Source organism: Cajanus cajan, chromosome 10 (genome assembly GCF_000230855.2).
Source record: "Cajanus cajan strain Asha chromosome 10, NIPB_CcT2T_4, whole genome shotgun sequence".
Lineage (NCBI taxonomy): Eukaryota > Viridiplantae > Streptophyta > Magnoliopsida > Fabales > Fabaceae > Cajanus > Cajanus cajan.
The window spans coordinates 39849721-39910668 of record NC_138526.1 but is presented as its reverse complement, the minus strand read 5'-3'; the positions used below and the strand labels follow the sequence as shown (position 1 = coordinate 39910668).

Genomic DNA, 60948 nt, shown 5'->3' with positions numbered 1-60948 from the left:
TATATTAGTAAAAAATGTAGAGTGTTACGTCTTATATTCTACACAACGATAGGTAGGTCATGTATATATTCTATGGATAGAAATAGCACCACCTTGCTTTTTCTCTTTTGGGAATATTCTTGGATTAATTTTTATTTTTCTAATTTATAAGTTTACTCTGGTTAATTCATATTTTAATTAACCGTATCAATCCTACATTATAGTTCTACTAATCCGAAACTCGAATCTGCTTGCCTGAAAAAACAGTTTTCTACTCATGTATAAAAAAATTGAAACTATTTTATAATTTGTTTCAAATTCAAATTGACAAATACTTTAAATAATTTTTAAATTTTTTAATAATTTGTAGACATCATGTATATGTTATAAACTTTTAATATTATAGTTGGATCATTAAAATTCAACATATATCATGAGTTATTGAATTGAATAATTTTACTAAGAATTACTCTTGGAATAATTTGATCCCCCCCTCTCTCTCTCTCTCTCTCTCTCTCTCTCTCCCTCTCCCTCTCTCTCTCTCCCTCTCCCTCCCTCTCCCTCCCTCTCTCTCTCTCTCTCTATATATATATATATATAAGAAATGTATACAATGAGAATATGTTTTATTATAAAAAATGAGAGGACTAAATAAGAACTATTAGATTATAAATAAAAATAATTAATAATTATTATATATAGTCACATATAAGACCAGTGACGGATCCATAAATTTTAGATAATGGAGACAATATTTATTTATATATTGTAGTATTAAAAATTTTATGTATAACTTTTATAGACATAAATATATATCATAATTGTTTTTTATAAGCTTTTATATCTAGGATTACAATTAAAGATGAAAATAAATTAGGTCAGACTAGATTTTATTATAATTTAGTAGGTTAGAATCTTTCTTTAAAAATATATATTATAAGTATGACTTATTTATCTGTCAGACATTTTTTAAATGTTTGGATACAATCCTAAAGACCTATTTTATAATAATTTAATATTATTCAAAATATAAAAATAAATATGTTAAATTTTATAAAAATCAAGTTTAATTTATTTATGATATAAACATGTTTTTAATATCTAATATTTTTTTTTTATGATAATTTATTTTAAAATATATTTTATAATAAAAATTCTAAATGAAACATAAATCTTCCGATTTTTCTTATTTTGATTTTTTTTAATCAACATATACAATTTTACTATTTTGATTTTTTTTATTTTTTTAATCAACGTATATAATAAATAGAAAACACAAAAGGTAAACATGCATACTACAATTTTTATTTTATCAAAAATTGTTTTTTTAAAAAATTGATTCATTATTAAAGAATATTCTTTATCACATAAAAGAATTAATCTCTTTTAAAAGTTTGATAAACATCAAATAAATAAACATCCAAATCTATATTTTATACATATGATAATTTAAACATATAATTTTTATTTTTTAAAATATATTATTTTTTAAATAAAAAATTATGTATGTGTCAAATAGTAGTGGGGGCAAGTGCCCCCACTCTCCAACAAGTGGATCCGTCCCTGTATAAGACTATTATTATTATTATTATTATTGTCTTTATAATTACCATAATCATTACCATCTGTCGTTATCATAATTTCTGGTACACATCGTTGTTGTCACTATCACCGCCACTGTATCATGTGGCAATGAAAGGGAGTGACGATGATAACAACAATAATAATATTATTAATAATATTGAGTGACGATGGTAATGGTTATGAAAGTTGTAGGTGGTGGTGATAGTTGTAATTTTTATGAAATTTTATATGTTTATTTAATAAATTTTAATTTATAAAATCATCCCACCCGGGTCTAATCTTTCTGGCTCGGTCCCTGGCTAGGGTTACCCTTTGTATTTCATCTTATCAACGTCATCTTTTTCAATCCCGCACCAACCCATAAATTTTTTATTTTACTATTCCAAAGCCGAGTTTAGCGCCCCAAAATCATGTTTTCTATTGGGTTAAACAGAGTTATGGGCGGGTGTAATATTTTGATTAACCCTACTTATGAGTATTATTTTGGTCTCGATCACATATATGTTTAACTAAAAATAATTTTATTCAAATTGAATATAATTAGTATGATATTTCTTCTAAATTTTTAACATAATGATATACATATAATTCAAATTTAAGATCAGTAATTAAGCTAACACTACGTATCAGGTATCTGTTCATTGCGTGTTTAGTGTACCTACAAATGATCATTTAAACATGTGTACGTATTACGGTAAAAAAAAAAAATGACATAATTGATCTAGCAAAGTATTGCTGTCATTTTTTTTTTTTTAAGTATGAGACGTTTAATGATTTAATTATTTTTTATCCGGAAGGGAGTTAATCTACACCTTTCAAATCCTCCTCTCAGGACCAGCTTTCATTTAGATACGTATAGTTAGGACTTAGGAGAGCCACAAATTAGAATTTTTTGCAGGTCAACCAAAGTACACATTGCAAGATCTGGTGACTGCAAAACTTTTACAACTATTGCTTAATTTGTTAAATGACTAATAGATGAATTGCATGAATCACATTTGAGAAGGTATATATCACATGAATCACATGGACCAAAGATTACGCGATTTCTTAATAAAATTATTTTAAAAGATATATTATTTTTAACAACGAAAAGTTCAATTGATAATATAAAATTAGATACTTAAATAATTAATTTATACAAATGAATTTTTAGAATAAATCTAATATTATTTTTTCAAAACTAAATAATCTATTTATTTGACAATTTATCATGTCAATTTTCTTACCAATTAATGATCCATGACATGGAACTTTTTTTAAACTATGATATTGACCGGAGTATGAATTTTGTCAGAAATTAGTTTTATCGAGAAATTAATTATATTAAAATTATCTCTTTTAATATTGTTTTTTATAAATCCAAGATTAGAACTCAATATCTTGATATTTGAAAATCAATCACAATATCAGTTAAATTAACAAATATTAATTAATTAAAAAAATTAATAATTTCAATTTCAAATCATTAAAATGTGTAGTTGCGTATGAAGAAATTTTAGCACTTATAATAATAGCATTTAATTTATTAAGGCTTAAATATGTTTAAACTATCTCGAATTAGATCAGTTTTCGGATTATTACTTTTTAAATTTATTTTTAAATTATTTGACTAATATTTTATTTTCAATTTAATACTTGACGTTAGTCTTCGTTTGTTAAATGATGACGTGGTTAACAGACTGCCACGTCATCACCCAACAGTGTATGTCATGTCAGCACACATCACCACTTCATTCTCTATGTTTGGCAGTTAATAAGAAATTGAAAGAGGGCTCTAAGAACAAATTAAATAAACCCTAAAAGAAGAAGAAGAAAAAGACTCTCATGGGTGAAGAAGAAGAACCGTGAAAAAAAGAGAAAAAAGAGAGAAGAGATTATGATTCTTTTTTGTTTGTCTTCGTCATTAACCTAATTCGAAGTAATTTAAACATATTTAAGTCATTTATTAAAAAAAGCAATAACATTCAATGAAAATTAGTCATATTCGCTGTATGTTCTCTAGACAGCGGTGGGTGGTCCTAGAAAAATTATGATGACATACATCGCCCAAAATGAGTCCGTAAACTTTCTTTGACTCACTTTTTTTCTTTTCTTAAAAATAACAATAATAAATTTTGTTTGATTATTATTGTTGTTTATTATAGCGATAATCCTAATAATATGTATTAATATTAATTTATTAAAAAAACTATTAGTACTAATAATATATATATATATATATATATATATATATATATATTATTCAAAAATAGTTATTATACGTGTAATTTTGGTTTTGAGTTACGTATATTAATTAACTTTAATACATGTACCCAAAAAAAATTTAGGCTAAAATGGTATTTTAGTCCTTTATAATAAATGTTTGTTTTAATTTAGTCTCACTTTTATTTTTTGTCTCAATTTGCACTACAACAAAATTTGTTATTAATGACAATTATTTAATGATAATAATTTAATTGCCGCCATATGTAAAAATATTAATGGCTAATATATAATAGCCACTAAAAATGTATTTATATTACACTAAAGTTTACTATTAACGATAATTATTTATTAGAAAAAACTTAAGTCTCACATCGATTAGAGATAAGATAATTAAATAGTATATAAGTGAGTAATAACTATCACCTTACAGGTTCATTTTATAGAGTTTACTCCTAATTCACTATTCTGAATTGGTATCAAATCACTCATTGTTACCAAGTTCAATAGTGCTTTAAAACAATTAGAGAACAACTTTCACCTTATAAATCTCACATCTCTTAAAAGACAAGACAATTAAAAAAATAAATTAAAAAATATATAAATAAAAGACAACTCTCATCTTACAAATCCCACATTGAGTAGAAATAAAAAAGTATATAAGTTATGAATTTAGAAAATGAAATTATAGGAATAAATTATTTAAAGTAAAGGAGACAATTGAAAAAAATAGTTTTTAATAGCCTTTAAAATGGCTACTAGAATTACCACTAAAAAAATAAGTTTTTCCAACAATTTATTAGATTTTTACCGGCATTTTATATAAATGCCGGTAATAGTATTAGCGACACTGGATACACCAGCCATTAGTTAAATGCTGGTAAAAAAAATAATGGTCATTTAATTATATGGCCGCTAAATAATAAATTAATTGCCACAAAAAACTAATTTTGGTGTAGTGTTGGTCCCTAATAAATTAATTGGTTGCAATGTCAGACTTCCGTCCAAATTATTTAGACGGAGTTAACTGTTGGCCACGTGGAAGCTACGTAGATGCCACGTGAAAGCTACGTACATGCCACGTGGACATCAAATTTTGTCATGCATCTGGAACCAGAACGGCCTGTTCTGAAACCGGAATGGCCCGTTCCAGTTGCACTCATGGTGTGTAAATTTTGCATCTGGAACGACCCGTTCCAGATGCATTATTTAACAAAAATGCGTGCAACAGAACGGGCCGTTCTGAGACCAGAATGGGTCATTCTGGCATCCAAAATGGGCCGTTCTAGATTCAGAATGGGCCGTTCCAGAACGCCATCCAACATAGTGTACCAGTGCGGTTCAAAAATCGAAAGCAAACCATTTGCACATACATAATTTTTTTTATCTAAAAAATAATATATTTTAAAAAATAAAAATCATATTCTAATATATATATATATATTTAAATTATCAATTTCGAGGAGTTATTCATTTATCTGATATTTGTCAAACTTTTGTACTTCTTATTTATTGTTTATGTTGATAAAAAGAAAATTAAAATTGTAAAAAGGCTTAAATATATTTTTAGTCCCTCAAACTTAAGATAAATTTATTTTTGGTTCCTCAAATTTAAAACTGTTGTTTTTAGTCCCTGCAATTTTCAAAAATCTTGTTTTAGTCCCTTAGGTCACCAATAACATATTTGAAAGTGACTAATTAAGACAGTTATGTAATATCAACCAGATTTAATGGGATATTTTCACTAATAGGGACACCAATAGGTAGATTTTATGCAATAATATTTGATAAATTTCTTAACAAAATTTGAATATAAGGACTAAATTAAGATTTTTTGAAATTACAGGACTAAAAACAACAATTTTAATTTTGAGGGATTAAAAATATATTTACCCTAAATTTGAGAGACTAAAAACATATTTAAGCCTTGTAAAAATTTATATAACATTAAAAACATCTTTATATGATAAATAAATTAAACTTAATTTTTATAAGTTTTAACATATTTATTTATATGTTTTTATTAGTGTTAAATTATTATTCAGTAAGTTTTTAAGATTGTTATGTAACCAAACATTTTAAAAAATATCTATGACAGATAAATATATAATATTTATAACATGTATTTTTAACAAAAATTAGGTTTAAATCTGTTAAATTATAATGTAACCTAATCTGATCTAGTTTATTTTCATCTTTAATTATAATTGTAGATATAAAAACTTGTAAAAAATAACTATAATATATATTTATAATTAAAAAAATTATATATAAAAATTTTAATATTACAAATATATGAATAAGTATTGTCATCACGATCTAAAATTTATGGATATAATCATTAACCGTACGTGTGACATTCTGGAACCAGAACGGCCCGTTTTGAAACTGGAACGGCTCGTTCTGGTTTCACTCCTGGTGTGTTAATTTTGCATCCGAAATGGTCCGTTCCGGATGCAAAATTAACGCACGAAGAGTGAAACTAGAACGGGTCATTCCAGTTTTAGAATGGGCCGTTCTGGTTCCAGATGCATGACAAAAATTTGACATCCACGTGGCATCTACGTAACTTCCACGTGGCATCTACGTAACTTCCACGTGACCAACAGTTAACTCCGTCTAAATAATTTGGACGGAAGTCCGACATTGCAACCAATTAATTTATTAGGGACCAAATTGAAACCAAAATTAAAAGTGAGACTAAATTGAAACAAACAATTATTATAAGGGACTAAAATATTATTTTAGCGAAAAATTTATTATTTTAGTGATTAATAGTTCTTATTAGAAAATAAGTTAGTTGATTATGATCATCTAATATTTTTTCTTATTAGAAAATAAGTTAATTGATTATGATCACCTAATATTTTCTTTCTAATGTATGGAGTTTGATTCCAACTATATTGGTTACTTTGATAATTTCTAGTAGTATTTTGACAAGTATATTAATTATAAGCGACAAATTGGTTTGAGTAATACATCTACATTGATTTACTCAATATCTATTCAAATTTAACTAATATTATTTTTTATCTTAATTATATGTAATAAATTAGTTTTTTTTAACCTTAATCCATTAATAATATAAAAAGGAATAAATTTTGTTTTTCCTCTAAAACTTCCCTCCAGCATATTACTATATACAAGATTTATAAAATAAAATTAAAATTCCATTGTTTATATAATTATATAATAGAATAAAACATTAATATAAGGAACTGTAACAGTATTATAAAATATTAATCACATTAATTTTAAATTATTATAATTTTTTAACAAAGGTAATTATAAAATTTACATAAAAATAATTATGATTATATACTTAAAAAGTAATGAATATTAGTGGAGAAAAATAAAACATTAGCATAATAAACAACTTCTACAACAATTTTTTCTCTCTAAAATATCATAAAGAGTAATTATAAAAAAACTTATTTAATATGTTAATATAATAAATGCAAATAAACATAATTTTACATTAAAAAATATTAATATTTTTATGTAAATATTTTAAAATAAAATATTAAAAAATTTATAATCCAAAAGATTTTCATCTAAAATGATATTATTATAAGATAAAAATAATAATACAATATTAAACAGTAAGAACATCTTAGTAATTACATTAATTAATAATTATTTCATTTTAAAAAATAAATAAATAAAAAATTACATATCAAATATAAAATGAGTATATATAAAAGAAATAACTTCTTTCCCAATTATTTTTCTAAAAATTTATTAATTACGTCAATTTTTATATAATCACTTATTCTAAGAGTAAGTATATTTTACATTAAATTTTAAAGATTTAATCATTAAATTAAAAAAAAATTTAATGTATAGAAAAATTCTATAAATATTTTAAAAAATTAAAAATTATTTGATATATTTTATTTTATTAATTTAAATTGATGAATAATTATAAAAAATATTTTAAACGTTGATTTAAATTTATATAACGAAGTATTAAATAGTTTTTTATTTTATAAAAATTTATAGACTTAACTTATATAACTTTTAAATTTAACAGTTAAATTATTAAAATTTAATGTAAAATATAAATTATTAAGTGAAGTTTATGTAAATTTACTCTCAACTAGGTATACAAAATAAAAAATATAAAAAAATCATAGGAGTCACCACCATAGTTTATTAATGGGTAAATGCATAAAAACCAAAGAAAACGGTTTCGAACCAAGAAAAAGGTTCCAGAGTAGGAAAGGTGTTAACTTTCTGTAACGTTCGTCGTATAACGGTTACTTGTAAATGTGCAAAATTAATGAAACTTAAAATTGTGTCACCCTTTAAAGGAACAAGATGATTTTATTTTATTCGCTATATTTACTTAATAGGAGAAAAATTATTATCTAAGCATATTTTATTATTACTTTTAGACAAAAGAAGGTTTCTTAATATTTTATCTTTTTAAATCGACAAAAATATGCCATGCTCTTACGTATTTTTAAGCAGTGGTGAATTCACGTACAAAGATTTTAATGTTTTTTATGAAAATATTATAAACTATTTTCTTGTCTTATTAATCTTTTTTCTATTCGTCACTTTCTCTAGGTGGAATGAGGTAGTTTTTTTACGTAAAGAAGAAAGATATTTTGTATGTTGAAATTTTTTAATTTCTAGTTTATAAATTTTAATTAAAATATTTATCTGTGTAGTATTATTAATTTTGTTATCTTTTATTGTATATTGTTAAAAAAAAACTATTAACTTGAAAATCTAAAGTCAACATCCACAATTATATATATACAACATTACAACCTACCAAATATCGAGTGTCTCTAAAAAAGATTTTCTCTCCCTTAGTTTTCTCTTAAATCAAACAATTTAAAGTTTCATTTTGTTTTTTTATCTATTTCTTAATTTCTTCTCTAGTTTCCTTTCACCTCTTTCTTTCTACTTTTATTTATTTTTTAGCTCCTTATGAACAAAGTGTTTATAATATTAAAAATGAACAAAATAACTATTGATGCTTTTCTTTTTGGGTAAGCCTGCGTTTTATGGACAATGAATACCAAAATTGTTTCAATATGGAAACAAGAACAGAGACCTGAAAAAATTGGGCCATGGCACTTCTAAATTCTAATTACATATCATATTATCATAAGTAGAAGAGAATGAACATGAAAAGGCCAATATTTACGAGTGACAACTGAAGGCTAATTTCATTCACAACATCCACTCATATTAAACCTATACAAGTTTATTATTTTTTCCTAACCATATACCTATATATATATATATATATATATATATATATATATATATATATATATATATATATATATATATATATATATATATATATATCAATATGTACACATGTTTTTTAATGAATGCAATTGTAAGGTTCAGAACATAAATGGCGTGGGAGAGAATGCTGGCATCATCGCTGGCATGGCAACTCGCCTGCAACTTCAAGAAAACGACATAAATAATAAATAAATAAATAAAACACATTCAGCACGAATTATAACTGTAGCCAAGAAAATAAAATTAAAAAAAAAATCAATGCCACATCATTACATATTTTCTATTGTCACCGTTTATTGAAGGAGAAATAATTCATAAAGATGACTACAAAACAAGTGAAATTGTACACGTAAAAAAAACCACTAAGCAGGACCGAACAAAATAAAAGTATGATATAAATAAATGTGAATTAACGATTAATTTGATATAATGTATCAAAACTTTAAAATTTAAAACACAAAATTAACAATATAAAAGTTTTTTGCATAGAAACAGATGGATTATAAACTCTCACTCTCTCTCAATATAAAACTCTCTTTTTTATATTGTTATTTTTATCACTAACTAGTGTATATAATGAGTTAGTTGACTTTTGAAATAATTTTTAAAAAAAATACTATTTATTGAAAAAAAAAAATTTACAATGTTTATTAAACTCATACTTTGAATGATAAAAGGTTTTTAGAATGTTGTCCTTTTGCAAGTAGGGCGTGTTTCATTAACTCTGTCTTGTCCTTCTTGCTCTCTTTTTTTTTTTTTTTTTCCGTTTTCTTCTTTAAGCTTCCAAAACTTGTGGGCAGGAAAATTATTAGCATACAAAGAACTTTTCTTGTGGGGGTGTGATGAGGAGGGTAAAAGGAAGGTTTCTTTGGATCAATTGGGATAAATTGTGTGAACCTAGCTAAAAGTTGTGGGGCTTGGGGATTAAAAACACTTTTGCCTTTAATGATGCTCTTCTAGCAAAATGGAAGTGAGATCTTTTCCATTATAAGAAGGTCATTATGGAGCGAGGTTTTATCCTCCAAATATGGTGGATAACAGGATCTCATTAATTCGAATAGTATTTCTTCTACTTCTTTTTAGTGGAAGGACTTGCATAAGGTTTGTAAGAGTTATTATGAAATAAAGTGGTTTAGTCGTTCTTTGGTATGAAATTTGGGAGGGTGGAAACATTATTTTTTGGTAAGATACTTGGGTTGGGGATCAACCTTTGGCAAAGACTTTTTCAAGGTTGCTACTAAACTCCTTGCAACGAGGGAAAAAACTGGCAATATGGGGTTTTGGGAGGAGGATTGAGTCGTGGAAGTGGTGTTTTGAATGGTGCAAGAATTTGTTTAAGTGGGAAAGAGTTCATGTTAATTTTTTCCTTGAATTAGTAAGGTGTGTCACCCTGCAAAAGGAAGTACGAGATAGTTAACTCTAGAAGAAAGGCGATTGTGGAAAATATACAGTAAGTTTGACACATAAAACATGTTTCGTGGAATTGGTAGGATGTCATCAGGTCATTTTTTCTCAGATTTGGAGCCTTAATATTCCATCGAAAGTGAGCTTCTTCCTTTGGAGGGTGATGTCAAACAGGTTATCTACTGCAGACAACTTGAGAAAAAGGAATATAGAGGTACAAAATGTGACTTCCTATGCCCTTAATGCAAAGAAGTGGATGAATCATTGTGTCATTTATTATTTGAATATAAATTATCTCAAGAAGTATGGGTCTATTTGCTAGTTGGGATGAATATATTCTATGACCTGCATGTCACTCCAAAGGAACGTTTTTTGCAACCTGTGTTTACTATGGGCAATTAAAAGGAAATCTTGAGGTGGATCTATACGTGGTGAGCTACTGTTTGGGTTATTTGGAACACTAGAAATAGGATTATTTTTCAGGAAAAATCATTTGACAATAAATGTGTGTTATACGTTATTCTTTTTCATGGTTGTTCATGGATGAATGCTTATAAATTAACTAACTTTTGATTATACATTTGTCCAGTTAATTAATTTCTCACCCTTTTAATTGTATAGTCAATAGAGGTATAAGTATTGGTCTCACATGTTGTGACTAGGTGGGATAGAGTTGGCATGATATGGTTACTCTATATTAATGCATTAACCTGTATATTTTCTTGAAATGCTTAAAACTATATAAGGTAAAGTATATGTGCTATAGATTATTAACATAACAAGTGGTGGGACTTAGTGGTTACTCAATATTTACATGGAGTATTTACTAAATATGTTGTAGCCATTGATAGATTTATGTTATAGAAAATTACTTATATGGAGTAATTCTTGTAAAACATTTGGATATACTTATATATTTTTTACATATATACAATATCTATTACTTTGTCGATAAAATAAAATAACTCATACTTTGAAATATTATTTTTTTAAAAAAATCAATTTAATGCTAAGAACATTTTAAGATTAAATTTAAAAAATGATCATTTAATTAATTAACAGCCAAAACAAATAAAATCTTACCCACCCAATTTTATGACTTAACTAAATTAGAGTCCGAACCGATTCATTAAATTTTCAATTTCTCTCTCTTTTTAATGTTGCCATCGATAGTTTAAGGTAATCATTCCCATTTCTGTCCCAATTAACTTTTATTCTTATTAATTAACTTATCTTTTATAATTATTCAACTTTAGTCCATGCAACTTGAGGGGGGAAAAGTTAGTATAACGATGAATGATGTTCACTCTAAACTTTATGTATATTTTTTCGAAAAATAAAATATGACTTGATAAGATTAATAAGTTGGCAATGACATAGACTAAAGGACAGTACACTTTAAACTAGTAAAGCATAATGCAAAAAAGTATAACAATCGTATAGTACTATAGATGAATGGAATGGGCATTCATTAATTAATGATTACGCTTCAATTATTCTTGATAAGAGTCGAATGTGCAAATGCAATAATGTTCCATCTAACCCGAAGCATTGATATAGAAATTCGATCTCAACAATAAGCCTTATAAAGCATCATTAATTTAAGATTGTAGCGGCAAATCATTCTAGTCTCGATTTTATGAAAATACAATTCCATTTTTTTTCTACTTCATGTTTTATTTCCATTTTGATGAAATCAAATTAATTCAAGCAACATCAACCCGAAAAATAAGCTATCTTGTTTTTATTTTTCTCTTTAATATATGGTGCATTTAATATATTTTAATTTCATCTAAAAGTATTATCTAATAATATATATATATATATATATATATATATTATAAAAGTTATGTTAAAAAAACCTTTATTTTAATAATATTTATTTATTAATATTATATGTAAGTCAATGGAACCATTAACAACTTTTTTAAAAAAAATACTTTTGCTTTTTATTTTTTCTTTTTAAGTCTTTATTTAAATTGTGTTTTCTTCTTAAAATACTAAAAAAATTTACCCTTCTCAATAATGACAAACATAAAAATCAATTAATATAAAATACATTAAATTTAATAAATATAATATTTTGAAAATTCTGTTTATTCATATATTTAAAACATCATATTAATAACATCAAATATCATATTAACTCCTGTGTTTTTGTGTGAATTTTATTTTGATAATATATTCTTTTTATAATTATCTTATCACTATTTATGTCTTTAATGGATCTCTCTTCCTAATCAAATTTTTTTTAATGTTTAACATTTGTAAAACTTTATTTTAATGTTTAACATTTGTAAAACTTTATTTTAATAGACTAAGTCTAATTTTATTAAAATCAAAATTAATATATCTTAGTTTTATACATATTGATATAAAAAGTAATACATTTAATAAATATATTACATTTAATAATCTTATAAACATAATATTAATATTATAAAAGTTAATTATATATAATATTTGATAAATTCAATTAACAAATACTTGATCAGATAAAAAAAATATTTATTTATATATTTAAAATATTACATTTATAACAAGTAATACTATATATTACTATTTGTATTTTTGTATATTTAATTTTTAAAATCTAACACGTTAAAGTATATTTAATGAAAAATAATAACTAACAAAAGAACTTCAACATTTTTGAGATTCATAAAGACAAATACATCATTTGGATAAGAAAAAATTAAAAAAGTTAATATTAAATAAATATACTTGAAATGAATAAGAATAACAACTCACATAATGATTCACATTCAATGCATTGAAAAGAATTTCAAGGAGCAAGCAAGTAACACTGATAATAGGGCATAAAGCCATAAACATGTTAACTTGGTTAATCAAAAAAAATTTCCTTACCCGTAATCGCAATCGTCGCTGTACAGGCGGCGAGCCTTGGCGGTATCCGCGGCGGCGGCGGCGGCTGTGTTGCTACTCCTCTTGGCATCTCCGGCGGAGGCCGGGGCGGCCCTGTCTCTGTGCGGCGGCGCGGTGTCCTCGGAAATGGAGCCCAGGGCGGGCCTCCAGTGGGACTTGCTGCGGCGGAGAGTCCGCGACGGCGGAGGAACGAGGGGCTTGGAGGTGGCGGTGGGATCGGCCACGCCGAAGCACGAAACGAAGAACCTCATTAAGGGTACGGCACTAGTAGTAGTAGAGAATGAGTCACACACAAAATTTGCAATGTGAATTCTTAAACCACACCACACTCTCTAACACTCTATTTCTCTACTTTATAATTATATGACCCCCAATCCACGTAACTGTCCAACCAACATTCGTCGTTATCCGCTACGGATATTCATTTTGCCCCTCACCTTCGCTTTCATTTACATTTTCTGCCATTTTCTTTTATGTTTTAACATTATTCATTTTGTAGTACTTATTTTTTGTGTCAAACTAGTAATTAATTTTATAGATTCAATAAACCTATTTCTTTATATATGTGTATAAAGAAAAAGAACGTTGGAACACTTAATTTCTAGTCAAAATGAAAATACAAATGATATTTCGATGCATGTATATATTATAGATTCAACACTAGTGCAAAAATAACTTTTAAGATCGGGGTTTTAAAATTGATTAAGGGAGAACGGATTTTAAAAAGAAGACGGTAACATTTTTGTAATTAAAATCACCACTTTTAAAATCGGTTAAATTTTAATCGATTTTAAATGATATTTTAAAATCGGTTATCATTTAACCGATTTTAAAAGGTATCTATGTTACTACTTTTAAAATCGGTTGTTTTAGAAGTAATTTTGTATATGGTATACAAAATCAATTCTTAAATAACCGATATAGTCATGTTTCTATTTTTAAGATCAGTCTTATAAGAACTGATTTTGTATATAATATACAAAATCGGTTCTTTTATTAACGATCTTAAATATCTACGTTCTTCATTTGTTATCCACTCTCTCATGCTTAAGTCTTCACTTTTGGGTCTCAGCTTTGTCGTGCTTTGTTCAGGCTCACCATTAGCGTTTTCCTCCGTTCGGGTTCCCTCGCCAACAATCTCCATTCGTCTTCGCCAAGAGGTATGTGCTTCAGTCTTCACTTTTGGGTTCTCTCGTGCTTTGTATGTGCATAAACAGAATACAATAGGAGTAGGGTTTTGTCGCGAACGCCACCGCCATTGTCGCGCAAGTCGTCGCCTCTCGTGACACGACACCGTTGATGCCTTCTACAAGGAGAGACGGCGTAACCATTGAATCTGGGAATCTCCCCCTGGAAGCAGTTGGAGAACAGCGAGGAGATTGGACCTGTTAGGAACTTGGAAGAGAGGTCTAGCAAGAGGTTGTTGAGCGAGGGGATTGTTGTAGATGGGGCTTTGGAGAGGGTTTTCTTGATTCGCCAGGCTGTTAAGATAATATTTTTGTTGCATATTGGTTTGGATGATTATGGAGGTACAGTTTGCCCCAACATTTTGTTGAAAATTAGCAATCTTACAAACCAGAAATATGTCATTTCTTCTCTGCCCTTGAAATTCAAGTAACTGAATTGACTTGAATGTTTTTGTTCTTTCTTTAGCCTTTTTTTTCGGGGGCAGGGGGTGTGAAGTTTTAAAAGTTCATATACAGTAAAGATGTGTAGCACATTCCTAACTCTTTTAGGGCTCAATTGATGGATTTGTTTTCTGAGCTTTATATCATAGATGTTAATTGATAATTGTTTTATGTTATTAATTTTATTAGTGCTTTTGGATCTTCTTTAACATATGTTATTAATGTTTTTTAGACTCGATTTGAGATCAACTATGTTGTAAGATAGTGCTTAGATGAATTTCATGGAGTGAAATGTTAATAGTGCTACTTGATTATTAAACTTTAATTAATAAACTAAAATTAAAATTGGTATAAGAATAAAATAAGAATCAATAAATTATAACTTTAAATGTGTTTTTAATTTATGTAAAATGAGTATGTTTCGATTTTAGTTTTGTAAAAAAAAAATTTATTTTTCATTCTTTTAAAATTTGTAAACATTATTTTTTATCCTTATAAATTAAGTAAATTTTGATTTTAATCCTATAAAATGTCTTTCTTTGATTTTCATTTCTCAAAAATCTAAAGTGATTGTTTTTGGTTCCAAATAATCTATTTAAGATTGATAAATGACATTTGTTTAAAAAATCTATAAAAAAAATTTGTCAAGTGTTCACATGGTAATACAAACAATTGTCAATATCATTCAGAATAACTATTTAACTTTTTGATAAATATATAAGTGATTAAAAATAATCATATAATGCTAGAGACAAAAAAATAGTAACTTCAAGTTTTTGTTCATAGATGATATTTTTAACAATTAAGGACTAATCTACATTCATAAAATGTGTCTTTTATTAATTAAATATTATTTTAACATATACAAAAATTGAATTTAAAATATTAATATTTTAAGCCAAATCTTATAATCACTGAATCAAGAAATTTAGATATTAATTCCAAATTTTAGAAATTGAAAACAAAATTAAAGATAAATTCAAATTTTAAATATTTTATAGATAAAAACATATTTAAACATAAATTATATTAAAGTATGACTCAAATATAAATTAACCTGTAAAGCCTCAAATCTTCTTTACGTGGCTGTTGTAATCAAGAATAACACTAGAAAATATTCATTATGCAGGAAAGACTTCCTGCTAGACTTCCAATTTTTGTGCTTTTCTTTAGTTCTGAAAGGGAAATAGACATTGTTCTAAGTTGCAACTTAGATTCCATTCTCATTCTGATGTGAACATTAGATCACCCGACACAGGCTACATTAACTACTACTAAATTGACGCGCACACACAACACATCTTCCACCACAAATATCAATGTACACATGTTGCTGCTCTGTCACTTAATCACTTTCCCTCTAGAAAACTCGATCGCTTTTTGTTTCTTCTCGGTGCCATAATAGAAAATGGACTACTGTGGACAGAAGAATAGCCACACAAATAATAAACCTTGCTGAGGGAAATTTTGTCTCACACACAAATAACGTTGAAGCCGCAGAGAAACGAAAACGCATAAAATTTCATGGTTTTGCAATTGCCTGCACGACATAACAACAAAGGGTCGTTGTCCAAATATGGTGACACGACACTTGGAATGGAAAAATCCACTGTTTGGTTACCATCGTGAGTGGTGACATAAATTTCCTCCAATTGCTTCGACAATGGGGCATTGCTCTCTCACCATTGGTTCATTGCAGAATTGAGGCTTTGATATGTTTCGTCCATGTGTGCAATAGTATTAATTGTTGGTTTATCAGTTGTCACTGCCTTTGCAGTGTTTTCTCTTCATTCGGACTTTCAATTCAGCTCACAGAGAAAATGACTGCAGGAATTGTCTGTAATCAAGCAACATATGTGCTGGCACCATGCAGAATTAGGAAAGCATTTTAATTTTTTAATCCTACACAAGAAAGGAATCTTAGAATATTTATGCATACTTGTAGCCCATAAATTGTTATGGATGATATATAATAATTGTCGTATTAAAAAACATTATATATAAATGATATTTTAATTTTTTATATAATATTAATTGTTTTCTATTTATACCTTAATATATAATATCTTTTAGAATGTTGGTTGTTTTGCATATATAATTTCTAATAAGAAGATTAATAAAATTATTATTTCTTTTTATATATTTATAATTTATTTTTGCCATTGTAACAAAATTTAAGATGAGATTTAGTATAAGTCCAAAGAGAGTTTTTCTTTTTTGGTGAAGTCTTGAGAGAGTATTATATGATTTTGAGTTTACATTTCACTAATATTTTAGCCTGCATAAATATACAGACATATTTCTTATATAATTAAATTTTATAATAATAAAAATTATATTATATAGACTATATTTAAAATTAGCATATATAAATAATTTTAAATACATAATTATATTTTAAATTTATGATAAATAATTTATATTGTAAAAAAATTGTTTTTATTTATATATAATTTATTTTAAAATATTAATATTTAATTTATAAATAATTATGATAAATAATAAATTGAATTAGATAAAAAGTTTTAAAAATCTCTACAAACTTTCTCATCTAAAAAAATCTCTAAAAATACTCGTATAAGATAGAAATTAATATTTAATATATAAAAATGGATTACTATTGTTTTACTTTTGAGTTTTGAATGCTAGCTTGCAAGATTTCAAAAACTATTTTCACGAATATGACTTTTGGAATCAATTTTTGCCTGCCGTGTACGATTTACAAACACAAAAATTTAGAGTGATTCACGAAATTAAACACTTTCATACAAAAAAATAATAAAAATATATTTTTTTACACCATAATAATGAAATATATTTTAAAAAACATATTATTGATATGAGACTGTTCTGACTTGGTCAACTTATATACCGACCAAACTAGCAAATTAAGTTATGCGACATGGCCAAACAAAGTAGAACTCGTTTAATCAGACTAACAAGTTCCGTGACGTGAGCGGTAGCCAAATGTCAAGTTCAAAGCCCACATGGGAGCTTGGTATCACGTTTGGGCCTCCGCACTGGGCTATCAATTGGGTTTCTAACACACACAAAAAAATTGAGGCGGATGATATATACACCTCCTATCATTTATAAATACACTTTCAATTTTTTTTAAATAAAATTTTTAAAATATTCTTCTAACTAAATTCTTATTTTAAGTTTTATTTTTAAACTTGTTTTTTATTCACCCCTTCTTTCATCATTTTTCTTCTTCTTTCTTCTTCTTTTTTTCATTCTCATTTTTCATAACTCTAGTTATTCTTTGAAGATTTTATTCTTTTTCGTTTTTTATTTTTGATTTTTCTTCATTTACAATCAATATAATCATATCTTATATTTTTATATTTAAAATTCTATTCTTTCTTAAACCCTAATTTTTCATTCAATCTTCATTATTCTCTACATTCAATACAAGGTACAAATTAATATATTGAATTACATTCTATATTTATAATTTTTTTAACTTATTTAATATTACTTATGGACAACAGGAACATATAATTAACCTACCTCGATCGGAGACGACAGTGGTGGATAACAGAGATAAAGAAACACGTAAGTTAAATTTGTCATACTTCCAGAAAATAAGATTCGAAATGTTAATTTAAGCATTCCGGAAAGTACTTTCCGGAATAGTAAAATTATTGTTCCGGAGAGTTGGAAGTGTATTTCTTATATAATTCTGGAAAGAACTTTACAGAACAGTAACTTTATTATTCTGGAAAGTACTTTCCAAAATTATGTAACAAAACATTTCCGGAAAATACTTTCCAGAATAAGAATTTTCTATTATGAAAATTATTTTCTGGAACAAAAATTTTATTATTCCGGAAAGTACTTTTCGGAACAAAAAATTTACTATTCTAGAAAGTACTTTCCGGAACAAAAAAAAAGAAGAAGATATGCAAAAATTAAAAAGGGTAGAAGAGGACGTAGAGAGGTCGGAGAAGAAAGTGACGAAGAAGGGAGGTGCCCGAAAAAAAAAAAAGAAGAAGGGAGGTGTGAGGAAAAGAAAGAACAAGAAAAGTACAAATCTGAAAATTATAAGTTCCAAAACATATTAAGAATTTAATATATTTTTTATATAAAAAAAAGTGTATTTATATAAAAATGGATAGACGCAGTTGGGCTTGTTCAATTCGGCAGCTGTTAGCTTTGTTCATTGTTGCCTTCGGGCCTTATAGTTATACCTAAAAGGTCATAATCTGTTCCTTTCTAAGGCTGTGATCATTTGACTGTTGTGAATTTACTTTAAAATTCACCTTGTAACGTCTCTTTGGAATCAATGTTCAATGAGAATTATGAAGTTATTCAACAGTTGTTCTTTCAATTTCTAGTTTTTTTCTCCTTAGTTAATGTTAGTTCGTAATAATTTGGTGCTTTTTCATTGATTCACAATACCTCCTTAAAATGAAAAAGAAAATATGTATTGTTTGGATGTATAGCGAAAATTAAGTGTCCAAACAAGCATAACCCTTGTTTAAATTCAGAGACTAATACGAAGAGTCTTCCAAGTTTTTAACACCCTTTTTTTTTCTAAATATGAATTATAGTTATTTAATTACTTATTTTTTAAAAATTATAAGAAATTATTTAAATTAAATAGCCTATAATATCAAAATAATTGAAGATAAAGAAAAGATAAGTCTATTTATTACACATACATATGATTACAAGTAATAACTCCTAGCATTCTTACCAACTACCTAGGAAAAAAAATGAAATATATGTATTACTAAAGAACTTTATCCTTTAAAGGTAACGATATTATTTTGTATATCCATTATTCACCGCAATCAAGAAAAAAATGATATGTACAAATATGGTGAAAAGGTCAATATCGGGTGAATCCATCTATTTAATAAATTTATAATTATATTTTTAAAAAAAAAAATACAAAAGGAGTGTGAACATATATCATATAAGTCAAATAAATAAATTCTTATATATATATTAATTACAAATTTTAATTCTACTTCATGGAGAGATTTTAATTATAGATTTGTAATGACTAATCAATTAAATGTGTTTTACCATGATTTTGATAATACAAGAATATCTCACCAATCAAATATATACTTATTTAAATCCTCAAAGTTAAATCTCTAACTATGAATGAATTCAAATTTTTACTACTCATACTCACACATGATCATATTAGTTAATAAGTATTATTATAATAACTTATTAATCATAATAAATTTAAAAATAATATTTATTACTATATTAATCATCATTATTATTATTAAACTATATATATATACCCACTTTTCTGATTCAGAATAAGTTACATAAAATAATTATAACTATGATTAAAACCATAATAAAATATACAAATAACTAATAATATTATGATATTAAAAAATATATAATTAAACATGGCATCATTTTATATAATTGGAAGTAAAATTTTCAATAAAATATTTAAAAATAAGAATTAACATTTTAAAATGAATTAAGTAATATACAAATAATGCATATACAATGTTAAAAAAATAAAAATAATTAACTAATATATCAATATTAACTAGGTAATTTAAAATAAATAAATAAATAAGATGACATTAGGAATACCTCATCAAATAATTATAGTTATATTTATATTTATATTATTATTATTATTATTATTATTATTTAAAACATAATAGATGTCTCCTCCCCTAACTTAATATTTGGTATAAAATTCACTTCATTTCTTATCGTAATATATTGGTATACTACTTTTACACCCCTTTCTCTCTTTTTCTTACATGAGTAGTAAAACAAACTGAATGAATAAGTAATGTGAAGGAAAGGTACAAGGATCACTAACATTTATAGAACTTAATGCGTGATACAATTTTTCTTTTTTAAGATTCATAAATTTTTCTAACATTCATCTTATCCTTACATTATTATCTAATCTCTTCCACTGTTTACTTACCTTATCGATTAAAATATTTCTCGCACATGTTAATCTCAATTTTTCATTCGCACATATAATATGCTTGTCTTTTTTCTTATCATTCATTTTTTTTATCAAATATATATATATATATATATATATATATATATATATATATATATATATATATTAAAACCCAACAATAAAATAAAATTTAATAGAATATTAATATTACTACTTTTAAAAAAAATTATCATCCCATAATATAATGAACTCATCTAAAAAAAACATCTTATTTACGTAGAGCAAAAAAAATTATAACTAATAATTTAGTATATTATAAAATTTAGACCAAAGGAAGTGTTTGCTACTTATGGTATTTAGTAGATGTAATGTTATATATAAAATAATTTCATTTCATCTCCATTTTCCTCTTCTTTTGAGCAACCAATTTGCCAGTTTTTTCTTACAACCAAAGACTACACTGTACTTTATAAAGTGTGCCCCCAAAGATCCTTTTCTTTTACCCAACATTGATAGATTGGTTGACAACACATCTAGAAATATTGTCATTTATGGATACATATTGGGGATGCAATCGAATCTTCATGCTATATGGCTTTCGAATGGCGTTGCATTAAGATCCTTGATCATATAAACTCGAAAAAGTAAATTTGTTACATGGGCAAAACTTAAATGTAATTGTTAGAGTGTTGTTCTGCCATATAATTAGAGTTTACACTTGAGAACTAATTTTAACATTTAACACAAATACTTATTACGCAGATCATTGAGATAGTATTCCAATTTCATTAAAAAAAAAACAACATAAAAAACAGCTAAGAATCTTCATATACATTTTGTCTAACAAGTATATAATGCCAAAACATGGTTCTATACGGCACAAACTATTATGCAGATTGTTTAAATCAAATGCCAAACAAGTAAATTACTTATCCATGCTTTTAGAACAGAACAAAAACAGGTAAGGCACAAATTATTTCATAAGTGCATTTCATGTTTTGTACATAATTTTATTCAAGCAAAAGATAAAACATTTATCATAGAGAGTTCATTAAACTGTAATTTGTGCCTAGAAGTTTAAGCTCGCTTCAGCATTATCACCATGACCACCAACACAGCCAACCCCATAAAAGTTCCTCCCATAGTGATAGGATCTATGAAGTTTGCATTGGTATTTCCTCTAGCATCGATTCCCACAGAAGATGTCTCACCAGTTAAGAAGCCAAAAATATTCTGAAAGTAATTTGACACGCTGCTTACCATTTCAGCTACGGTGAACTTCACATTCTGGAGAATATTCAGGGAATCAATAAAACCATACACTGAATCAGAATAAGGTGAATCTCCCACTTTTTGGTCCTCTACTGCAAAACCAGCTGTTACATCACAGATTGCTTTAATTAACATCCAAAAAAATTCCATATTAGAAGAGTGTTGTAATGTTTCTTTTACAATCACAACAACAAAATTCAACTTATAACGTTGTGTATACTATTTCAATTTCTCACTAGTGGGACGGCCCTAATGATTCAAACTGCTGTAATGATTGAAATAGAAAAAACAGACCCTGAAACCATAATTACCTGTCTGCTGAGATTGGAAGAAATCTTGTAGCGCAGGATTTTGCACGATTGCATTCCATATATTCGGGTCACAAGCAATAGAAGCCACCACACTCTGGTTATTAAGCCCAAAAATAAGTTACTTCTATTAATTCAATCAATGAAGTCCAACAAAGATTAATATGTTTAGATCTTACACAAATTAAAGCATATATGCTTTACAAATATATACCTTAAGCTATACATTCACCTTCGATAATAAATAATAAAATTTGAGTTGTATTCAATAATAAAACATAAAGAGTCTACTTCATAAATATGATTAACCTTAATATAAACCTTAGTAATATACTTTTAGCATATTGTAAAAGTAAAACTTAAATTTTAATTGAAGATGAACATAAAAAATATACAAGTACTGTGATAAGTGTCTAATTAGTTTAATAAAATATAAATTTGAGACACTTATCTAGCACAATTTTTGTATATATTAATATAATTTTGGCCAATATACTTAGAATCAAAGAGGGACTCTTAATTTACGTTATTACAGGGAGTGATGAGTCTTTTGATCAGATTCTCTTTTTATTTTGTAGTTTTTGAAGTCTGGAGGCAAACGGCTCAGCCCTTCTAAAGGGCTGAGTGCTTTCAAGCAAGAGAGCTTAGCAAGTGCAACAGAGGAGAGGCGCTCAGCCATTCTAAAGCGCTGAGCTGTTTTGGCCCTGGAAGAATGAGTGTTCTCTGCCTCCTAGGCGCTCAGAGAATCTGAAGCGCCCAGTCCCTTTTGCTTGCTTAATAATGAAGAATCATCCCAGGCGCTCAGCAGATTAGAAGGGCTCAGCCCTTTGGATTACTTCACGATATAGAATTCTTCAAACTGCTCAGTCATTTTGAGGTGCTGAGCGATTCCTTCTCTTTCTTACTCACTCTGTTTTGATTCCAGCAACTATAAAAGGGCAGAGGAGAGAGAAAATAAGGGATAGAAACTGCACGAGAGAAGAACAGAGCGGAGAAAAGGATACAGAGCATCTTGGAACTTGTGGGAACACAATTCTTCGGATGATCTTTTTCTTCTACCTTCCTTCTTGTTATTTTGTGCTTTCTTCTTCTATGAAGAGCTAAAGCTCTTGGGTTGGGATTGATGTAATCATCGAACTCCTTTGTATTCCTCTTTGATTCATATAGATATATCTCATCTATTACTCAATGTTAGTGATTTGTATTCTGTTCTTAATACTTTGATAAATTGATCATTTATCTTTGATCTCAGATTTAGAATTTGGTTGGAAAACTTTTTCTGAATCTAGACTTGGAACAAATCACCTATTAGTTTTGAAAGTCAGGAATGATTTTGGAATTAATAGTTATAATAAGTTCTGACTCTTAATGCGGCTGAATGAAGTGAGGAATCATTCATTGAGTTAAATATCTTAAAATTTCTTATGCCAAGAATTGGGTCTAAATGGATATAGAAAACTCAATGGCAATGAGTAATGGAATCATTTGAAAGAATCAATAGGAATGCATAGGAGGGAGATTGATGAAATCTAATCCCAACTGCTTCTCATATCTGTTTTTCTTACATTTAACTTAATTTTAGTTACTTAAATTTTAAGCACCGATTACATCAAATATCTAACATGTGTGAATATCCAAGCTTTGAATTTAGAAGTAACAATTAGTATAATAGAAATCAAAATTTACTTGACAAGTCCCTGAAAATCGACAACTTTTTTACTATACTACAAAGACTTGGGTGCGCTTGCTCAGAAAACCAACAAGTTTCTTAACAATGTACAAGTCCTGTATCTAAGGTTTTTTTGCACGGTAAACCTCTCTGTATCAAATTTGATTTCTGCAAATAAAATGAATATATTGAAGCACTGGTTACCTGGGCCTCTGGACTTTCACTAAGCAATTGAAAAGCATGTAAAGCAGGGTTTGTAGCTGAAGGATTTGAGATAGCCTCAGTGACACAAGATTTGTTGTCCAACTCTGAACGAGAAGATGACATAACTGAGACTTGACTACCCAGAGAAGAAGCGTCGCATTCGGCACAATTTGAAGATAGGTATATCCTAAAATATGATAAATCGATCGTAATGTGCCAGTGTTAGCAGAGATAGAAGTTTCATTAGAAATAAGTACAAGATAATACATAACAACTAGCATAACACGTGATATCTGTTGGAACATATATTCGAAACTTTGTTATTTATTTCTAGATAGGTTTATAACAATTTCGAATATTTCATATCAATGAAGAAAAATTTACATTGCATATCATATATCCGAGGAAAGACCTATCCCTCAGAAAAGAATAGTATAACACAATTGCTCCACCAGGTTTTTACTTTGTCTTTCGTTTTCAAATGTTTGAATAAGAAACAATAAATAATAAATAAAAAATTATTTATTTTGATATTTTACTTTTAGTTTGAATCAAACCATTTTCATAAAGTAATATAATTTATTTTTTAAAATAATTTAATTTTTTTTTTATAAAGATAGGAATATTACAAAAATGGTCTCAATGAGAATTTAACCTAGGTCCTTATTTATTTTTTAACCGATTCACTTCAACTAATTTTATAATATTATATATATAGCAAATCACTTAAATATTTTAAAATTATTATACTAATTATTTCTAAAATATTATATTATTTTTTTTAAAATATTAAGATTAGTCTAGTAATTGAAAATGCCTAAATAGAAATATGAGGTCAGGTTCAAATTGCGATCATCTTTGTAATTTTTTTCTATTTTCAACAAAATAAAGAGTGAGATCATACTTATGAATAGCATGTTTGAGTTCGGTTGTGGCTTCCTTTGCCTCCTGAATGCTAGGGACGCCCCCCAACACCGCCCTCGGCGCAGCCTCCTCCACTTCGCCGCCGTCGGCCACTTCCCAGTCGTCCACGTCCCATGACGCCGCTGTGTGCAGCGAAGGACCGTGAACGGACGGCACGCCCCTGATCCTGGCGGCGGCGAACTTGGCGACCGTCCTCATGGCTCCTCCGCCACCCATGTCAAGAAATGAAGTGAAGAAGCAAAAGGGTTAGTTTAGGTATTTAAATACGAAGTGGGTCCCGCAACGGAACGAAAGAGCGTCTCATAATTACAGTGCTACGGCTACCTGTTAACATTCTGCAATTTCCCATTCATCTTCCCTTTTTGTCCTTAACCTACCAAATAAATGTTATCTTCCCATGCATGTGCACCAGGAACTACAAGGGTCAATTATAATATTATATTTTAATTTTTAAATATAATATTATAAGTCAGGCTTAATTGTATGTTTAATTCTTATAAATGGTTTATGTAATTTTAAGTTATTTTATTTTTTAAATTGAGTAAATTTAATTATTTTATTAACTTTATCTTATCTACGCCCTCAAAATATCATAAAAATATGAAATATTGTGATGAATTTGATAAATATGAAATATAATCTTAAAAGTTTGTGAGTCAAATTTTAGTAAAACTTAACAAAATAATAAAAGATTTGTTTTTTTTACTCATAAAATAAAGGATATTTTTTTAAAATGTGATATTGGGATTTAAAGTTGAAAAATTACTATTACTTAATGAAATTTAAAGTTTTGATTGATGGGTTATAAATAAATTGTTTAAATGATTTAGTTGGCTTAAATTATGAAGATCGAGTAAAATATGATAATTTAAGGGTTTTAAGTAGAGAAAAAAAAATCAAATGTGAAATTAAATTTGTTTAATTTTGAAAAAGAAAAGGTAATTTATTTTAAAATAGTTGAGGAATTGAAATAAAAAAGATTAAATAAAGAAATTAAAGTACGGAGGGAAATTAAGATAGTCAAAAATATTCCTATCAATACCATAATTCAAGAAAGAAAAAAAGTTGTTCACTCAAATAATTTGACATTTATACTTCTTAACTAAAGATTCTGTGTATATGAAATATAACTAAAAATACCACTTTATTTTTATAAAAATTAATCAAATAAAAAGAAGTTATATCTTTTAATAATATATATATATATATATATATATATATATATATATATATATATATATCCAAGTTGATTGACAAAATATTTATTTTTTATGCATAACAATATTATTTTGGCCTATGAAATCGGCATTAGTAACTGTTAGCAAGGGTTGATATGCTCTAGTTTTTTGTTTAAACAAATTGTTACTATATTGCTATATGGCACAACATATGCACATTTATATGAAATCGGCGTCAGTAACTGTTGTCATGTTTAATTCACAAAAAAATACTTACAAAACCCAAATCTATATAATAATATTTAATTTAAAAAAAAATTAAAAAAAATGTTTGGATGTATATTGTGGAGTGTGTTTCCAACCATATAAAATTTTTCAAACTTTTCGATGTATTATTAATTAATAATATTTTATATACACTATTTATTTGACTCATTTAATTGTGTCATCATAAGAATGGAATAAAAGAAAAAAAATAATTTGACAAAATATTTATGAAAATAAATAATAGACATTAGTTGTTAATTAAAATTTGTTTATTATAATAATACATGAATATATATTTCTACCGAGAACATTTTTCTTTATGACTCTTGTAATGTATTATTCTTTTTCTTCTTGCATGCTCCCAAACAAGAATACACCACATAAATTACTCTAAGGCTATGAACATCTAACATGCAAAATCAATTATCAAAAACATGCAAAAAAAAATAGTTAACTCATTTACAAATAATAAGAATGTAACCAATATTTAATGTTAATGGTGTTGGTCACAACTACTAATACAATTCAAAGCAACATCTATGGACATTTTATGACATCTTACAACACAAGTAACAATACAATTAGATTAAAAAAAAAATTGATTTCCACAACAACAAAGCATTCTAAGGCACATTTGTAGATACACTTGAGTGTTCCAAACACATTGTTTAGTTCAATTTGTGAAGATGGAGAATTTACATAAGCTTGAGCAAATATTAGCATAATTAATCCTTATCTATATCTATATCTATATCTATATATATATATATATATATATATATATATATATATATAATTTATTATAAATTTTAATTATTTATAATAAACATGTATCTACATTACACAAATTAAAATATTAGTCACAAGTACAATCATAACCCCAATACTTTAAATCTTTTTTTCTTTTACATTTCACTCTTAAAAAAAAGTCTTTACAATCTAATTCAATATTAAATACAACCCTACAAGTATTACACTTTGGTTGTAATGTTTCAAGTAAAATAAAGATCAATTTATAGATATAAAATAATACATGTAAAATAGTTTAAACTTTTCAACATTATTGTGTATTAGGATTTTTGAGAATTTTTTTGGCACATCAAGTGGATTTGATTTTTATCATTAATAAAATATCAACGTGTATTAAATATTATAGAACAATTATTTAATTAAATAAATATCTAAAATAAATTTGTTAGTTATCACATTATAGACATTATAGATGTGGAGTAGTTAAACACTTAGTGGGATTTCTTGTTGAATTTGAAAAATTAGTGGGATTCTTATTCCAACCTTATTTTTCCCATCTACAACAATTGAATTTGAAATTTTATTTAAAGAATTTGAGCCTTTTCATTCCAACCGGTGTAATTATAGTAATTAAATGTTTACTATCAATTATAACAAATATTAATATTGTAAACTAAGTATAGAAATAATATATATATATATATATATATATATATATATATATATATATAAATTTAGAAAGGCCGAATAAATATTCTATGAAGTGAAGAATATCAATCGCAATATTTTGTAGGATTCAAATTAAAAAAATCGTATTCCAAACATCGCTCAAATTTACTTTTAAAGTACATTCATTACACAAATATATTTTTTGTTTCTTATATTATTTATTAGATTCAATTTAGTTTTACTTTAATTAATTGAAATAATTTAGTCTCACATCTTTAAAATATATCTCAATGTTTAATTTTTAGTCTCCTTCGTTTAAATACTTAATGAATGTAACACATGTCATATCATGTATCATAACAGCATGATATGCGTCATAACATGTGTCATGAAGCATGACACATATTATTCTTTAAGTATTTAAATGAAAGGGACAAAGAATTAAACATCGAGATACATTTTAAAAATGTGAGACTATTGATTCAAATAATTAAAATATGACTAAATTGATACTAATAAATAATATAAGAGGCGAAAAATATATTTTTGCTTAGATTCATCTAATATGTGAACAAAATATTTATTAAAATATTTATCTTTATACAAACACTTTTACCAAATATATACATATATATATATATATATTCATGAAATTTAATTTCTATACTAATTCCAATAAATTTTTTTAGGGGAGGGGGGGTTAGAGTCCAAAATAAATGAAAATTATTTCTTTTTAACTTTTTAAAATAAACAATACTATTACGCCAAAAAAAATTATAATATCTTATGACTATAATTTTCTTAATAAAATAAAGTAATAATATATTATATCTTGATAAAAAGATTTATCACTTGATAATATATATATATATATATATATATAAAAGAGGGATCCATTTATTTCAGAAGTCTACTTAGACTTACTCCGTTCAATAACTTATTTTTACATTAAATTTCCAACAATTCAACCGTTGAATTCAACGTTCTTAATGCATAGATCAAATTTGCAAATTTTTAAAAATTTTAAAAATTATTTTATACTTCATTTCATTAATTCAAATCAATGTATAAAATAATTTTATGATTATTCATCAATTTGAATAAATGAAATAAAGTATCAAATGATTTTTAATTTTTTGATAAGAACTTTAAATTTAACGGTTGAATCGTTGAAATTTAATGTAAAACATGAATTATTGACCAGAATAAATCTAAGTAGACTTGCACTAGAATAAATAGATATCTCCTCATATATATATATATATATATATATATATATATATATATATATATATATATATATATATATATATATATATATATATTACATAATTCCAAAAATAAAATATGAATAAAAAAATCGTAAGTGAATATTACTATCGTGTACTGCAAGCACATAAGAGAGAGTATCAACTCGGATTATCTCTAAATATTCGAATGAATTTTACAGATATTGCTCCATGTTTAACTCCCCTGAATAATTGAAGGGTGTAGATTTTATAGAGGTAATCGTTGAAGAGAAAAACATCTATTGATTGAATAACTCTTTAATTTATTTTATGCGTTTATATATTTTAGCGCAATTTTTTATTTTTTGCTCGTTGAAAAATTTACTTTATTTAAGTCATTCATTTAATATAGGTTATTTAGGCATTTTTAAATTAATTTAATTACATAAAACACGCGTAGAAACATATATAAGTGGAATTATGTTTCTTAAGATAATGGCAATTCAAATACGACTGCAAAAGCAAGGTTCATTCACAATATAATTTCAAGGTTTATTCAAACACCATACACTATAAGTGCTAAAATGAGCTCAATATTATCACACTCACATGAACTATTGATGCTCGGATTGTCACACTCGCATGAACTGTCGATGCTCGGGATCCAATACCAACAAACTAGAAATATTGCACATCTTAGGACCCTGTTTACTAGTATTTTTATTTTCTGCTTTCACTTTTCAAATGCAAAACTACCACCTGATTTTCAATTTCTTGTTTCATGTTTTCAGAGATTTGTACAGGTAACATTGAAAACAATCTATTTATTTCCTCATTTCTTGTATCAATCTTTGAAAACAGGGAAAAAAAATTTGAAAACAAAGTGACAAATTTTGCGATACAAGCCCTTAACAATCTGCAATCCAAGGAAGAATAGAGGATTTAATTTTTGAAAGGAAAAAAGTTTGTTAAAGTGAAGGCAATCAACTGCTTTAAAAGCTGACGAGTATATGAAATGGATAATGCTTCTATAAAGATATTTGAGAATACAAAATTTCCGAGGTCCCAAAATTGCCAAGGCTGACAATAGTTAACTGCTATTGCTATTTGCTACTGATAAAAAAACCTAAAAAAGCATACTCTTATGCACCCTTGTGACTTGGTAGTAGATCAGCAACCAACCTCTTAACGCATCTCTGAGAAGAAAGAAAGGGTGTCAAAACCACCTCTTAAATTAAGTGCTCTATTACCTCTCAGGATATACAGCAACAATCATCTATTTCCATATTCCATGGTATAAGTACAATAGCAAAATTAAATCCTTGGACATCAAGAAATGCACAAAAAATGGCACGAGCACAATAAATACTGAGATGTGTATCTCTTTAAAAGATGAAATAAGATAGGTTACTTACCCACTTAGTCTTCAAACTTTATTTTCTTTGGAGCAGGCTGGATGTTACCCACCTGCAACAGCAATCATATGTAACATGAGACGAAAACCCAAGATGCAGGCTATTTTATTTTTATGAAAACAAATGTGAAACCACAGATTGGTAGAGGCAAAAGACTCACAATCTCAGGGCATTCATAATCGATGCCAGCAGCCTCAATCCTTAATCGACGTTTTTTGTCATGTTTCAGAATCTTCTCCACCAATTTCTTCTGCTCTTCCAATGTTCTTTCCTGGAATGATAACATCAAGGAACAGAATTATACCAAGAATATAAGACATGCAATACCCAGAAGATATACTTTCTTATCCATTGAACTAGATACCTTGTCATGACGCTTCCGTTCAATTTCAACGGTATCCAATGGCTTGTAACGGTAATTAAATCCTTGCCATCTATAAAGAAAAATGGCACATTATTCATTTGATTCTCTTTGATGATATTCAACATAAGAAACTAAACTCTTTATCTTGATTCCAGGCACATAATATGCCATTTTACAGGAATGAGATTTTTGCTCATTTTTCAGGCGGGGGGGGGGGGGGGGGGGGGGGGAAGTATTGGTTAAAAGACAATTGCTCTTACACATATTGAAATATGATAGTTTTCCTGGCTACTGTTTGGGCTTCTACTCAGTATTTTTTGAGATAGTGTTCTCATTTGGTGATTGGGTTCAACTTAATAATCTTGCATACAATCATCTAGAACAAATATCACCAAACCAATGGGCCTCTAATACAACAAAAAATTGATAGAATTCTACAGAACAGAACTGATAATAAATCTATTTATCTGGCATACAAAGGGATTGAAAGGCTTTAGGCTGCTGATTTATCTTTCTTCTATCCTTGACTCTAGCCAACCCCCCCACCCCCAAAATATTCTAGGGAGTAGGGAATTCCTTATTGTCCAATAGCGTTTTCTTCGATACACTTATTAAATATCTTTCTCTTTTACACAAATCAAAACAGAGGAGATGAAATGAAATGGATAATTTGACACTAGCAGACACAGTCGACGATTAAGAGAACAAATAATGAATCCTTAAAAAAGAAAATAGGTATGGAAAAAAATAATAATAACTTACAATCTTGGATGAACTTGCTCCGGAGGTATCACATAGACTTGGAGAAGGTGTTCAAAAAGGAGATAATTGTGCATAGTATCAGCTACAATTTTTGCTACCTATACAAATCAAGGCGATATTAGAAAAAGATAATTGCAAAAAATATATTAGTCAAAAGTCACAACATATCAATCAATCAGCCGAAACAACTAGTACCTCGGGAGATTCAAATTCTATGAACCCAAAATGTCTTGATTTTCCAGTCTGTTAAGCATACAAGAAACACATAGTCAGTATCAATCATCACTAAAATGGTAATTCAACAACAGCAAATTATTGCTGAACCAAAGTATTTAGTGAAACAAATAACTTGAACACTTAAAATTCATACTTCCTTCGAAACATTGAGAACCAAACAAAAGCAGAATTATTAAAATATCAATTCACACAAGCTTTATCCTCCAGGAATGCTAAAGATAAGGAACATACAACTATTAACAAAACATTTGAAGGTTTTGCAATAGAACATTTTCTTAATGAAAAACACGGATACGCAAACTGAGCATGAGACAAAAAAGTAAATCTTGAACATACAACCATACACGAAAGATGACAAAATTAACTCCATTCAAAAGTGCATCCTCTCCCCTGACACACTATATACACCTACACACAAGCACACCAGAATAAAGCATTCAACAAAAAGAAGACCATCGAATTCATGGATGTACCACCAACCTCATACGAGTAAATAGACTAGTATAATATAATCAAAGATTTCCACACATCATCATCCAGTTGACAAAACCAAACAGTTATGTAAACAATAACAAACAAAGATATAAAGGAGAGAAGTAAACAATCATGCCACTAACCCTTTTATTCCGCGAAATTCTCAATCTCTTGATGGTTCCAAATTGCCCAAAATAACCTACAAAAATACAATCATAAACACACATTCCATAAAAAAAAATCATCTAAAATCAGAAAAACAACAAATCTCATAAGCACCTTCCATCTCCTTCTCATAGAATCCGTGAGGAATCCGACCGACGTACAACACGGTGGCAGTATTCTCCAGCGGCTTCTGTTCGGGGAGCTTGCGAGCAGGACCACCTTCCAAGGGCTTCACAGATTGAGAAACAAAATTAGGCACACAATTAACATAAAAATTTGAAAAACATAATAGAAAATAGAGAGGAAGTGTTATTAGCATTGATTTACCAAAAAATCTGCACCTTGAGATGGCTTACTGGAGGAAGCCCTTTTCATGTTCTTCTTCAAAGCTTTCTTTGCCTTTGCTCCCATCTCGATGTGACAGAACAAACTAAGATAATTAACGTTACACTTCGATAACCTCTGCTACACAGAGGAAACGAGGTTGCGAGATAAGGAGATGAAGCTGCTGAGGAACTGCGATATTGTGCCGCTCACTTTAACGTTAAAACCCTAACCCCTCTAAAATAAACAATACGACAGGGTAAGTTAAACGCCTCGTTTCATAGGTGCATAATTTTCTTTTTCATTCATTTTTTTTTATTTCTAGTATCCAGTCATGTATAATAAAAATAAATAATTTCTTTTATTATTATTAAAATTTATAATTTAAAATAAAAATAAAAAATTAATATTAAAGAGATAATTCATATGCACACATCTATTTAAATAAAATATTTTCTAAATATTTTTTATATTTTATTTAGATTATTCTAAATAAACAAATGGAAAGATGAAGGAAAAGAACATATAAAAATGTAAAATATTTAATTAAGTTAGTAAAAACGTTAAAATTATTAATATTTTTATTTTTTATATTACAAATTTATTTATTTATTTATATTATTAATAATATAATATGTATACTAATTTTTAATATTTTTAAAATCTAATCTTTGTCTTTTTATTAAATAGTTTAAGTAAAACTTAATTTTAAACAAGTCAGATCATTTCTAATTGTAATCATTGTTTCAATCTCAGCTAATAGAGTAAAATTAATCAAGAAAACTAAGATTAGGTTATAAATTTTAACATAACATAATCGTAAAATTATAATGGGTAGAATTAATTAAAATTGTAATATGAGACTAATTTTTGTTTTTATTTGAATTTAAAAATTTATATAGGAAGATGAAGTAAAAAAAATGTTGTTTTAATTTTGAAAAAATTTAAGTTTTAATAAAAATTTCAATATTAGTGATAATAATTTATTTTTAGAAAATATTGATTTATTTTTAGAATTAAAAGTATCAAGAGAATTATTTTTTATTATTATGGAGGGAATTATTAAGAGAAGAAATTGATACTTCAATGAAATATTATGTGATTTTTTTTTTAAAATGTATGAATGTTAATAATTTGTAATTAAGCTAAATTGTATTTTTAATTTTTTTATTTTTATCCATCTATAATTTTGATTTCTCTAATTTTAAAATAGAGACATTTAATCTTTCTATTTTTTAAAATACAAAATTTTTGTCTACTCATCGATTTGATGCTCGTTAATTATTAAATTTTAATAGTATGTGTTGATTTATCACTACTTAAGTGATATAATATTTTTCCCTAAAAAAAAGTGATATAATATTTAGTAACATAACATATATGAATAAAAATTAAAAATAATACACAAAATATTTTCATTTATATTTTTCTTGATGAGTAATTGATATTTATTTTATTAGTGCGTGTGCACGGGTTAAGTTGGTTCGTATTATTATATTTTTTTAGTAAGAATTAAAAGTTAATAAAAAAATTTAAAAATTAGTATAAAAAAAAGGATAATCATAAAAATAGGGACATAGATAAAAAAATTTAATTAATAATCTAGTACACATCAAAATAAAAAGATATAAAATATTTTATATTATATGATTAGATAACAATTATTCATGAAAATACTTTTAACATTCACATTTGTTGATGTCTTTATGAAATACATCTAATAAGTCCCAAAGTGGTATAAATGTAATCAAAAGTATTTAATTGAAGAATACAACTAATGAGTCATAAAAGTGTTGTATATGTCTGCATGTCAAAAATATGCATGTATTCTTCAATTAGCAACATGTGAAAATTGTTGTATATCCTCCATCAATGTAGCAACTGCACAAAAAGTTAAAAAAAAAATTAGTAATTATAGGTTTGAGGTGATAAAGTTTGATATGGTTAAAAATTTATATAAATTTGATACTCACAATGTTTGGTTCCATTGTATCTAGTATGGTATAAGACCTAGAAGCATAGTATTAAAGATACTTGGCATAACAATATTTGTACATATGACATCAAATGCCCCTACATTCATAAATTGTATTTTGTGTAATTAAGTTTTACAATTGAACTCTTATATTCTACCATGCAGCGTATATATTGAGTATTTAAGTATTAGAAAAATAAAAATATATCTATATATAGAAATTTTGAAAGAACAACTACAATTAAAAAGTTATACCTATATATGATTTCTTACCTATTAAAGGTTTTGCAATACTTTTAAAGGTTCTGGAAGACCTCCTTAAAAATAACATTAGTAGTAGACATTAATAGTTTATTTTCTTTGTCATGAATCAAGATCTTTAGCCACTATTTGCTTTGAACTCTAGAAATTGTAACATATAATTACTCATGACTAAACACTAGCCTAGGTAAATATAATCCAACATTTGCTAACGATTGACCTTGGGACTTATTAGTTGTCATTGCATAGGAAACAATGATTGGAAATTGTCTCCTAATCAACTTAAAAGGCCATGAAGATTGTGATGGAGACATAGGCATTAGTGGTACATAAATCTCATTTTCGTTTGAATTTTTAGACATTATCTTTGCTTCAATGACATAATTAGCTAGTCTTGTAACAATCATGCGGGTACCATTACACAATCTTTAAGATTGATCTAAATTCCTTAAAAGCATCACAGGTGTTCCAATCTTTAATTTAATTTTATGATTTGGAAGACAGGATGTTCTAAGAGAATTTAAAAACTCAGGTGTGAGTACATCAAAAGTTTGGCTTTTAGTTGACTGTGAATTCTCAATAGAATCATAGTTAAGGTATTTTATTTCATCGCCTACAACAATATCAACAAAAAAATAGTCAATTAAGTTGAAACTACTATTTATCACACTTAAGTATTTAAAATGTTAGATTGTACTGTGAAAGAAATACCTGGAATTATAAACAATACATATTCATTGACTTGGTGACAATCTAAGATTTGATGTAGATGTTGTGATGGTTAAGCTTGGCCCAAAGTTAATTCCTTTTGGATTTGATAAGTTATGATCGACCACAACAAACTTTTTCAATAGGTTTTCATCCTGGAAATGAATATGAGTTGTATTTCTTTTATTTTTTAGTAGAATTTGGTGTACATTTGGCTGTGTGTAGATATTATTCGAGTGACAAATTTGTTCATTCTCCCAATTTAGTATGTTGAAACTAATCTCAGAAAGTGGAGTATTGTTTCTTGATCTTTGTTTAGAACACAGCTGTTTAGTTTCAACTCTAATTGATATATTTGCAGTCTTTTCGCGTAGCACATTTTTTTCTTTTCAAACGTGTTTTAGCAGCAGCTTCTTTAGTTAAATTTTGTTCATTGTCCATGTCCATGCCTATGAGAGGTTTTAACATAAAACAATGTCATAAAATTTGGCAATATGGTAATATAACATTAAGTATAATATATTATTACATAATTTGTCACTCAGACTTTTATTTATATAATTAAGTATCTTAAATTATGACTTCTTTCCGCATGATTGATGCATGATTTCTACTTATGAAGGTAGAGATCCGCTAGATTTCCTCCAACTCACACAAACTGTTTAATATTTACTACACTGCTTTATAATGATCTTGGTGGATCAACTGGGAAATTATTCTTTTATTTATAACAAACATGTTTTCATAAGCTAGAAAAATCACTAAAACAGTGTCAATGCTGTAACGACCCGCCTTAGGTCGCCACATCAACAAACAATTGAACGACACATAAGAATAATATATAATAAAGAAAATAAAGAGCAAACGCCAGCTACACTAGAGTGTAAATATAAAATAACGTATAAATTGTTTTCATCAGATAAAACATAATTTTATAAAGAGTTACCATTAGTAAGGTTATACAGTCATCCAAAAAATAATATAATTACAACATCATGAAAGTATCAAAATAAGACACCCTAGGTTCTGGTCAAGCTCTAAGTCTAGCCACTTCTCAAAACAACTACCCAAAAAGACTCCTTGCCATCCCAAAGTCTCACACCTGATCTGCTCCCTCACATAGTGAGATCATCACAGTCAACATCATGGAAATATAAGGGTTAGCACATATAAAACCAACCATAGTACAACATAATGAAATATCATTAAACTAGATATTCATCAACAGTGTGTATCCATACCAAGGGAATGAAAACATTATAACAAGTCATTTCCATGCCAAATATAAACCAATCCAAAATTCAATGTATACATATCCATGCCAATGCATACATATTCTATGATAATAAAGAATCTATAACCAATGTATACAATCCATACCAAATGCATACATATTCCACATCCAAACCAAAGTCACACCACTGTATAATCCCATGAAGTAGCCAACACATCCAAACCAAATGTTGGCCTCAACACATCCAAACCAAGTGTTGAATTTGTGAACATGTCACCTGCCCATGTCACACACCTCAACTCTCATGGAAATTATACAGTTAGGTTACGTCGTCACGTAACACTTGTGATCATGGCCACTTTATCCATCGGTATGACTCGGCCTTGCTCCCATAGAAAATAGAATACTTAGAGGAGTACTTCAGAATTCACCTAACATCTGAAGTGGTTTATTATATAATCTTTGGAAAAGTTCCATATCGGAATCCTCATCATGGGACTCCCAAATTCCATATTTTCCCAAAGATTATATCCTGATCTCACCAAGAGATCTCTCAATCCATACCATAACTTTACTCCTTTAAGTCCTATTAGCTTTCCGAACCAAACACACATAGTATATTCTATAATTACATACAAACTTTTTCATAACCATGCCAAATTACTCAATATAACAACATAAATAATTAAACACCCAAAACAACTATCAATTTAACCAAATCACTCTTTGTGAAATGATAATCTTCACATAAAACAGCACATCAAGAGTTATACTACTCCTATCATGCTCATCTTTATCTCATATGAAAGATAAGAAGATTTCCTACAACTCTTATGAAGAGACCAAGTCCTAATTGCATCATATAATTTGTTAAAAATTCTAAAAACCGCAACAGCTATAACCAATGTTGGCAGCTTGACCCCTCTTCACTAAAACAGTCATATCTGGAGTTCTAGACCTCCTTTTTGGGTGATTCCAACTCCATTGGAAAGTTAACATCCAAGGCTACAACTTTCATGAAGACTTAAAGACCAAAATACTCACGCCCGGTGCACTAATATCCTGCCCGATGTAAAACTCAAACAGAGACCTACAAAGGTCTTTGCGCCCAACGCAATTATCCTAAGCCCGACACAATTCTAGATAGAGACTCCCAATGAGTACCTACGCCCGGCATGCTCAGATCATGCCCGACGCAATATCAGTAACCAAAACACAAGGACCACGTCTGATAGTGCGCCCGACATGGTTCTCCCCACGCCCGGCGTGATTCACCCAGGGATTCCCATTTCAAATTGCACCTGGCGCGACTAGCCTCGCGCCCGGCGTGATTTGGCAATGGTGGCCCCTGATGAATTCATGCCTGATGCCAAGAATTGTGCCCGGCAGATTTACTACCAGAAACTCTCGAAAACCTAGAAAATTTCTTCCCAACATGAATCTAATTCAAATTACACGAGTTCAAATCATTACAAAGCATAAATACTATCCAAAAACAACATATTAAGCAATGAAATCAAGTCTTAACCACTAATTCGTGGAAATCATGAAGAAACCCCAACCAAAACCCTTTGCCCTCAATCCATCCTTAATCTTGCATAAATCATGGAATCAATGTGATATTTCAAACCCATACACACCATATTAAGTCTTATAAGTACTACTCTTACCTTAGAAACCTCAGAAACGCAAGGTTTGAACAAAACCCTCAAATCCCAACTCAAACTTTAATCCCCCTTTTCAAGGCTTTAGAGGCCAAATCTCTTGAAACTCCAGTTGTGAAGATTGATCCTAGCTTGATAAACTTCCCAAATGTGTCCTCATCTTCCCTCCGGACCAGAGCCTCTCTCTACTTCCTCTCTCTAAAAACTGTCTCTATTTGACAAATGAGACCCTCCGGTCTTAAGTCCCTATATATAGCCATTTTCTAAAATTTTCAAATTTCACCCTTAGCACCTATTCACCTCAAATATTCTATTCCTTGAAGTTTTTCAACTCCCTAAGCTCTAAAACAACCTCAAATTCACTCAGAAAGACCAGATTTATCATATGTTCCTATCCTTCAATCTCCTACCCATCCTATTCCTTTCCATGCAATACTCACAACTCACCACCATATGAAATGCAACATGTATCAACACACAAACAAACATCACTTTCAAATACATATGCTTGGAATAATGAGTTGCATGCCATAATACTTCACTTAACCAAGATGAGAAGGAAGGTGATCAGTCTTCTTCCCTCTTAGTACCAATTTAGTATAATGGTGTACAATGCATCATTCACCACATTCATGATACACATGCCTATATAAACCTCTCATCTCATACTACAAAATCACTACTATGTCCAAACAACTAATCAAAACCACATAATTATACAACATGCACAAAGATAAGTACATTTCAAATCCACACCTCCAAATCCAAATAAACAACATACACATATATACATACATATATATACATAATATAAACTATATCTATCAAATAGCTCGTTATTTCCATGGCATTACAAATGCCAATCAACACTCTTATATCAACAACATTTAGTAATTATGAATAGAAATGATCAATGATACTAATAGAAACCATGCCTATGAGAAATTTAAATATACAACATCTTAAAATTTGACAATATGGTACTATAACATTGAAATATGAAGTTAAAGTAACATTAAGTATGATTTCTTGCTACATGATTTCTCGCTTGGACTTCTATTTATAAAGCTAAGTATCTTAAATGATAGGTATATATATTGTTAAGGGATGAGTTGGAACTTAATTACCGGACATCAACACCCCTAGTAGTGACTCAGATGGAGTGGTAACTTTAAATAAACACGTCACTGATCTTGCAAACACGATAAATAGTTGTTAATGTTGTCATTCAATATTAATATGAAAGTTAAGCTGCAAGTAAACGCAAAAGGATCCAATTAATGGAGATGAAGATTAATGCAGCTGGAAAGCGATGAAGATTAATGCATGTCTCTTGAACAGGTAATAACTACATTTTGATTTACTAATAAAAAAATGTATTGGAGGAAGTAAAGTTAGGGAAGATGAAGTTTTGAGGTCTTTAAATAAACCTGTCACTCAGCTTGCAAACACGCATAAATAGTTGCTAATATTGCCATTTAAGATTAATATGAAAGTCGAGCTGCAAGTAAATGCAAAAGGATCTGATTAATAGAGATGAAAATTAATGGAGCTGGAAAGAGATGAAGATTAATGCATGTCTCTTGAACAGGTAAAAACTACATTTTGATTTGCTAATAAAAAAATGTATCGGAGGAAGTAAAGTTAGGGAAGATGAAGTTTTAGGGTCTTTTAAATCTTTGGTAAAAGGTTCCATGTCACATCAGTCATTTTTACCATCTTTTGATAGCACATGTTTTAAGATAGAGCAGAGAACAACAGTGACAACATATTGGCTAAGGCTACATCTGTATATGGTGATGCCCGTAAGCATGTGGAAAAGGAACATGAAGAATTAAACACCATGTAATTAAGTACTTATCTTTTATTCTATTCTATGACCATACGAATAGTTTGTTTAATATAATATATGCATTTATACACACCTTACTATCCAAATTTTCTTGTTAGTGAATATAATCTGTAAGTTGGCTTATATAATATGTTCTTCAAAATAAGTGCGGCATGTGTGTTTGATTGTAGTGACTTTTGCAAATTAGTTATTACAACATACATCTTATGATTCAATTAAGTTAATTTAAAAGAGTTAAATTCTTAGTGTTGCAAGTGTGAGCAAGATAACCTTAAAGAGGTGACTCCAATTTTTACTGTTATGAGAATGTAACATTAGTTTGTTTTTTAAAATATTAAATTTAGTGGTTTATTTTGATAATGATTAACATATACCCTTATTTCTTTACCATTAAAGATTATTCACTGCTTAATTTGTTCTTCAAAGTAAGTGTGACATGTGCGTTTGATTATAGTTACTTTCATAAATTAATTAGTATATCATGCATCTTATGATTCAATTAAGTTGTTTTAAAAGGGTGAAATTAATAATATTGCAAGTTACAACTCTTAAAGCAAGATAAGCCTAAAGAGGTGACTCTAATTTTTACTGTAATGAGAATGTAAATTAATCTATTTTAAAAAAATTAAATTTACTAGTATATTTCGATAATAATTTATATATTCCCTTATTTCTTTACCATTTAAGATTATTCACTACTTAATATGTTTCTAAAAGTAAGTGTGTCAGGTTCCTAAAAGTAATTTTATTCACAAATTAGTTACTATATCATGCATCTTATGATTCAATTAAATTAATTTAACAGGGTTAAATTCATAGTGTTGCAGGTTGTAACTCTTATATGAAGATAAGTATGGAGAGTTGCCTCAATTTTGACTACTATGAGAATGTCAATTAATCTATTTTTTGAAATATTAAATTTATTGGTTTATTTTGATAATAATTAATATATTGTCTTATCTTGCTTTAAGAGTTGCATTTTTTTGTTATTCATATCAATTTAGTTACTAAACAAACATTATTAAGGTTCATTTTAGAAACAATATTTTCACCATCATATTTTTAACCTCCAAATTATTGATATAAGCAGTAAAAATGTATGTTTTTATGGAGAAGACAATTGAACTTGAATTGATGGTAGTTAGTTAAGTAGTGATAAAAGCTACAATTTTTGTGCATAGGAAATATAATCAAACACATTATATTTTTTAACAATCAAGCAGCTCAGTTTTAAAATGTAAAGTAGTCATCAGCTATTATATTTAGTTGGCAATCACAGTTACTAACTTGATTTGAAGTGAAATAAACCTACACAGATTAATTCTAAAAATTTAGATAAGTTTTTGACAAATTTGAATTGGTCATTATATAATTATTAGTGAAACATGTTTTTAAAAATCATTGATTTACCTGGCTCTAAACTCTTCTATCTCTGGCATTACTTCATTAATTAACACCTTTGACACATGCCATGAATTGGATATTGATGTAGCATAGATCGTTGTCATTAAGTCAAATACTTAAATGTGAGTATGCTTATAAATATGATGAGTGAATATAATATGGATGAGTTAAAAATTATAAATTATTAACTTAATCTCTAACTTTAATCGTGAAAATTGCATATAATTGAGATGGCTTCTAACAAAATTAATAACCACCCATATTTGTTGATGAAAGGGAATGAAACAAATATACATATACATACAAAATATTGTCTAATAAGTTGAATTTTGTCATGTAAGTATAATTTTTTTCAGAGTTAGAAGAGCATTTGTCACATGCTAAGTTATATGATTAAGTTACAAAACCATCAACAATCCAAAAAAATTAGTAATAATAAAAAATATCAGTTCAAGTACTTGCAACATTGTCACTCAATCTTAATTTATTTAAGCATCTTGGTTGTCATCTTGGTGGATGATAATTGTGCAGAGGCAACAAATATTAAAAGAAGAGGAAAAAATCTTTTATTAAAAGAAGGAAGATCTTTTATTAAAATAAGGAAATCTTTTGTGATTGACATATCTTTTTATCAACAAATATTTTATCAAAAAATCATTTAAAAATGTAAAATATTTTTAATCTAAAATTATATATAAACCTAAAATGTGAACACGTGTCTAAAATTAATAATGGGCAAAACTGTAATTTTAGTAGCTTATTATTTTATTATTTAGATAATAGATTTTTGTTTGTAGTTTTTTTTTAAAAAATTATTTCTAAATATATGTTACAAATGTAATATTAATGTTATATTACTTAAATTTAAATATAAATAAACGTCAAAACTTAACGAAGAAATGTCAATTTGATAGGAATGACCAAAATTCTATAATTTTAAAAGAAGAATTAAATGTCTCCATTATAAAATAAAGGGTAGATCAATAAATAAAAAAGGAGGGAGTTTGGAGAAGAAGGAAGTGGGGTTGAGTAAAACTTTAAATTCAACAGTTGGATCGTTGAAATTTGATGTACAACATAAATTACTGAATAGAATAAATTTAGATAGATTTACTCCAAAAATAAATAGATCCCTCCTTTTATATATATATATAATGAGAATATAGAATGAGTTAATCATCCATACACTGTTAATGTAAATTTTTTTACATTGATAATCAATCATATCTTTTAAATTATTTTATTTTATTTTTATTTCATTAAATAAGTAACTGACATGACACTATTAAAAGATATGATTGATTTTACACTGACAATATATAGGTGATTAACTCATATAGAATTACGAAATAAAAATATATAAAAAAATTATACCCTCAAAATTTGGGTAATCAGAGAATATAAGCCCAAACCTTGCGAAACTGTAAAACACTTGAACCGAATAACTCTGCCTTTGCGTTGGCCCAATACGTTTAACCAATAAGTTACGCCGAACTTCATGACAAAGAATTGAACAAGTTCATAGATAATAGAATTGAACAAGTTCATAGATAAGCGAGGTTTTTAAGCTTGTTGATAGAAATTCATTTCTCCTAGCCCTGTATAAAAAAAAAGACTTAGGTATGAGAGTGGGAAAACTCATTTTATTGATCCTTTGTGGAAAATATTAAAAATATAGACAAATGTGTATGTATCTAAAGGGGACAAATTTTTAGTATAACAATGTGAATGCATAATGTAAATATAAAAAGATCAACTATAGTCGGTAAATAACTTTGTTCTTTATGTATGTTGATATTAAGAGATTTTATTCTAGTTAATGAGTATGAAGAAGACTTTATTAGATAAAACAAAACCCATTTTTATAATTTTTGTCTAAAAAAAAATTAGTCTCGAACTATTTGAGAGATAAGTAAATATGAAAGAAAAAGAATAAAAAAAAGTTATTAAAAAGGAGGAAATTTGGATAAGAAAGGAGTGGGAGTGAGTAAAGAGTGAAAAATTTAAGAGTGTTGGTAACATCTTCTAACACATACCTCTTAATATATTGTCTCTTATTGGTTATAATTTATTGAAAATTACAAAATTAAAAGAGGGAGAGAAAGAAAGAGATTGAATCATTAAATATAATATTAGACCTATAAATTTTTTATATTTTTAAATAAATTCCAACCAATCAAAAAAGAGTATAATAGATATCAACACCACAACCTTGATAATGGGCTGATCCACCATAATAAATAATAAAAATTATAAAAATAAATTAATAAAAAAATTATTTATCAAACTAAATAATTTTGGTCACGTTGGATTTGGAGGAAAGAAGAAAGCGTCAAAGATAGAGACGATTTGTGAAAAACGTTATTTTGAGTGACGCCTTCATGTAAAATACTGTGCACGTTTGACTACAGAGAGAAAGCAACAAAAAACGTCAGCATGGTTGACGTTTTCTGTGCAAAACAAAATCAATGAAAACGTCATTGATGGTGACGTTTTCTGCACAAAGAGGAACTAGGCACGCAACTCGTCACCTTGTATGACGCCTCTCTCTTCACCAATAATATTACTATACCTCTAACAAGAGCCTCGGAGTGTCATTATAGAGTTAGTGTTATTAACATATCATATCACATTTTAGGGAAATAATACACTATATCCATGGCCCCCATATTTAAGAATAAGCTTCGGATTCTAACTTGCTTAGATAAGATAAAGGTTTTAAAAGTCAATGACAAAGAGCGCTACCTAGTACCTACAAACACATATGAAACAATAAGGAATAATAGAAACATCCATCCGCACTTGTTGAATTTAAATTTGTAACAATATATCAAGGCAAATAATTAGATGTCTCTTAATTTTATTTTATTTTTTTCCTCTTTAATATGTGAGGTCATGGAACAAGATCAAACACTTTGGCCACAGATGCTAGGGTACCAAAGTTATTCACATAATGTGTTCATGATGCTTTCATCAAATTTTACCAAAGGTTCGTACAGATTTTTGGGAAGGGAGAGTTTGCATGCCTAGTCCCTAAACCCTCAGCAGGTGCAGAAAATGTCACTCATAGTGACGTTTTTCATTGAGTTTGTTTTGTACAGAAAACATCGCCATCAACGACGTTTTTTGTTGATTTTGTTTTGCACAGAAAACGTCAATCATGTTGACATTTTCTGTTGCTTTCTCTCTCCTTCGTGTTTCACGTGGTCAAACGTGTACAATATTTTAAATGAAAGAGTTACTCAAAGTAACGTTTTCCACAAATCGTCTCTATCTTTGACACTTTCTTCTTTCTTCCAAATTTGACGTGGCCAAAATTATTTAGTTTAGTAAATAGTTTTTTTATTAATTTATTTTTATAATTTTTATTTATTATGGTGATCAGCCTTGATAATGACCCAACAAGGGTATGTGACAATGGACCAATAACAAGTTTACGGGTCCATGAATCGTATTGGTCTCATTTGTAGTCTAACTCTTATAAGTTATTATTTTAAAAAAAACCAATAATTATGATTTTATTTTTCAAAGGTGAAAGAGTGTACTAGTACACTAACAATTATTAATTAATAATTATGATAAAATTAATTACATATATAATAAAATTAAAAATTAATTATAATATTAACACCAACTTTTAATCAATAATTATTATTATACTTTATTCTCAAAATTAAAATCCGTTCATTATTCAAATCTTAATAGTTAATATAACTCGTCATCATATTAATATTATTATTGTATACAATAAATTATGTCAAAACTGTCAATGTTAAACATTTCAGAGGAAGATACATGAAATTGATATATAATTTTAATTTGTCTTTATCAAAGAGAAGGTTACACACTGAGCAAAAGTATTTATACATGACTTCGGCATGTAAGCCCAATAAATTTACTTCTCCTTTGAGTCATGCATACAGTTTATATAATATGAAATTACTTACATGTCCATTAGTTTGGCCCTTGTTAAATGTGCAGAAGTCTTGAGTTCAGGGATGGATCTATTAATAATCATATATAGGGGGCTTGGCTACCCTTAATTTTAAAAATATTCAAAATTTATAATATATTTATAATATATATATATATATATATATATATATATATATGTATTTTATTTTTATTAAGAAGTTTTGATTATGAAAAAATAGTATTGAAGTATTATTTATTTATTTTTCAAATAAATATTATAATTATTTTTATAGTTTTATTATAAAAATAAATAATTGATATATATATTTTTAAATAAATATTTTGTTTTATTTTATTTTTAACAGTCTTTATTGCATAGATAACCATTTTTTTTAGATTAAATATTTATCATTGCTATAAGGTTATAAATGATTGCATTGTAAATCAAATAATTTTATTAGTATTTTTTATATTTATTTTATGATAACCTACTTTAAGTAATAATGGTTGTCTAACTCTTGTTAATGGAGTAAACTTATGAACACACTATATTTTTATAACACGATTAATAAGACTTTTTATAATATAAAAAAGTAAGACTAATGCGTATATCAATTTTAATTATAAATTCACAAAAAGTTTTAGTGGCATGTGCAATTGATGACTCTCGATAATTATAATTTTATGTCTTTAAAAAATATATTTAAATTTTTTGTTTATGCAAATATATTGTTTAAAGATTTAATTGTATTTTTATTTATCAAATATTATAATTATGTAATTTTAGTCTCAAATTTTTAATTGACTAATTTTATTAATTTCTAAAGTACTGCAATTAGATTTTGGTCTTCCAAATTATAATTAAAATTTAAAACTTTTTAAGTATTACAATTTTACAATATTAGTCTCTCTCATTTAAACTATAATAATTTTAAAATTACAATATATATATATATATATATATATATAATATTTTAAAATTATCATAATATTAACCTATTTAATTAAGTTCATATATTATAATTTTCATTTTAGTGTCAAATAATATATATTCATATGCACAAATAAATAAATTTTATATATTATTAGTATTATAATATTATTGAAAAGAGACTAAAATCACATAATTGCCGTATTTAGGAAATTAAAATTATTTAATTAAAAATTAAAAGACAATAAACTACTAGGATCAATTTAGTGATGGAACGTTTTGGGTATTATGCCCATGGTTCCCTGATGGATAAAAAAAAATTGAGAGACAAAATTATACAACTATATAATACTTTAGAAGCTAAAATCATTCAATTAAAATTTAAAAAACTAAAAACACACATCCATAATAATAAACTTTAGCAACAAAAATGCACTTAAGCCTTATAAATATATTATATAAATTTAATATTTATTGTATATTATTTAATTTTTGTTATTCGCCCTAATGAGTTGGAAGTTTGATCACTTCGTCCTTGCTTGTGTTCACCACAATATTATATTAATTAACCTAAAATGGACATACAGTAAATTATCCCAAATATTGGGCTAATTAATTAGCAAGACTTGCTCTCTGAGACTGTGCAGGGTGGGTAAGAAAACCTAAATGCCCTTCGGACAGAAGACAATGTAGCAGAAAATTTATTGAACTAGACAATGATGTCTCAGTTAATAATCCCCACAATTCGATGTCTTGTTAGAGCATATCCAGTGGGGTTGATTATAAGCAACCCCTGTGTCACATTACTGCTACATCAGCTCTGGTCCATTTTATAGGTTGTTTAAATTTTAGTAAAATAAACAACTTTACTAAAATTTAAGTAATCTATAAAGTGGACCAGAACTGATGTGACAGTAATATGATATAATGATTGCTTATAAGTAACCCCTACTACAGATGCGCTCTTAGAAACACAGTAGAGCGATATGATTAAGGTTGACACTGAAGTTCAATAAAATAAAGGCTTCATGATTCCTAAGAGCTGTTATGTATTAGGTACTTGAAGAAAGATTTGTAGGTAATAATATACTATCCTTCTGCAATTTCTTTTGCAAATGTCTCTGATATTCGTTGTAACACCCCGAAATTTCTACTATTACAATATCAATTATTATCTATTTTTATATATTTTTGAAGATTATTTTTATAGTTATTTTAGTTAATTAAAGAGGTTTTTATAGAATATTTTAGAGGTTTGTAACAATTTAAATTATTTGTGAAAGTTGTTATAAAAGACCAATTTTTGTTTTCCCAGAACGGGCCGTTCCCAAAGGGAAACGGGCCGTTCCGAGATTCGAAAATTGCCTAAAAAGTTTACGTAGAAACTGGCCGTTCCAATAATAGTCAATGTGTGTTAGCATGGACTTCAGAACGGGCCGTTCTAATTTTAGAACAGACCGTTCTGCTTTTTGAAAATGGGCCGTTCTAATTTTAGAACGGGCCGTTCCAGTTGAAAATTTTGCGTATATTCGAAGGCTCCGGAACGGGCCGTTCCGGGTACGCCAGGATGCCTATAAATAGGAGGTAGAGGGTGAAAAAAATTATAACTGAGTGAGAAAGTGAAAATCTTAGAGAGAGAAAGAGAGAGAAAGAAAGAGAGAGAAAGAGAAAGAAAGAGAGGGAAAGAAAGAGGAAATCCAGAGGGGGAAGTTCTGCTCAAGTTTTAGTTCCTACTTATCCAGGTAAGGGGGAGGAGAACTTTATCTCTTTAAAATATACTATTGTGCTTCTTTATTTATGTTATTCTTATGTATATTTATTTAGTGGAGTGTCCCTAACCTCATTTATTTGTTTAACCTATGATTATTTTTATCCATAATAATTATTAAGGTGTTCATATTTTATATTGTTTAGTTATTTTATAATGTTTGTCATTTTAATTTATATAATTGGTACTCTTAATATATTCTTTTATGTAAATATATTTATTGTAAATATATTTTATAATCAATTATAATATAGTTGTGATATTTTGGACTCGTCTTATTGTTATTTCTTCATATATTTATCTTCATAAATATTGTTCTATGGCCATAGAAGATAAAGTTGGAATTATTTGTAGCTGGATGTTTGACCTTGGGGATTTAAATGAGTAAGGAATGAATGTGAAATATCCTATTGTTGGTTAAGGTAAAATATCCTTTTGTTGGTTGGTATTATGATGATGCTCATTTATCCTGACTAGTCACTACAAGTATAATTCAAATTTTATTGTATCATGAAAATCTAATATATGATCTATATATATATTTATATATATATATGTTTAATATTGATTATAAATAATTCTGTGTATTCTTTTGAATTATTGTATTTATTGGATATTGTTCTTACTCCTCTCTTTTCTTTGTTTTTAAAATTTAATATATTATAACATAGATGAATCTATCGGCCATACCAGGTCCTTTTGCAGTTATTATTACTGCTGTCCTACTTGGAAGAAATTGGAATATGGAGGCTATTTAATGGATCTGTTATAATTTTATTTGCCAATCATATTATTTTAATTGTAATTTTTTTTTCACTATTAATGTAAATATTGTAATAGAAGTGGAAGAAAGAAATGATGTGTAATGTTAGACGATTTCTTTCAATATGGCAAGTGAACCAATCGCACAAGTAGTAAGTAGAAGTAATAGTCGTTCTTCCCAAGGGACTTGAGTAATACAATGACAATATGTGAAATTTAAGCTAATACAGACTAAAGAATGATTTCATATTTGATGGTTCGTAATTTTCAAACTAAAAAGAGTAAAATGATTCAAAGGGGACTTTCATCAAACACTTGAGATGCAAATTTGGGAATTGACTTATATGAGTGAAATGTTAGGGTTAGACTTCACCAACTTTAATCTCATGCATACACAATATTCCTTCTCATTCAAACATTAATGCTAGCCCACTAATTTTCTCAAATTCCAATTCCTTGGTTAAAAGAGCCTAAGTTTCATTACCAAATATCAATCCCTTGAATATTTCAATAAATCCACTTGCATTAAGTTTAAGGGTTCCACACAACAAGTAACTCATGTTCCATTCCTAGACACAAGTTTACAAGGAACCACATTCTTAAACAAGATTACCAATGATATTCCCACACCAAGAGCAATCAAAAATCATGTAATAGTTGTCATTCCATACAAGCATTAAGCACAAGAACATGATACTAACATTTGAATGAAGAAGATAGATATATATATATATATATATATATATATATATATATATATATATATATTCAACAAGTTACATGAGAGTCAAGTTAGCTACATCTAACCCCAACAAAGAGGTTTTTAGCAATCCATGTCCATGAGAATAGCAAGATACATCAAAAAAGGAAGAATGGAAGAAAACCAATGAGAACAATGGTGAAGATGTGAGCCCTAGCTTCTTCCCTTCGACCTGGTTCTGCTCTCCCTTTGGTCCCTCGTTCCCAAAAACTCTCTCTCTTTCGTGCTCAGCCAGAATTTATATCAAGCCACGCAACTCCTTAAGTGACGCGCTCAGCGCGCTATGGTACGCGCTGGACGCATGATGTAGAGCGCTTGGCGCGAGGTTGGGCACGCTCAGCGCGATTTCAATCTTCCCAACACTCCTGGCTCCAATGCGCTGAGCGAGATAGAATATGGGCTCAGCGCGGGTCTTATGAAAATGCCAGCTAGCTTCACTGGAGTTCAATCAAGCTTCTTCTCTTTGACACGGCTTCTTCCCACCTGATTACCTATCCAAAAAGTCACAAAAAATGAGGATTAAATCTGTATAACCCTGTATGTGTAACCAAAGTGTCTTTACTTACAAAAGAGAAGTTAAATTGAGGATTACATAAGTCAAAAGCTAGAAAAGAGTTGAATGTGTTAACAAATTTGGTACTAGAATGTAAGTAAAAATTAACATTATCAACTCCCCCAAACTTAGAACTTTGCTTGTCCTCAAGCAAAAGGTAACTTGTTAGTACAAAAAAAATCACTTCATCAACAAAGACAGACTACTTGAGAATGTGGTGCAATTCACTCAAAAATCAGATATGTAAGCTTCCTCTCAAACTTAGTCTCTTGAAGAAAATGAAATTCCCTGTCAAACATCCAATATGGTGCTCACAATGCAAGAATGCCAAGGATGCACTTAATTGCTTTACAAAAGACTAACCACCATGGCCAAATAGATGTATTGATCGGCCCACAAATTCAACCTCACTAGGAAAGGTGTTTCACTCAAGCACATTAGTGTTTAGGGAATGTGTTTGTCTCTCTACCAACTCTAATGCCACCCAATTTAACTTTGCTTTTCGTTTCAACAAGTTCAAGAGACTATATTAGCATGCATACATCACAAGGATTCTCTTGGGGTTGTGCAGGGGATTTGGCTAAGGGAAAAATTCAGGTTCTTTGGGTATAAACAATTGTATTGGGTTAGGAGAACAAATGAATGATTCACTCCCTTCCTTTCCAATGAATAATTCTAGCCATCAATGTATAACTCTGAAATTCCTTTGGTTTCTGTTTTTGTTTTTGTTTTTGTTTTGTTTTTTGTTTTTTGTTTTTTTGTTTTTTTTTTTTGTTTTTTTTTGTTTTTTTGTTTTTTGTTTTTTTTGAATGAAGAAGATATAATGAACCAGAATTTTCTCCTTTTTCTCCAAGCTTACATGAAAGTGACTTCCTCCAAACTTGAATTGCATCCCAATGATCATACCATTTGCTCTTAAGCTCAACATAGGGTGTTAAAGTAGTTTCATCATAAGGCTCAAGATTATAAGAAGGCTAGTATTATATAGGCTCAAAGGAGGTCTACAATGATTGATATTTTCAATAGGGTTGGCTTTTTCTTGGCTTAACAAACTATGGACAAAGGTAATATGATTTTGATCATCTATACACATGCAAACAAAGCTCCCAACATAGAAATTCAAGCAAAGTCAATTGAATGTCAAAAGAACGGTTCTCACAAGAATAACTCTGAAGCTCTTAATCTCACTCGGTTCAATTTATGTAATTCACAGGCTGTCCTACTTTGCCACAGTCCTTAATCACAAGTAAAACAAGCACTTACAACCATGCCATTCAAAACATAAGCACAACCACAATTATCAGTTCAGCAGAAAAATGCCATTCACTCAAAAGATGTCAGAATTTGAAGCAGCAATAACACAACTGATTCAACATGAAATGCAACACCAATCTCAAGTAAACTGTCAAAGTATCCAAAGTAACTAATATAGAAGAAAATATGGTGCAAGCAAAAAATTAAAGTGTACTGGCAATAAAAAGAGAAATAAACAAGAACAAAAGGTGAGCAAGCCATCCCCAAAATATGTGGCTGCTCCTCTCCACAAATGCCTCAATCATCAGACAGGCGCCGACCCAGAAGACCCCGCGGCCTCATCATCAATCATGGCATCAACAGCTGCAATATCAGACGCAGTAGGGATTTCTTCGTCAACTCCAGCGTCCATTCCTGAAGAATCAAATGTACTCAAGGGCTGTACTCTGATGGCTTCCTCAGAACTCTGAAGCTCTGGATCCACAGTGGCAGTAGGAATAAGATCTCTGGTAGCCTCTCTCTCAACCTCCACATCAGGCTGCACCTCTGGCTCTACATCAACGACAGCTGCTCCATCTCCAGCATCAGCTGCTGGCTCTCCTCCTCCCCCTCCAGAAATAGCCTGGACCCCAGGCCAAGTAGTGGCAGTGTGAAACTCCTCCATAGAGTAGGGGAAGTGCAGATCAGGAGCGGTAACAGCAGCATGGGCCCGAATAGTATCCATAATCATCTGCTGTGCCCGAAAAATCATCTGCATAGCTGTATCAAAAACAACAGGACTAATCACTGTTGCCTGCTGTAATGGGGCCTCAGGAACCTGGTGCTGAGGAGGAGGTATCTCGGGGGCCTGTGGAGCCTGGGGCTGAGGAAGAGGTATCTCAGGTGCCTCTACTTGTGGTGGGACCTCTGGTGCAGCAGCTGGGGCCTCCCCTTCATGAATAGGAGGAGACAACTGACAATGAGCGCTAACATATCTAGCATCGATCAACTGACGCGGCCGCTCAAATGGCCCCACAGATGTGTCAACCCCTGCTCTCCTGCATAAGTGGGTAATCAGTGAAGGGTGCCCTAATTTGGCATTGCCAATGGTCGAATCAGCACAACTCTGAATTTCCTCCGCAATGAGGGTTCCCACATCTATCCTCTTCCCAGTGAGGATGCTAAACAGAATATATGATCGGTTAAGGTAGATGTCAGACGCATGATCAACTGGGGCCAAGTTGGAGTGAATCAGAGTCATCCAAATCTTGGCCACTGGCAGGAGGTTAGGCCTCTTGATGTGTAATGGTAGGCCCTGAGTACTCCTGTGAAATCTGCCCCCCTCCCTGCACATTGCCTCCTCAATCTGGGTGTGCCTAATATCAGTGGGCATCGGCGTATTCAAGAATTGAGAGTACTCACAACGCTGTCCCGGCTCAAGAGTAGTGCGGAGAAACTCATTGATTGTGGTGGGGGAAAAGGAAATTGTATGACCCCTCACATAGCTAGTGTAAGTGGTTGGGGCGTCCTCATCAATGGTTACGGCATTTGCATAGAATTCCCGCACAATAGCAATGTTAGCCGGTTCAGGATAAGAGCCTATCCTTTCCCACCTTCTCCTGGTGTACTCAACTACAAACTCTGAAGCCTCCCCTGGCTTGAGAGATACCCTCCTTTCCATCAAAAATTTCCTTCGCTCCATGGAAGAAAATTGTTTCTCATGTTGCTTAGTGAGAAAACGATCAGAGTACGCCCGCTCCTTTCTCTTAGAGGGTCTGCTGCTTTGACCTTCAGTGGGATGCCTTTGCTTCTTGGTTGTCATCCTACAAATAAAAGTAGATAAAAACCAAAGTGTGGAGAATAATACAAAAAATAATTAAGCAAAATGGGTGATCGCGCTGAGCGCGTTTAAAGGCGCGCTGAGCCCAAAAGGCAAACTGCCTCCCTGCCAGACTCGCGCTGGACGCACAAAGCAGCGCGCTTAGCGCCCAAGGTAATTAAAATTCTCTGCCTGAAGCACGCTTAGTGCACAAGCCAGGGCGCTTAGCGCAAAAGGAAAAAATATATCTCTGTCAAGCTCACGCTGCGCGCACAGGCAAGCGCGCTTTGCGCGTAAACAAACACCAAAATACACAAAAATTAAGGCGCTGAGCGCTCTGGGAAGCGCGCTGAGCGCTCTGCAAGTTATCTTCCTAAACAAGATGACGACGCGCTGAGCGCGTACTCATCCCGCTCAGCGCGCTGCTAACTTTCATGACAAAAAAATGGAAACAGAGCAACAAGTAGACAATGGAGACTACTCGAGTGGGCAAACACTAATCGCCCCATGCAAATAAAACGAAAAACAACAACAAAGAAGGGAATGTGCAGAAAAACGAAAATCGACAGCAAACGTAAACAAGAAGTAGTGGAGAAACCTTACTTGATAGGGTGGATTGAGAGCACGAATGCGTTATGTAGGCTGAGAAAGAGGAAAAAGTAGTGTAGAAAGGAGTAGGGTTTTCGGGCAAGAGTGAATGAGAGGAATGAGAGGAGAGGAGAAGAATATGCAAATGAGAAGCTTTCCTTCTGGCGCCCATTCAAATCCTTAAGTTACGCGCACAGCGCAATAGGTAGCGCGCGTAGCGCGAGTTGTGACTTTCAAAATTCTACGTTTAAACGGGGGCGCGCTGAGCGAGAAAGATGACGCGCTTAGCGCATCGAGACTTTTAAACTTCCTATTAAAAAGGCGCGCTGGGCTAGGCGAGCAAGGATACACGTTGCGCGCGTGCTTGGCAGAGACTTGTGCCCCCAAACTTGACGAATTGCGCTCAGCGCGCTTAAACACGCGCTTAGCGCCTTGCAGACAGAGATTCATTCACTTAAACTCGCTAAGCACACTCCTCTACGCGCTGGACTCATTTTTATGATGTGATCACTGGAAGTGGCGCGCTTAGCGGGATAGATGTTGCGCTGAGCGCGTCCTTGGCAGAAAATTTTGGTAAAAAGGTTTACCAATTGCGCTACGCGAGCAAGGCGGCGCGCTTGGCGCCTTGGAGACAGAGGCTCCTCACTTGAATTCGCTGAGCGCGCTCAGTTTCGCGCTTAGCGCGAAGAAAACAATGAGCTCTAGTGGTGTCCACGCTGGGCGCGGTAACCTGCACGCTGAGCGCGAGTTGTGGTTTAGCCCAATTTCCCTATGTCCCCAACTTGAGTTTCTCCTCCTTTCCCCTTGCAAAAATGTGAATCCTACTCTCAAAACTACCTATAACTAGTTTCTCATTCTAACTAACATCTACCATCCTAGCGACGCAAAACACTAGTCAAAACATAAACAGACATGCAATTAGAAAAAAAAAAAGACTTAAACACATAAAAGTTCAGATCATCTGGACTGCCTTCCAGGAAGCGCTTGTTTAACGTCACTAGCTTGACGACCTTTTTGGTGCACTACGGGTCACTAAGCTCAAGCTTAGCAATCAGCCTTTCAAAATCTCCACCAAGATATGGCTTCAATCGCTGCCCATTAACCATCCAACTTCTTTTGGAAGCAGGGTCTTCAATTTCAACTGCTCCATAAGGCTTAACCTCCTTGATAACAAAGGGTCCGGACCACTTCGATCGAAGTTTTCCAGGGAACAATTTCAACCTGGAGTTAAACAATAACACAGATTGGCCTGGTCGGAAATTCCTCTTCAAGATTTTCTTATCATGATAAGTCTTCACCCGTTCTTTGTACTGCCTTGAGGATTGATACGCATTGAGTCTCATTTCCTCTAATTCATGAAGTTGTGACTTTCTCTTCTCCCCACAAGCCTTCAGGTCAAAATTTAGCAGTTTCAATGCCCAGAAAGCTTTGTGTTCCAGCTCCACCGGGAGGTGACATGCCTTTCCATACACCAACTGGAATGGTGATAAAGATGTTGGTGTCTTGAATGCTGTTCTATATGCCCATAAAGCCTCGTCAAGTTTGCTAGCCCAATCTTTTCTAGAAATGGCAACTGTCTTTTCCAGAATTCTCTTGATTTCTCTGTTAGACACTTCTGCTTGCCCATTAGTCTGAGGGTGGTAAGTTGTTGCTACTTTATGTCTCACCCCATAATGTTCTAAGGCCTTCTTGAGCCGAGCATTGCAAAAATGATATCCTCCATCACTGATCAAAACTCTGGGCATACCAAACCTGCAGAAAATATTCTTCTTAAGGAATCTGATCACTGTTTTAGCGTCTGCTTTTTGTGTTGGAATAGCCTGTACCCATCTAGATACATATTCGACTGCCAGAAGGATGTACTCATTAGAAAATGAAGATGGTAAAGGGCCTATAAAGTCAATCCCCCAACAATCAAAGACTTCTACTTCTTGAATGTTCTGCAATGGCATCTCATGTCTCTTGGAGATAGTTCCACTCTGTTGACAGCGATCACATCTCTGGACATATTCATAGGCATCCTTGAATAAGGTAGGCCAAAAGAACCCAGACTGGAGGACCTTAGCTGCTGTCCTTTCCCCATTAAAATGGCCTCCGTAGGGTGAGTTGTGGCTATGCCATAGAATGTCTTTGGCCTCCTCTTTTGTAACACACCGTCTCAACAGATTTTCGGCCCCAATTTTGAACAAATGAGGATCATCCCACACATACAACTTGGCATCATTAAGCATTTTTTTTCTTTGGTGCCAATTGAGATCCTCAAGGATGACTCCAGCAGCTTTAAAATTAGCCATGTCGGCAAACCATGGCCTTTCCTGGATTGACAAAAGTTTTTCATCCGGGAATTCTTCTGATAACTCTGGTTCTAGTGTAGTTACCTCATTGTTCACTAGTCGGGAGAGATGGTCTGCTACATTGTTTTCACAACCTTTCTTGTCCTTGATTTCTAAATCGAACTCCTGCAACAACAGTATCCACCTTATTAGCCTAGGTTTGGAGTCAGACTTAGTTAACAAGTATTTAATTGCAGCATGATCAGTGAAAATAATGATTTTTGAACCAATCAGATATGCTCTGAATTTTTCCAGTGCATACACTATGGCAAGAAGTTCTTTTTCAGTTGTAGCATAATTAGCTTGAGTGTCATTTAGAACTTTGCTTGCATAGTGTATCACATGGAAAACTTTCTCTTTTCTTTGACCTAGCACTGCTCCTATAGCATAATCACTGGCATCACACATAAGTTCAAAACCAAATTTCCAGTTAGGAGCAGTGATCACTGGTGCAGAAATGAGTTTGTTTTCAAGGTCTCAAAAGTAGATGAACAGTTTGCATCAAATTTAAACGGGGTATCCTTATTTAGCAAGTTGCTCAATGGTTTTGCAATCTTGGAGAAGTCCTTGATGAATCTCCTGTAGAACCCAACATGTCCTAAGAAGCTTCTGATTCCTTTAACGTTGACTGGTGGAGGTAGTTTCTCAATGACTTCAATTTTTGCTTTATCTACCTCAATCCCCCTGCAAGAAATCTTGTGGCCTAACACAATGCCTTCGGTCACCATGAAGTGACATTTCTCCCAATTGAGCACCAAATTAGTTTCCACACACCGCTTCAGTACGGTGTCTAAATTGTCCAAGCAAGTATCAAAAGAAGACCCAAAAACTGAGAAGTCATCCATGAAAACTTCAATGCATTTTTCCACCAAGTCAGAGAAGATAGCAAGCATGCACCGTTGAAACGTAGCTGGAGCATTACACAACCCAAATGGCATTTTCCTGTAAGCAAAAACACCAAAAGGGCATGTGAAGGCTGTTTTCTCCTGATCTTCTAGATCCACTGCAATCTGATTATAACCTGAACATCCGTCCAGAAAACAATAGTATGCTTGTCCCGCTAACTGTTCCAACATTTGATCCATGAAGGGCAAAGGGAAGTGATCTTTTCTTGTGGCCTTGTTCAATTTTCTGTAATCTATACACATCCTCCAACCTGTGACAGTTCTTGTGGGGATCAATTCATTCTTCTCATTGTGGATTACAGTCATTCCACCCTTCTTGGGCACTACTTGCACTGGACTGACCCACGCACTGTCTGAGATTGGATAGATCATCCCTGCCTCCAAAAATTTTTGAACCTCCTTCTTTACAACTTCTTTCATGGTTGGGTTCAAACGCCTCTGAGGTTGAGCCACAGGCCTATAGTCTTGCTCCATGTGAATTTTGTGCATGCAATAAGAGGGACTAATGCCTTTCAAATCAGATAAGGTCCAACCTATGGCTTCTTGGTTCAGCTGTAGCACCTCAATTAACCTTTTCTCCTCATTGCCAGAAAGAGAGCTACTGATGATGACTAGCTTGTTGTTACCCTCTTCAAGAAAAACATATTTAAGATGTGAAGGCAAAACTTTCAATTCTAACTTTTGCTCTTCAGACCTCAAACTCTCATGCAATTCTTCAAATTTTAGATTTCTCTCAAGAATTTCTTTGGTTGAGTTCAAGTTCCTTAAGCAAGCCTCAATTTCTTTCTCCTCTTCATCATTTAAGAACTCGGAAGCTTCAATGAGGGCTTTCTCCAAAGAGCTTTGACTATGCACTTGACTTGAAGCGGCAAAGATCACATCATCAAGTATATCCACCCTCATACAATCATTTTTATCATTGGGATATTGCATGGCTTCAAAGACATTGAAATTCACTTCCTCATCTTGGACTCTCACTTTTAATTTTCCATCATCCACATCAATAATAACCTTGGCGCTTTTCATGAAAGGCCTACCAAGTATTAGAGGCACCTCTATGTCCTCTTCCATGTCCATCACCACAAAATCCACCGGGAACATGAAATTGTCCACCTTGACCAAAACATCCTCCACCACTCCATGAGGATACTTAATTGATCTGTTAGCCAACTGTAATGTCATCCGAGTAGGTCTAGCTTCCAAATCTCCTATTCTTCTCATCATAGACAAGGGCATCAAGTTAATGCTTGCCCCTAAGTCCAATAATGCCTTACCCACAGGTAGAGTACCTATGGTTACAGGGATTGTGAAACTGCCTGGATCTTTATATTTCTGAGGTAGGGACTTCTGAATGATTGCACTACAACCGGCCTCCAACTCAATAGTTTCTTCTTCAATGAATCTCCTTTTCTTTGATAATAACTCCTTCATAAATTTAGCATAAGTTGGCATTTGCTCTAAGGCTTCTGAAAAAGGAATATTGATCTGCAACCTCTTGAAAATGTCTAGAAACCTTGCAAATTGTCTCTCTTTGTCTTTTCTTGAAGGAGCATGTGGGTATGGAAGATTCTTTGTAGGTGGTGCCTTTCCAACTTCCTTCTCAATCTTTTTTTTCTTTTTCTCAATCTCTCCACTCACTCTTTTATTCTCCACCTCCTCCACTACACTTTCATCTTTGTCTTCTGCTTCGCTATTGTCTTTCATCACCTTTTTCTCTTTATCACTTGGATTACTCTCCCCAAATGTCTTCCCACTTCTTGTAGCCACTACCTTACAATGCTCCTTGGAATTTGTTTGTGTATTAGCGGAGAACGATCCACTCTTCTGGTCCGCTAACTGCTTGGCCAATTGTCCCACTTGCACCTCCAAATTTTTAATTGAAGCATCTGTATTCTTTTGATTTTGGAGGGATAATTGCATGAATTGCTGCAAGGTATCTTCTAGCTTGGTAGTTCTTTCATACAATGGTGGGTGTTGTTGCTGTGGAGGGTGAAGTCTACTACTTGATGCACCCATGTCTTGTTTCCCTCCAAATTGAGCATTATTGTTTCTCCACCCTTGGTTGTAAGAGCTAGGATAAGGATTGTTAGGAAAATTTTGGCGTCCTTGGTTCCCCATATAATTGACTTCTTCACCTTGGGAGCCACTAGGAACTTGACAATAGCCATTGGAATGATCACCTCCACAAAAATCACACCGCATAACTTGTTGAGTTTGGCAAGGATTGGCATGCATGGCTTGGAGTTGTTGAGGTAATTTAGCCATTTGTTGGTTGAGAGATTCGATTTGTTGAGTAAGAAGCTTATGTTGAGCTAAGAGGGCGTCTTGAGTACTCAATTCTAATACTCCCCTCCTTTGTGCTTGACCCCTCCCATGTTGGCTTCGCAAGTCAGTAGATGCCATAGATTCAATAATTGTGATAGCTTCATCGGCAGTCTTGAACAAAACAGAGCCACCAAAAGAAGCATCCAAAATCATTTTTGTTTGTGGTTGTAAACCATTGCAAAAAGTCTGAACTTGCATCTCTATATCAAAACCATGATTGGGACACTTCCTAAGCAAAGCTTTATATCTCTCCCATGCCTCACACAAGGGTTCATCAACTCCTTGCACAAATGTAACAATAGCGGCCTTGGCTTCTGTATTCTTGGATGGTGGGAAGAAACGAGCTAGAAATTTTGTCTCCACATCCCTCCAACTGGTTAGACTTTGGTTAGGCTGTGATTGGAGCCAAGCCTTGGCCTTCCCAGTGAGAGAATGGAAATAACCTCATGAACAAAGCCTCCTCGTCATCTCCAGAAATTCCAACTGAGCTACACAACTCATAGAAGGTGTACAAATGAGTATGTGGGTCTTCATGATCTAACCCAGCGAACTGATGAGAGCTTATAAGTTGCAAAAGGGCTGGCTTCATTTCAGCAATCTTCTCATTCATAGCAGGCCTCACCATGCTAGAGAAATTTCGGGGGCTGGTGTAGAGAATAGAATCCCCAATAGTTCTCCTTGGAGGTTGATTAAATGGATTATGATGCTCTTCTTCAGCCATTTCTCCTTCTGCAGCTAGATCGAGATGTTGAGTAGTGTTAGTGTGAGAGGATGAAGTTTGGTGGGTGACTTGTTGATTTAGTAGCCTCTGTCTTCTTGTGTTGCTATTGTTTCTCCTGGCTGTTTTCTCAATCTCTGGATCACTAAGCAAAGGTTCCG

General features: G+C 30.2%; 3 protein-coding genes and 1 non-coding gene across 7 annotated transcripts; 1 reads left to right on the top strand and 3 right to left on the bottom strand.

Moving 5' to 3' along the window:
• Positions 1-8492: 8492 nt before the first annotated feature.
• LOC114917116 (uncharacterized) lies at positions 8493-13705 on the bottom strand. Of its 3 annotated transcripts, none has more exons than XM_029275184.2 (2): positions 13312-13705; positions 8493-9201 (listed from the first exon to the last, which is right to left on the bottom strand). In XM_029275184.2, the coding sequence occupies exons 1-2, from the start codon at positions 13578-13580 to the stop codon at positions 9138-9140; spliced, it is 333 nt and encodes a 110-aa protein (XP_029131017.1). In that variant the 5' UTR covers positions 13581-13705; the 3' UTR covers positions 8493-9137. The 3 variants fall into 3 exon arrangements, with proteins under 3 accessions (XP_029131017.1, XP_029131018.1, XP_029131019.1); XM_029275185.2 differs by having other exon boundaries at positions 8781-9195; positions 13312-13678; XM_029275186.2 differs by lacking the exon at positions 8493-9201 and adding an exon at positions 9775-10429 and having other exon boundaries at positions 13312-13696.
• An 8125-nt stretch (positions 13706-21830) lies between these two features.
• On the bottom strand, positions 21831-25487 carry LOC109817181 (uncharacterized). Its single transcript, XM_020382394.3, has 4 exons — positions 25226-25487; positions 24322-24508; positions 22452-22545; positions 21831-22244 (listed from the first exon to the last, which is right to left on the bottom strand). Exons 1-4 carry the CDS (start codon positions 25459-25461, stop codon positions 21946-21948), a joined length of 816 nt encoding a protein of 271 aa, XP_020237983.1. The 5' UTR covers positions 25462-25487; the 3' UTR covers positions 21831-21945.
• Positions 25488-30345: 4858 nt separating this feature from the next.
• LOC109817180 (RNA-binding (RRM/RBD/RNP motifs) family protein) lies at positions 30346-33319 on the bottom strand. Of its 2 annotated transcripts, none has more exons than XM_029275181.2 (9): positions 33083-33319; positions 32870-32984; positions 32734-32789; positions 32075-32122; positions 31880-31977; positions 31118-31187; positions 30914-31024; positions 30754-30805; positions 30346-30614 (listed from the first exon to the last, which is right to left on the bottom strand). In XM_029275181.2, exons 1-8 carry the CDS (start codon positions 33164-33166, stop codon positions 30758-30760), a joined length of 630 nt encoding a protein of 209 aa, XP_029131014.1. In that variant the 5' UTR covers positions 33167-33319; the 3' UTR covers positions 30346-30614; positions 30754-30757. The 2 variants fall into 2 exon arrangements, with proteins under 2 accessions (XP_029131014.1, XP_020237982.1); XM_020382393.3 differs by having other exon boundaries at positions 30346-30534; positions 33083-33318.
• Positions 33320-60277: 26958 nt separating this feature from the next.
• On the top strand, positions 60278-60383 carry LOC114917118 (small nucleolar RNA R71). The gene has a single exon (XR_003805873.1). It is a non-coding gene; the product is annotated as a small nucleolar RNA R71 (small nucleolar RNA).
• The last annotated feature ends 565 nt before the right edge of the window (positions 60384-60948 follow it).

Bases quoted from the DNA above. Each gene is read 5' to 3' on its own strand.
- LOC114917116 (XM_029275184.2), bottom strand. From the start codon at position 13,580: ATGAGGTTCTTCGTTTCGTGCTTCGGCGTGGCCGATCCCACCGCCACC. The intron at 9,202-13,311 runs GTAAGGAAATTT...GTTTTCTTGAAG, and splicing joins AGCGACGATTGCGATTACGG to TTGCAGGCGAGTTGCCATGC.
- LOC109817181 (XM_020382394.3), bottom strand. From the start codon at position 25,461: ATGGGTGGCGGAGGAGCCATGAGGACGGTCGCCAAGTTCGCCGCCGCC. The intron at 24,509-25,225 runs GTATGATCTCAC...ATCATATTTTAG, and splicing joins CTCAAACATGCTATTCATAA to GATATACCTATCTTCAAATT. The intron at 22,245-22,451 runs GTAATTATGGTT...GTGATGTAACAG, and splicing joins CTTCCAATCTCAGCAGACAG to CTGGTTTTGCAGTAGAGGAC.
- LOC109817180 (XM_029275181.2), bottom strand. From the start codon at position 33,166: ATGGGAGCAAAGGCAAAGAAAGCTTTGAAGAAGAACATGAAAAGGGCT. The intron at 32,985-33,082 runs GTAAATCAATGC...CAATCTGTGAAG, and splicing joins CTCAAGGTGCAGATTTTTTG to CCCTTGGAAGGTGGTCCTGC. The intron at 32,790-32,869 runs GTGCTTATGAGA...GTATTTTTGTAG, and splicing joins CTATGAGAAGGAGATGGAAG to GTTATTTTGGGCAATTTGGA.